Raw genomic sequence first — 72,089 nt, 5'->3', positions numbered from 1 at the left:
AAACCGAAACCGAAACTTGTGTGATTGCTAACCTTGGGCATCGTTCAATCACGGCGCCCCTCCTCTCAACGTCACAGCCTTAATTGGTGCGGCCGCCGCAAACCGCGCATGGTAGTTTTTCTTCTTTCGCGCTTTGTAAAATAATTACCGATTTGTCAACCGGATAAACGATGAAAAGTGTGCTAATTTGAGCCAGTCAACGCAGTGCAAGCAAAAACGGGAGCTTGACAAATTCACTTCAGTGTCCCTTTAAACTGTGGGCCTCCTCGATTATCAGTCCCGGATTGTCCGCGGACTGCCCGAGACGCGATCCGGCGCTCGTTTTTCCCATGTACAGTCGAACACGGATATATCGAACACGGGTATATCGAATTATTGCCTATATCGATCTCCTAAACTATCCCCTTGAAAATTCTGTGTAAAAGTATAGGAATTCGTACGTTTATATCGAACCGTATTTTTCCCGAAATTGGGTATATCGAAAGCCGCGCGAGCGGGAAGGTGCTCTTCGGCGGTCGCTGCACCCCCGATTGAGGTTGAGGAGGATGTGGAGGAATGCGCGGGCATGGTGAAGACTGGCTCGCGGAACTAATCCCCCCTACCTGAACGAATTTGCGCTTGCCCAGTCGGGCCCCGCTACCGGCCGCCGTAGCGTTAGCGGACGGAGCCCGGTATGCTAAATAGAGAGTTTTAGCATAGCGTGCTCCGTCCGCTAACGCTACGGCTAACGCTACCCGCTAACCTTTGCGTAGCGTACGGGAGCCGCTATGCTAAAACTCTCTAATATCTCTACGCACACAAGCCCGAACGCTCGGAAAATGTCATTTTTTTGCGGCTGCGTACGTCCCACTGCTTCCCGAAAAAAGAGTTTTTTTTTTCTCTTTCTGGGTCTGGCTTCCCCTGATGTTGTCTCGGGAAAGGGAAGAGGGAACGAAGGCGCTGGCGGCGTCCTCCTTCTTTTGCATTTTGCTGCTGTTGCTGCTGTTTGGCGAGTTGTCCCGCACCTTTCGGATATCACTGTTTCTCTCGGAGATGACCATCGCGAGCGCTTTGTTGGAGTCCGTTGAGAGAGCCTTGGAATTGTTACCTTCAAAGTTCTTGTAGTACGTGCGCGCTGTTCTTCTTTTGCGTGCGTGTTGTGCATGGTGTGCGAAGGCGCAGCGTACTGCTGGAATTTTCTAGTTGTGCAGCCTCGAGAAGATCGAGACCAGTGTCTTTAATTTAATTTCCAGGACGGAGAAGCAGGCCAGGATCAGCGATTTTTTTTTTTCACGGAAATAAAGCGTCTTGTTGCGTCGTGAGTGCGGAATTAGTTGTCATTCTTGAATGCGACGATCGGTAAGTGATCATCCGCCATAGGTGGGGTTTCAGAGCCCATATTTTTTATATCGAATTTTTCATATATCGAACTATTTTGCGATCCCCTTGGAGTTCGATATATCCGTGTTCGAGTGTATTCCAATGAGTCTTCCGGTGCGAGGGCAGTCCTCGGACTGCCCGCGGACCGTCCAGGGCTGGTAAATCGAGTAGGCCCTGTATGGGCGCCTTGTTGACGGGCGTGATGTAATTTGTTATGGCTACCATTCTCAAACGCATTTTTTGCCGCGGCCTTCGCTGATGCCCGTGCGTATCGCCGAGGGACGGCGCGGCTGGGTGGGCGACTTTGGCAAATTTAAGTAAAGAGCAGTTGAGGCGCTCGCCTTGTCGTACCAAGCATATCGCCACGGCGTTACGGTGTAAAAATGTGAGAAACATCGCGAAAGGACAGGACGTAGCGTAGAAGACAAACACACGGTGCTGTGCGTCCTGACCTTTCGCGCCCTTTCTCACATTTTTAACACGCACCAACCAGCCCACTTGCTCACCGACTAAATAACGGTGTAGCCTGTCACGGTCCCTTCACCGAGGCGTCACCCAGAGGCTTCGAAAGCCAAGCGGTTTATATAGTCATAAGCGCTCAAAACTCGTGGCGCTTAGCGGTGGCTTAGCTGGGCTATGCCAGGATATACGTAGCGTGAGCTGAAGTTCAGCTGGTTATTCTTAGCTTTCCTGGTTGTCTAGGATTAGCTGATTATCATGCTACTGCTGCTCAATGCATCCTTACGACACACGTCCGTCTGTTTCCACCATGGTCGGGGCTGCGGAAAGTGTTTGCTTGATGGGGCCCAATAACTCTAATTTGTCGGCTTCTTCACTCAGGTGCGCTCTCACTCCTGTTATTTGTTCTCTATTGACTGTGTATGCTTGCCTGCATTGAATTTTGCATCTGCATGACGTCTTCTTTGTATAAAATGATCAAACAGGACAAACAATCTCCAGGTCAGATTCAAGAAATATTGTTTTTGACGAAAAAATAAAACGTTTGTACTGCTACGAGTTTACGGAGCATTGGCAACCAAACAGTGGAACTCAAATCAGGCCTTCTCAGGGCTCTGGACTTGTTAGGAGTATGCAGGGCCTCAGGCACACTTAGCCATCCTCACAAGCATCTTGTGGGCGGAGAAAGAACGCTTGTGGCCCAGAGTTTTAGCTTGGCGGTGGCGGTGTGTGCGGTAGCATGTCTTTGTTTTTTGTAGAGGCAGAGAGAAAGAGTAAAAACATATTTTTTTCGGATGCCTTTTCTGCAAGATATGTTTTCAGCACAACCTTTTTTGGGGTGGTTGGCAAGAAGAAACAAATTACCTATCAGGTCAGAAGAACGGCAAACGAAGAATAATGACACGCGCGTGCCGAGTGATTGTCAAAAATTGTATGCTTTCATCCTCGACTACACACAAAATATAAATTGGTACAATGCCCCCTGGATGAGAGACCAAATATCTTATGCTCCAAGAATATAATTTAATGAAGTCCGTTTTCTTCTGAGCGCTTAATATACAAAGAAAGTGGCACTTTGACGACATGTAGACCACAAATTATCATAAAACATGTGCAACTCCTTCTCCAGAAGAAAAACGTCGCACTAGTGGTTTGGCGTTAGCCGGAGGCTGGAAAGATAACTGTTTGTAGAAGTTGCATGTATACGGATGCATTGAGCTTGAGTTTACCGGTTACTAGAGGCTATATATGAACTCGTTATTTTACCTCCACGCCTACGGTATGCAGATTAAATGCCACATTTCTATAGCGCTTCAAATAGTACCATATAACCTCTTGGTGCATGCGTTATCGCTTTCGAGAATCTGTAGTCGCCTTCTTGGTAAGTTAAAGGCCCCGACTACAATGCCTTTAGCAGCACTCGCAGATGCTATACAGACCCAAGCCGGTATCGAAGCCAGCAGCCAAGACCAGCTGCGGAATAATAGCAAACGTAAATTTATCATGGTGAGCACACCCTGCGAAAAGCGAGCAATCGGTTGTGCCGCACTCAACCAGCTCCTCGTGGGAGAACGCCGATACGAACTGGCAACCCATCCGCGGGCACCTTTCAACACCTGGCTCGGTATAATCTTTATGTACCGGAAACGAACAGTGCCGAGCAAATCTCTCACACTGTACTTTTGTACAACTTGGAACTCAAAATTATGAATTTTTGGCACCTCGGACAATCCAACATGGTTGAAATCCTTTTAGACGGACCTCGCGTACCCTACAGGGTGAAGTACCAAGCGGCCACCTACCGCTGCAAGCCTCTTAGACGAAAAACAGAAGCGTGTTCCAGCTGCTGGTGCGACAGACGTTGGAAGGACGTCTGTCCACAGCAATCACCATCACCCCCACCCCCCACTCTGCCTCTTGCCGTATGACGCAAATACCCGGGATGGGTACCCGTGTTCTCCTAAATACATAGTCTGTGAGGGACCCCACCTCACAGGCACGGCGGACGGCCCTCGAAGGTTCATACCACTTCCAAGACACCCCCTTACGCCCAAATGGCAGCGAAGGCACAGGACCTTTCGAAGAACCTTCAGAATGGAAGCGACTGTCCAAGTCTTCCGGTCATTTGGCATGACACGCTGCACACATGACAGCAGAGACAATTGCAAAGTCAGGAGGTCAAAGACCCCCTTGTACAAAGCGCTCACTCAAGAAACTGTCCAAAGAGAAGGTATCAGCAACATGCGAGCATTGCCAGTGCGTCTTCCCTCTCGGTAAATCAACCCCATGGTAACCCTCCCATCAATTCGTCAGCACTGCCGATATCTCCTGCAGTGGTACTTACCACATCCTCCACCCTTTCTCCTCCATCTCCATCATTTGATATTTTATTTATTTATCATTGACATTTATTTATCATTGACATTTATTTATAAGTGACATTTATCATTCCTGCGTGCTCCAAGTGTTCACGAACAGTTTTGACAGCCTTTTATAGTGTCCCAGTTTTATATTTCGCGATTACTAGCCCATCGAAGCCCACTAAGTCCACCTGCGTGAAGACAGTGTTGTACAGTGCATGCATTCCAAATTCTTCAAAATAAGGACTCTGAAAGTATTAACGAATTTCCTAGGTAAATGTTCTCTGCATGGCCTAGGAGGCCGGTATAGACGCCAGCCAGAGCTGTGCCGGTCGGTGGGAAGGACCTCAGCATAGGACTTTTGAGCAGATGAAGTAGTCTGGAAAGAAACATAACGACTGAACCACAAAACCGCCGCATATAACTATAAAAAGGTACTCAAATCATTTCTCTTTTTTAAAATAGTATTCCATGGAACAAACCAATTTTAATGGTACGCAAATGTATAAAACAGTATGTTAGTAGTTACTACCAGCATAATTTGGTTTTCTGGTAGCAGATAAATTACCTGCTACCGGAGCGTGCCATAAACATTTCCTAATGAAGGGGAAAGTGATTTTTGGATCTATTGCGGAACTGCCCCCTCCTCCTCGCGTTGGCACCAAATATATAAATGTCTACATATTTTCCAAGAAAATCACAAGTAGGATATTCATACGAGTGCTTTTTGTGCGGGCAATTTTCATCGGCTGATATCTGCCAGCATGCTTGTACTACCTTGCGTGGGCCTGTAAAACCTTGGGCGTCACCGAATGCCCCTAGTCTAGTCTGAACTGAAATTGGCTACCATACGCACTGTACTCTTGGCATGTCTCATTGAAATAGTTTAATTATTTCAGGAAAAATGTTAGTGTACATTATTAGTCAGGAGTAATAAATATAGGAAGAATGACAGAGTGTGAATCTTCCAGCATGCTGAACGGAAGGCGGCCAAGATGTCCGCACAGCATCCGAGCACAAATGGGAGAGAGAGAGAGAGAAAAAACTTTATTTAAGAGTCGTTCGTTGCGAACTCCACACTGGACGGAGGTGGTTCTCTGTTCACGGGAATCCATATGCTGCTCTCGCCGCCTGGCCCCTGGTGACCAGTAGTAGCTGATCCTCCAGGGCGGGGCTGGTCAGCAAGATCCTCCATCTCTCGTTAAAGGGTAGAGTGGGGTTGGTGGGGCGAGACTCGGGTAAGGGGGGCGGGTGCTTCAGGCTAAACCTACACTCTCCTATCATGTGCTGGAGAGTGCATAGTTTTTTACAGATTGGGCAAGCTTCTTCGAATTGGTTTGGGAACATGCGGTTGAGTAGACGGGGGCGCGGAAAGGACTCTGTCTGGATTTGCCGGTATATCGTTTGCTGTTCCTTCGTGAGTGCTGCGTGGGGTTCTGGTAGCGTCCTCCTGTCGTGCCTGTAATAAGTGGTTATTTCCCTGTAGGTAAGCAATGGTTGGTTTTTTGCCTCTGCTGTGGACGTGGCCCGGTAAGTCAGTGCTCGGGCCTGCTGGTGGGCAAACTCGTTACCCTCCACCGCAGAATGGGCCGGTACCCACACTAATTCTACGCTTTCCTTCGGAGGTTTTTTCTCCTTGAGCACCCGGAGGGCCAACCGGGACACCCAGCCGCACTGGAAGCTTCTGTAGGCTTGCTGGGAATCCGTGACTACCTTGGTCTTGTCCGGTAGAGTAAGGGCCAGAGCAATCGCCAGCTCCTCTGCCTCTTCAATGCTCTGAACTACAGCGGATGCACACGTCAGCAGCTCTTTCGTGGTTGTCACCGTTGCTGTTGACCGGTTCGTACCGTCACTCATGGAGGCGTCCTTGAAGATAGCCCCTTCTTCTTTTGCCAGAAGCCTGTTGAGAGCACGAGCTCTTGCCTCCCGCCTGCCGCCATGGTACGCTGGGTTCATGTTCTTGGGGATGGGCTTGGATTTGATGCCTTCCAGCCATTCATCTGGCAGCTGGTCTCTGTCCTCAGATAGCGTCGCCTTACAGCCGATTTTCTGCAAGATGCGTCTGCCCGCTTTTGTTTGGCTCAGCCTTTGTTTCTGATTGGCGAGATGAGCCTCAATGAGCTCGTCGACCGAGTTATGCAAGCCCATTTCCAAGAGTTTGCATGTAGACGCGCTCATAGGAACTCCAATAGCTTGCTTGACGGCTTTGCGGATGATGACGTCCAGCACCTGCGTGTCCGCTTTGTTCAGGAGGAGGTAAGGTGCTACATATGTTATTCTGGTTACCACAAAGGCTTGCACGAGCCTAAGTGTGTCCCTCTCCTTGAGGCCTCGGGTTCTTGACGCCACCCGTCGGAGCATATGAAGGATTTGTTCCGACGTGCGCTTTAGCTTCGCAACGGGTATAGATGCCCTGTTGTCGGCCTGGATGACTAATCCGAGAATTTTTGTGCTGGGGCGTGGAAGGATGTCTTCGCCCTCTAGGCTGACTTTTATGTCATCTTTTTGTTTGTTAGGCGCCTTTGGAAATGGAGCCGAGGGTCACGGCGGTGAGGTTACCAAAGGAAAGATAAAAAGGATAACGGTTTATCAATGACAGTGAAATAAGGTTTTTGTTTGCTCTTCTCCGTCGTAGTTTAGTAGACGCCAATGTCACCGATTTTGTGCTAGAGAACGAATAATACAATTATTCACGACGCCCTTTGGAACACGACTGCAGCAATGATGTGATAGAGTTTGCTACTTTGCTCTTGCCTGGGGAGTTATTGTTGCGATCTAGGTTTCACAAGCAGTCGTCAAAGGCACCTCTGTTAATAAAACTGTTAACAAAAAATTGGCTCCAATACGGTGTGAAGGTGGTTCGAAAGGAAAGTTGTAAACGACACCCACAACAATTGCCCGTGCGGCGTCACGTGAATTCGCACACGTGGCTCTACAAAAAGTGAAACCAAACATTCCGCCTGCAGTTACGTAGAATTCGCAGGGCGGCATACCGACCGCCGAAGCATCGGCCACGGCCAAGCTAGAGCAGTGGATGCCGCCGCTGTACACCGGACGTGCGTCAGTGGAAAAAAACGGGGAAAATCGCCTTTCGAAGGCTGAGAGAGCGGAACCTAGCCATCCTGATGCGCCAGCTCGGGGCTACAACACCTCTCGACACAAGACACCTTAACAATTAGGCATGTGAGCTTAGTGATTCCCATTTATGCCGAATAACATTAGTGAGTTAGGAAGTATGAGAATAGCGAGAAAACCGAAGGAACGTTTATGATCGATATTTATTAGAAGCAGTTGCTTCTTTCGCCTTTTTAATACCTCAAAAAATAGAACCCGATTGGTATTCACCAATTTAGAAAACGGAGTCCATTCGGGGCAAACAGTGCGCAAAACGTAGGGTTTGTTCAGCTGCCAGATGACTGTATGTGGTCTCTACATTTGGTTTTCGTGCACTGCAGACCAATCTGTAACGTAACTTTGCCCTACGACCAATTCCGCCATGGCCGCGTGTTTCCGAGAAGGTGCTGTCGAACAAGTTAATCAAGCTGTGCGAAGGAAGCGCGCAATGGAGGCGAAGCTTCGTTTAAGCATACCCAAAACAACCGTCGCCAAAGCAGACGACAAATCCGGGTCGCGCCGATGCGCCCGCCTGCATGAATGCGCGGGGAACGCTGGGTAAATTCGCTGCTCCATCTACACTGCGTATCGTGAGTGAAGACCGCCATTCTAACCGCAGCCGCGTTTAGAGTTTCTTGTCCCGCACGCTATAAAAGAACCGTTGGCTGGAAGAGCTAGAAAGCTTTGCTTAAAATTGCCATTGAATGCGTGACTTTATATATATCTATTGCAAATACTTGGTAAATTGCGATTTTTTATGTGCGATTGACCCACCGAACAACCTAAAGTGAACACGATGATGTCAGTGAAAGCGGCTGCGTTGCTGGTGCAATTCTGTCACGAGCACTGCACCTCCTGGGCACATTTTATTTCGTGAATTCGAAAGTGTGGACGCTCTCTGATTGCAAACTTTCAGCTAATACCATTGCCCGTGCCTTTTATAACTATCTCACCAACTGCCCGCCGCTGGAGAAGCCCAGCCTCGCTGAGGCTGATAAATAACGCAGCATTATCGGATAATTCGAGATACCCTCCCCTCACTGAGCAAAAATTGGCTAGGGGACCACAAAAACATTAGGCCACTTCAAACGGAGACAATTTCTCAATCAGATACGAGGAAATGTACAATTGCCTTTGGAAAGCTACCGAAGTCTGAGTTCCGAACTAAGCACACTCAGTCACATCATATAAGATTGCCATCGGTACCGCAACCTCTTTGCTGCAAAGCGTTCCTTTTTTTTTTGTTGGAGAACGTGAACAGCTGCGCACGCCTCGTCGGCGTGGTGATTTATTTCACTACAGAAGTTTCAACCAGGATAACTAAAGCAAATACCGCAAGTCTGCAATACGCTTTAGCTGACACACAGACATGGTGTGAATACGCTGGTCTTTCGCTTTCAGTCGAAAAGACAGTCATTCTGTTCATAACCAATAATTGGGCCCGTAGTTGACTCGTGATATCGCCGATCGCGCTGCAACTCTACGGCCAGCCTGTGCGCACTACCGCCTCCCTTTGCGTTCTGGGATTGCAGATTTCATCGTCAGAGTCAGCTGCCTTGCTGCTTTGAGCTGCCCGCCAACAAACAGGTGAAATTCTACCTTTTATCTGACGTATTTCACAAAGGTCTGGAGGTTCCTGCTTCAAAACGGCACGACTCTTGGTGCGGTCAATACTTCAGCCTCGACTTGTCTATCAGACTCAATTCCAGCACACGACTCAAGTGGAGTGGGTGCGACTTGAAGCAATTAATACAGCTGCAATGCGGAAGATCACTGGCCTCCCTCAAATAGCGCCTATGCTATCTCTTCAGGCAGAAATTCAACTTAACACCCTGGATGAGATTGTACGTCAACGCCGCTCCGCCCGTAAGCACAGATTTAATTTTTTTTTGCTGAGGGAGTGGGGGGGCTTTGGCGAGCTTCATGGGCCGTTCTCTACCCGCATTGTAAGCCCTCCCTTGAAATATAGGCCGCCCTGGCTGTACGATCACGTGACGGAAAACCGGCCACTCATTAGACTCCACAGTCGATGGGCTTGGAACGCATACGCGCACTTCGCGGGGCTAAAATTACTAGCGGCTGTGAACCAGCCCCAGGTTTTAGAGGCATTTGCGAACGCTGGCGCCTAAGGCGTTGTTTAACTACGGCGACGGAGTGACCTAAACCAAACCTACGTTTATGGAATACTCCACACCTTACTTTTTATGCTGGCGGAGCTTACGGCCATCCTCGATGGACTGCAGATAATAGGCATTCATAAACTACTATACACGTACCCCGGCCCTCTTCGATGGTCGTGGATACGTCGTAAAAATATCGCCGCTTTTACTGCGGCGTATAGTTCCTGTCACCTTACGTTGGACCCACACCTGCGGCCCTTGCTGGAAACTAACCCTAATGATCACTTTGTGCAACAAAAGCAACATCTGCGACGCGCCACAAGCGCTCTCATGTCTCCGTGTGAAACAGACCTTCACCGTGGGCTCGTTCAATATGAGGACGTAGTGCTGCTTAGACTTCAGGTTGGGGTGGCCCTGTTGGGATGGCCCTGTACTCAGGGTATGGCGCCCGCGATATCATGCCCCGTTTACCAGGAAATGGCCCTTCTGTGCGGCTTCTGCCGAAGACACCGACACACAGCATTAGTTATGGGCGTGCCCTTCCCTGAGTGCAGCGAGATCCCGACCCCTTCGCGGCACGGCTCTGCATCCTGGGAGGCCCCCAGATATTCAACGATGGCTCGCGGAGGTGGAGAGGGGTGTGCTCAGAACCGCCGTCTTCTGCACTTCTACCGGGAAACGGGAGCCAACATGTACCGTTTTGACCAAGTGCCAACGGGCATACTATCGCAATGAAAAAATTACGGCATTAGGAAGCCGTCACACAATCACAGAAATATATTTCCTCAATAGAGTCTTTCCTTCTCGTGCTCCTGTCACAACTGAACAGCATGTAAATGAACAGCGAACGCGCCAAAGGTGAAAGGGAAGTGAAAGCATGCAGTGGTGCATGAAGTAGAATGAGGAGGTGGCGGAAAGACATGTGAGAGGTTACAGCACTTCTAATTAGGACAGGAAGGCGCGCCGGTCCGCCAGGTGTGCTACTGACGTAATTCTGGTAGCGGAGGATTGCTTTCAAAGCCGCCCGTGAGGAGACGGTTTCATGCGTCATCACGACCTACCCCAATGTCCGCCGTATTTCCGATTCCAGAGACAGACCTGATGCTAAAGGAAGGCGTGTGAAAATCCTGTTCTGTATGCCAAAGGAAGCTCTTCTGAAAGGATCATCCGCCAAAGATAAGACCCAGTTTTAAAGCAAGGTGCCTATGCATGTGAAACCTTCAAAGGACACCATCTGGTAATGCACCAAACGCAGAACGCTTGAATGGTACCCGGGTGTACGATTTTTCCGGGAGGAAGCCTTATTAGTGCATAATTTGACACTCAAGCTGCAGTTTTCTTGGAATTGAATTCTTCTTTGTGTTATTTTCTTATTTGTGCTGTCCTGTTAAATTATTTTCTTTGCGGTGGTTGCTTTCTCATAAATACCCAGTGACAGTATTTTGGCCCCCCGCTACTCTATCCGCGTCTCTGCCGTTACGTTCCTCATCGTTAACGAACGAGAGCAGCCGGTTAAACATTGCCGCTATAAATTTTTGGAAACAGCTACGCAGGGGTCTTAAGGCCTACCCCGTGGCACGATCAGTGACAAAAGATTAGGGGCAGGTGGCGCACGCTTCTGTAGACATTCAAACAGCCACCGCCGGTGTGACAACCTTGAGTTGCAATGGAGCCTATCCTCCGCCTACACTTACCTGTATGTACAAGTTGGCCATTTCACAAAATTGAAAAGAAACCAGAGGAATTAAACTATTCCAAAAATGATGCGACCCAATCAAAAATTGGCCGCGTATCTGCTCCTTTCGTTGTAAATGTCGTCAAAAGACGATAGTCTTTGTAGACGTTTGCCAAGGAAATGCCCCCCTTCGCTTTTCCGCTCACCTCTCATGCTGTTCCTGTTCCTTCGCGCTCATCTCAAGGTAAACACACTAAAGATGTGCTCAAGGCGATTTGAATTTAGCGCGTTCCGCAGGTACAGGAGGGGTTCCTCGATGCCAGCGCTGCAGTACGGGGGAGACGCGCATGAATCGAGGCGGCCGACTTCAAGGTATAAAGAACCGCGTTGCCGTGCTATGCGTGCGTTCCAAGCAGAACCTGAAACCTAGGTAGTGGAACCCTCCTTTGCTGTTGCCGCGTGATTTCTCATATGCCGCCAGTAGGTGGCGCGGGCAACAGCAGGCGGCACGCGTTGTTCTGCAGTAGATGTAGAATATCATTTGCTATCGAAAAACCAAGAATCCAGGAATTTTTTAATAAAGGAACACTGTAAAGGACGAGGGTAGAGTCCTGGTCAAGCCAGCGCCTGCGCTGGCTTTTTGACCACTTTTCTTGCAACATGCATGTAAATACATACATGAATAAATTTGAATTTGGATTTGAATGAATTTGAAATCCATTGTGTACTAATTTGCTGTCTATATGTGCGTAATATTTTCTTCTTGTTCAACAAAGTTGACAAGTATGAACATATAAACCGGGCTTAGACGTTTATATATTTGCGTAATGTTTTCTTCTTGTTAAACAAAGTTGACAAGTATGAACATATAAACCGGGCTTAGACGTTTATATATTTGCGTAATGTTTTCTTCTTGTTCAACAAAGTTGACAAGTATGAACATATAAACCGGGCTTAGACGTTTACTATTGGCTGTGAGCATATAAGAATATTACGCAGTAAGCATTTTACTCTGTCCGGGTGGCTGAATCGAGGTACAGACAGACAGACAGACAGACAGACAGACAAACAGACAGACAGACAGACAGACAGACAGACAGACAGACAGACAGACAGACAGACAGACAGACACAGCCAAAATTTTATGGGTTTAAGTAGCACAAGAAAGACTATCGTCTTTAAAATGAGGAATCTCACACTAGCGCGTAAGACGTGAAGGTAGCGACGCTGCATGCAACCTTCACTACCATCACGAAGGTTAAAGTCTAGGATTGCAGCCGATTCGATTCATGATCGCTGCCGCAATGACCGCTACTCCATCATTGTTTGTATAAGTAAGCGCTTCTTTCATTTTTTGGTTGTGATAATCATTAAACATCAGCATAGCGGGCATTCGCTGTGACGTCTCTTTCTCGTTCCGATCAAATGCTGCCACGACTACGGCAAACGCTGGAGTCTTTTTCTGCCAATATTGGCCAATCTTCTTAAGTGGGTATGATTTACTTAACAAGTGTGCGCCGGGGACACGAGCGCTCGGCATTTGCATGGTTTCCTTAACTGTCGGACGTTCGCTCGAATCTTGGCCAATCTCCCCAAAGGGATATTCACACAATGCAGAAATCCGCCGTGTGGCTCCTAAGAGTGTCCATCACCCGACCTCTACGTCACAGTGTCTCGCCGTCGGGCCTCTCTGATCCGAGCTCGGATCTTTTGCTTTCGAGCTAAAAACGATCTTATCCTTGGCGATGAAGGCCGCGGAACATCGCCGATACATGGGTGCTCGCATCTTTGGGTAAATCAATGTCCCAGTAATCACCTCCTTCGAAAATTTGGTAAAAGCAATGAGTAGTGCTGGATTTATTGAAAATCAAAACATTGTATTTTTGCGGGCGACGCGATTCACCCTTTTTTCATCCAACTCCTCGAACCGAGCGAGCGTGACTTCCCATTAAGCCTCGCTTCTCGCCGACCTCTGCGGAAACATCAGGTTCCGGCCATCCTGGGCTACTGCGATATGCTGCGCCGAGCATCACTCTGGGCCGTTATCATATGACTTTCCGTGTTTTCTTTGGGCCGTTTTTTAACATTTTGCGTATGAATCGTGTACTCACCGTCGGAAAAGCTGATGGATTGAATGAGGCGGGATGCATTGACTGAGGCGGGAATCAGGCGGGAATGAGAGGACAACGACCCTGTCACCACGTGTCCAAGGTGATGTGTATTAGTGCACATGGCAGTCGAAAATATGTAGGCGAACGATTAAAGAATCACCTCAGAATTTTTGATAGTGATCACTTGCGTGGGTTACGAACCAACGGCGGTTTATACGTGGCTTAACTGGCAGCTCGTTCGCGCCAATATCGAGCTCGGTCGTTTTGTGGGGACGCCATGCACGCGCGTACAGAAGCAATTGTAGTAATACATTCCATTTTCTCTATCCGTTCTAAACATTTATAGCCGTAACAGAAAGCTGCCGAAGGGTAGCACTGTGCGGCGCAGAGAAATTTTTAAAAGGCATCGTGTATCCATTTCCACCTGTCTCCCCCCTGGCTTCCGGGAAACTCCTACGCGACCGTGGATTTATCAACTACTAGAAAAGTACACGTCAACAGATATTACGAGCAGTCTCGGACAACTAGATTGAGTTTTGGGGCCGCGCGCAACAGCTTTTTTGTTTGACTGTGCATATATTTGCAGAAAGAATTATTCGACCCTCGCGTTTTCTCCTGGCCGTCTAGGGCCCCTTTTCCTTCTAAAGGTTGTTGGTTCATTTTCAGGTGCTCAGTGCTACCAGTTGCAAAATGCGGAGGGTTTGGCTGCCAGTCGCTGCCCTATATTAACCCCCCCCCCCCCCCCCCCCCCCCCGTCCCCTCAAGCCTACTTAGAGCCTTCTTTAATGGGGTTGTGTCATCGAATTTTTTCCTTGTGCGCTCTTTGTTGCAAATGTTTGTATTGCTTAAGAAAGCATAATAACCGCTCTTGCATTCGCATATTATCCGTAAATAATTTATTATCGCTCGAATAATGTGCACAGGATTCGGTTTCGGTTAGTGGGCATCAATTTCAGTAGTGAGGCCACACTTTCCAAGTCAACTCTGTCATGCGTGTCTACCATGCGATGCGGTGGCAGGCTGCGCGTTTAATGTGGTGGCTCCTCTGGCACACATGTTAAGCGGCATTCACAAGAGGGAGCATTTCAGCGGAGGAGTCCCGGGGACGTCGTGGCAGAACCGCAGGCGGAATTCCGCTCGGTCAGCTCCTGCGCTCACACGGAGGATGCAACTTCCGGACGGATATCACTATTTGCCGTCGGCAATCCCTTACGAAGAGCAGAGCTGCCGTAGCCCTGTCGATTCCACATCAGCGGCAGTTTCTTCTAAATCCCCTACATATTAATCTCGTCAGCGGCTCAAAAAGCGGCCTTGGACCTGATGCAGGCCCTGCGAATGCTAATTGCTGCCGCGGCAAGAAACGACGAGCGAGGAAGTGGGTGGAGAAACGGCGGTTGGAGCAGCCAGCGGCTCTGCCTCCAGGTCCGCCTACAGATGTTAGGCTGAACACTGCGGCGGACTGTCTATTGCCACTCTCGGTAGAGGTGCATATGACGATTTTTAAAGAGACACTGAAGTGAATTTGTCAAGCTCCCGTTTTTGCTTGGACTGCGTAGACTGGCTCAAATTAGCACACTTTTCATCGTTTATCCGGTTGACAAATCGGTAATTATTTTACAAAGCGCGAAAGAAGAAAAACTACCATGCGCGGTTTGCGGCGGCCGCACCAACTAAAGCTGTGACGTTAGGAGGAACGGGCACCGTGATTGGACGATGCCCAAGGTGAGCAACCAAACAAGTTTCGGCTTCGGTTTCGGTTCTGTAAAACACAACTGGTGGCGTTGTTGGATGGGCATTCTCAATAACTCAGTAATCATCGTACCGCGCTTCTGCCATGTTGTCAGCTGTGAAAATGCATAAAAATAAGCCTCCCAGGACGGCTTGGAATCGTAGCATTCACTAGCCGAGGCCTACGCAGTGCATGGACGCCCTCCGCGTACCCGCAGACGCCCAAATGTCATGCACTTTTCCCCCATATTTGGAGCTTGCCTCACTCATGCCTGTACCGTAAAAAGCATGTCCGCACCAGGCCAAGGGTCTGTTCATTCTGGCCTGTGCCCACTGCCCGCAAGCAGTCGGTGCTTATGGCAACAGCACGCCAACGAGAACTCGCTAGCGTGCCAGTGCCAGCCTGCGCGCGATCTGTGAACTAGTTCGTGGAGCCATGAACGTTACGGCCCCCAAAAAAGGTGAACTCAATGTAGAAAACATCGGCAGAAAAGGAAAAAGGTAACTTACAAAAAAAAGCACGTACCCGCGGGGACTCGAACTCGTGACTTGCAAAACACTTGCGACAACACACCTAGCGCACCAAACCACTAGGCCACGAGACCGGCTCAGCCGACCTTGGTAATATAAGGTATGTATTGTACAACACGTTTTCACTTTTATTTAGTTTTGGCATTTCAAGCAGCTTAGGTGACTATTTGTTGTATTTCGCTCGTGCAGTAAGCGTACCCCGAGTTTCCACAATAGCTCACGTCTAGCAATTGCATTTCGTAGACGGAAAAGCGTTCGCAGATGCGTAGTCGTGCTGCTGGCCGCTGTGGTTGTTCTTCGCCCAGCACAAAAAAGTGCTTCCCGCACCCTAGTTTTACGCTGTGCGGTAAAAATATCAGTTGATTTTATTTCCTTAGTACCTATATTGACTTCGCTGACTCTTCTCCCGCCTTCAAGAGGCCTTATATTTTCCTACTGGCGTACCAGTCAGCGAAGCGTCGCATGTGCGCTTGTGCAGCGCTTGTGTGAAGCGACCTTGACTTGGAGCTAGATACAGTGTACAAACTAACCAAGTAAAGAAAGGCACATTCTTCCATTCACAAACGTGTCCTGGCTTCGTTTCAACTGAGCGAACGAATTGCGACGACCCTTCGGCGGCCGGCGGACGAAACGCTGGGCCGACTGACACTCTGTGTGAAGGCCGGGGAGCCGTGCAGTAGCGCAGCCAATTGCAAGCTCGGCACCTCCTTGCGTCACACGAAAACGCCACAGAAAATGGGCGAGCGTAAAGAGAGGAGGACAGCATTTTCGAATTAATTTTTCTACTAAATAAAATCGTGTAAACGCGCCCAGAGTGGTCGAAACATGGTCTGGGGTATCCGGGCTACAATTTGCGCTAGTAATCCCGCAATGTTTACATATCACTTCAGTGTCCCTTTAAAGCCACTGGCCATTATATCATCTTCATCAGCTACAGCAGCAGCTTGTCTCCGCCCACTGCAGGGCAAAGTCCTCTAATATAGATATCCACTTAACGCGGTCCTGTGATAACTGCGGAATTTTATCCACGCAATCTTCTTGATCGCATCTGACAACCACACTTGATGCGCCACCTGCCCCGCTTTCCTTGCCTTGGAATTTGCTCATTTACCCTTAATGAACAACGATAATCTTGCTTTCTCCTTACATGTCCTGCCGACGCCCATTTTTTATTCATTTCTAATAATATGTCCTTAAGACTCGTATGTTTAGCTCACCCCCTTCGCTGCATTCTTGCCCCTCAATGCTACACTTACCATCTCCCGTTCCATTGCTCTAAGGGTTGACCTAAATTTAAGTTGAACCCATTTAGTGAGCCTCCAACTTTCTGCCCGTAAGTGAGTACCGGTAAGGTGGAGCTGTTATAGAATTTCCTCTTCAGGGACATTGTTAGGCTGCCATTCATTTTCTGAGAATGCCTGCCGAATGCACTCAGCCCCATTCTTATAATTGTAATATTCGCTGCCTCATGGTTGGGATCCGGGGTCACTGCTTGGCCTCAGTAGATATATTCCCTTAACATTTCCACTGCCTGGCCACCTATCTCAAACCGTTGTGCTCTACCGAGGCTATTGAACATTACCTAAGTTTGGAAAATAATTTTCAGGCCCACGGTTCTACTCTGCTTGTCCCCTGCGGTAATCATGTTTTGGTATTCGCCTTCCGAGTTAGTTAGCAAGGCAGCATCAGCTGCAGATCTGAGGTTACTGAGGTATTCTCCATTAACCTTTACGCCCACCGGTTCTCAATCTAATGTTCCGAATACCTTTTTTAGAGATGCTGTGAATAACATTCGAGAGATTGTGCCTCCTTGTCTGACAAACTTCCTTATAGGTATTTTACTGCTCTCCTTAAGGACGACTACGGTAGACGTGGACCCATTGTAGATATCCTTTAGTATAGTTACGTAATGCTTTTCTACACCCCCAATTCCTTAAGGCCTACATGACTACTGAGGTTTCGCCAGTCAAATGCTTTTTCATTATATATGTAGGCTGTATATAGTGGTTGAGTAAACTACGGGCATTTCTCTATAAACTGATTAATCGAGCAAATATGGTGTATTGTTGCATAGCATTTACAAAACCTTGCAAGTTGATTAGGTTGGCTGATATGTAAGGTTGCAAAAATTTTGTTGGGCAAGTACCATTGTAGACGATTGACAGTAAGCTTATCGGCCTTTAATTTGTCAAGTCCGTCATGTCACCTTTCTTATGGGTTATGATGACGTTCGTGTTCTATCAAGATTCCGGTACACAGGGCTTTGCGTATAGAGGTTTGCCAGTTTTTCAGTACAATTCGCTCGCTATTCTTCAAGAGGTGTGATGTTATCTGATCTTCACCAGGTGCTTTGCCCTCTAGCATTTCTTTCAAAGCCTTCTTTACTTCTTCTGTCGTTACTTGGGGGATATCTACCTCCTCTAACTTATTCCTCGCTTGGGAGTATTGTGAAGGCCATCACAATGCTACCTCCTGTCTCATACGTGCAGCTATGTGTGGAACTTGAGTTCCGTTTAGTAGAGCGGTAACAAGCTATCGCTAGAGCTCCCTACGACTGCCTACGCCACAGCGACCGTTCGGCTCCCTCAGGGCGTCTGCCGTGCGCGCGACGTCTTTTAAGTCCAGTGTTATCAAACGAAATCATAATGGAGTGCCTGAAACTGCTCGAAAACTTCAGTCGTGGCCAGCTGCTTGATAAGCCAACGAAATCCTGCCGACTCCGCCGCCAGGGATCGTCTCGTTTGTAGGTCGACAGAAAAAGCTGTGACCTCGGGTAGGAGAGAAACATGGGGCTCTCGCCTCACTCGTACTACCTCGCGGACCCGAACAAACACGTTACTGTGGTAACTGCGATACATGTTGACGGCGCCCGAGGGGCTAACGTGAAATGACGTCACAGACATGTTTTTATCCTGGAAATACATCGACGTCATGGTCAGCGGCGGTAGAGATGGGTCTTCATCTCCAGAACGCGCACGTACATACTTTTTAGAAGCGAATTCAAATATATCCTGAGCTTTTTCTGCACCCAACACTTCGTGTTGAGTGTCCTGGCTTATAGAGGAAGCCTACAGCAGGTTTTTTGCGGACTTTAAATTTGGTGTCACAACAGGAAACTATGCTTATTCTGTCACAACACATACCAATTTTGAACATACGCACATCAGTATTTCTCCTCTGAAAGTGCAATTGTCTCTTTATATATAGAAAGCGCGAGTTTAAGCTGAACAAATCGCGCCTATAACTTAAACGATGCATTGAGGCGTGATACGGTAGTTCCACAGTTAAACCAAAAAGTTTTTCTTTGAATTCGCGAATACGATTCGCAAAGCATGCCACCTAGAAGGCAGAAAAAACGCGACACCCCACCGCGGTTTTAACCCGCGATTTCGATTGAGTGGGCGCGAGGGTGTAGGGCACCCCACCACGAATTTTGTTTTGTCATTGCCTCCTTGGACACTTTTCCAGAACATCTCACATAAGCTCTTAGTATTAACATTCCTCAACACTGCTTGGCTGACTCACTGGCTTTAAAACTTTCTACGACACACTTAATCGTCAAACACTGCCAACCATTCAGGCGGCTCATCCGTAATTGGAGACTGCGTGAACACAAGCTACATTGACACCCACCCTTTAAGTCACATCAAGGTTTCATACCTGATTTAAAGGATTCTTCGCAGGTTAACTGAACCTTTTGTAGCGTAAGCTACACTGGCAGAGGTTGAGCAGTTTCGCGTGGCTCCTGGAGAGCCATGCTGCGCATACGCGAGGAGCAGTGACGTCTCACTGTGCACAGCAGGCGCTCCGGAGCCGTCGCTGCCACAGCGATTAGACTGGATAGGATGGGACTCGATTGGATTGGATTGAATTGGATTGTAAATTGTTTTGTAGCAGTAAGGGTGATAATGAGCTTATCCTAGACAACCGGAAAACCTAAGAATAACCAGCTGAATCTGAGCTTACACTACGTATATCCTGGCATATCCACCTAACCCACTGAAACTTTTTTTGGATAACCGTTCCACAGCCAGGTTCCGTAAAGCCCCCACCATAGCTGACCTATGGCCAAAGCACTGTTTCGGCTGTGACGGTGATTTAGCCATGCGGGATTAGTGCCCTCCCTGTTTTTACTGCAAAGCAGTATATGTCTAACACCCGTCTCACCCCCCCCCCCCCAGTTTTCATTTCGGTGTCATCGATTTACTCGGTGCAGCTCCGCGGCTCCTTCTCGCAACCGCGGACACCTCTTTCACAATTATTTTCCCCATCGCCTCCAATGATGCTTCTTTGGCAAGTTGCGCAGCCGGCAGCTAACGGCGGTAAGCGGTATTCAGTTGATTGGGAAAAATACACAGAAGCACGGATGGGTGTAAAAAATGCACTGACGACTACCACATTCCCTAATATGAAATTTGTGCGGAGCGCGAGCTGCAGTCTTTTCTGCTGTGTCTCAGGAAGTGTTCACGTCATCAGTGAGCGTATGGCGGAGTGCGCTACTCAGCTGCTATCTCGCAGTGTGCCGCGTCCGCCGGCCGGCATGTTGCAGATCGCGTTTGAGCCTCCTGCGCAAGTGTCACGTGGTTCGCATTAGACCCGCACAGGTTGCAGCGAGCATGTTGTTGCATATCGTGTTTGAGCCTCCCGCGCAAACTTCACGTGATTTGGATTAGCAGGGAACAGAACACCTTCTGGGGAAAGTGTCAGGGGGAGGTCGCTCCTTGGTGGCAACACATGAAGCATGTGTGGGGGAAAGGTAGCGAGAGAGATGACAGCGAAGCTGCACGTGTCGGACTCTACTTCACGCTTCGCTATACGATCCTCTCTGTTTTCTTTCATTCGTCGTTTCTGCGTTCGCTCTCTCGGTTACGCAGACATTAAAAGACGCCGGTCCCGCGAAGCCAAGGTAACGGCTGCCAAAGGGCTGTCCCGTAAAACGACTAAAACCCGCAGTCCCTGTTTCCACTCAATTTCACTTCGCCAAGTAGCTGCGAATCCTTTCCGGTAGAAGAGAAACGTCTGCAGCTGGAACGCCCGCTTCAGCCCATATTTCTTTTTCAGCCTTCAAGGCCTTCCGAGCGACATTTTCGCCGGTGTCTTTCACGCTTAAGCATGTGCTCTCACCGGTTCCCGGTTTATGCGTCCATGGTTCGCGGGTAGAAGAAGTGCGGCGGGCACGCACAGCTAGGCTTCATGCCGCTACCGATGGAATGCCGCCAGTGCTGGTATTTAAATGTCAAAATTACATTCCTCAACGCAGTTAGTCGGCTATTCTCCTCAACCAAGTGGTTCGGGTTTTTGTTGATGTGTTACATAGACATCTTACACACACAGTAAGATGCATACGAGGGGAACGAAGGGGCATACGAGGTGAACATACGAGGAGAACGGTCAGAGGTTCATTCGGCTAATTGGCTAGGATATATGCTCGATCGCAAATTACGACAAACGTGTTTTGTTTCGTGCACTCCGTTGAGTGCGTCCAGCATTGCAGGTGATCCTTCTTCACAGAGTGCACTAATTTTTGTTTTACGCTTTACGGTAAAAACATTGGTCGATATTGACTCTTTGTTACCTAATAGACATTCAGTGACTCCTCTTCTGCTTTTAGGTGCGCTTATATTTTCTACAAGCGTAGCTGGTAGCACACGAATAAGCACTTTGCAACTCGGGGAAACGAATTGTCGCCAAAGCCAACCACCGTAGTGTAGTACCCCGAATACAAGTCGCATGTGTCGAGCTTTATAAACTGTATGGACCTTACTATGTTTATCACTCCCTAGACACTAACAGAACAGAGCCGCATTCCTTACGGAACAATGTTGTAGGAGCGCAGTTTTTACTTCTCGACAGATTCCCAAAGTCCGTTCGGCCTATCGGCATTGTCAGCGTCTTCGGTCAACAAATCAGTCACTCCACGCGGGCTTCCGATCGGTCGACGTGTTCGTGTCGCTATCGGAGTCGTGGTACAAGGCAGTCGGCCAATTCGGAAGTCGACGTCACCGTCCGGTCATCGTTGTGTCGGCCTAGTCAACGCGCCTAACGACAACCGTAGTAAAAATTATCAATATGAACGAGCACCGTAGCGTTAAACGTGTTCCTGGAAGCACTATGGAAGAAATGGCGCCAGCCCGAGCAGTCGACGCTGAGCAGACGACACTTCTCTTCGCCGGAAGTGAGAGAAGATGCCGTTCAATTACAAGATTTCTGCTTCGTGACGCACATGGGAGATTTGATGACGTACATGCGGGAAGATGGCGGCTCCCAAAAACACGCAGAAAAGGGTGGGATCTTGGCGACAAACTTTGCAATGAAAGTGTGAGCTTTCCACTGCACTTAAAAAATTATACTTGACACAGATGACGTTGACGACCCTGCCTAAGGATTGCGCTAATTTCATTTAGTGTGCTCAAAGCGCCTCTCAGGACCTCTTTAAACGCTTCGAGTGTCCTCGATATATCTGAAAGACACCTTCATCAATAAAATTTTATGGTTGAAAGTGTAAGTTTTTAAACATCACAATCAGGAATACACTTCAGGAAAAGAAAATAATAAGGCTAAAAAAATGTAAACATTATAGGCTATGAGAACACGGTAAGATAATTACCACAGAAAGAAACATAGGAAACATTGGGAAGGAATACGAAAATACCAATTGTTTCAAGCCGATTTTAATTAAAGCGCGTAGCTAAGATTGTTTCATTTGGGGATTTATGTGCCCCTTTAAAATATGCCATGTGACTTTAGTACATTGTGCGGTTAGTAAAATTTACAGTACAGGCCGATCAGCTTAGTGTCAGTAGTTTGCAAGGTATTTACCAAGGTTATCGCCAAAAGAATTAATTCCTCCTTAGATTTCAGTGAACCTAAAAAACAAGCAGGCTTTCGTAAAGGCTATTAAACAATGGACCATATCCGCACTATTAATCAGATGATAGAGAAGTGCGAGGAGTACACTGAACCCCTATATAGCCTTCATAGATTAAGAGATAGCATTTCACTCGGTCGAAACCTCAGCAGTCATTGAGGCGTTACAGAACCATGACGTAGACGAGCATTATATAGGAATACTAGAGGATATTTACAAGGTGTCCACAGCTACCATCATCCTCCATAAGTAAAGCAGCAAAATACCTATAAGGAAGGGCGTCAGACAAGAAGACACAATCTCTCCAACATTATTCGGAGCATGTTTACAAGAAGTATTGAGAACATTGGATAGGGAACAAGTGGGAGCAAGGGTTAATAGAGAATACTTCAGTAACCCCAGATTTGGGGATGACGTTGCGTTGCTAAGTAACTCGGGGGACGAATTACAAAGTATGCCTACCGCTGTGGACTAACAGACTAGAACCGTGGTCCTAAAAATAATTATGCATAAAAATAAAGCAATGATGAATAACCTCGGGACAGCACTGCGGTTTGAGATAGGTTCTGACGCCAGATCCGAACCATGAGGCAGAGGTAATTATAAGTATAAGAATGGGGTGGAGTGCATTCGGGAGGCATTCTCAGATAATAATGCATTGGCCCTGAAGAATAAAGTGTGTTACAGCTTCATCTTACCGGTACTCACCTATGGGGCAAAAACGTTTGGGATCACTAAGAGGGTTCAATTTAAATTGAGGACGAGTCTGTGAGCAATGTAACGGAAGATGATAGGTGTAACAATAATTGACAAGAAGAGAGTGGAGTGGGTGAGGGAACCAACGCTTGTTAAGGACATATTAGTAGAAATTAGGAAGGAATGGACATGGGCAGGGCATGTAATGTGAAGTCAAGATAACCGTTGATTATTAAGGGCAACTGAGTCGATCCCTAGAGAAGGCCAGCATAGCAGGGGGCGCAACAATGTTAGATGGGCAGATAAGATCAAGAAGTTTGCAGGGATAAATTGGTCGCAGCTACCACAGGACAGGTGTAATCGGAGATAAATGGGAGAGGCCTTCTCCCTGCAGTGAGCGGAGATAGGCCGCTGATGATGACTGGTAGTACGGCTTCATTTGCGGGTGAGTACGTGAGTGCTTGTGTATCTCATTGTGTCTGCGAGTTATTTTTTCTAAGATGGCTACATCTCCTCAGATGTGCCTTAGCGAAAGCTGACGCTGGAATTGGCGGACGCTGCTCGACTGTGCTTTGGAAATACCACGTCTTCGGCGCAATTCTGATAAAATGTGCCAACTGCATACTGGCACCGCATTGAACAAAACATAGTACTTTTTTGTCTTATAGAAAATAATTTTAACACCGGTTGCATGGGAGGTATACATGTCACGACTTCTTTTCAGAAGTGAATTTCACCATAACATTTCCTCTACTACAATCCTCCGCTGCTATGTGCTGGCTCCGATGTTTGGCCAGTCAGTTTCTTTTCCACGTTTCTATATCCTTCAGTGTCAGAGGGGTTAGTTCTAATTTATAGTTCACAGGAATATTTAGGGAATTACGAAGCCCGAAATGCTCTTAAATGCTTTTATTGTGCATCTTCAATCAGTGTGCAGTCACTCGCCTGTTTAACATTAAAAATTATTCATTTCGCCTGCGTTGTTCAGGTGTGCTACAATCCCATGAAGTCACAGTTTTCATCGTAAATAGGCGAACTATGCTCGCAGATATCTATAAATTGTTCCATGCAGGACTGAGGAACGCGATTAGCCATTTCCGGTACTGTCCAGAGGATACACTCTGCAAAAAAAGACGGAAGATTCATAAATGGCTGCGTATCCAGCGGCACGGGTGGTGTTAAAATGAAGAAAAGAAAACACGAATGCAGTAGCATACGAACATTCTCCATGAATCCTAATTATCGGGCCTAGAACTTTAGCAGGACCAAGAGGAGGTGCGGAAAATGCAGAGATTTCGAATGCGCAACTATCCAATTGCCCAACTGCAACTGTCCAATTGCCTTATTCTAAAGATCACCGGTTTTTTTTTTACTTTTTTTTTCTGACGCCAAGGACTGCCAGGAAACCCGGGCGATATGTACAGGCATTCTAGGTGGGCCGGATTATTGGAGAAAAGGCTGGACAACCCACTAGAGACCCCACAGACCCTCGATCATGGGTGCCCCAGGGAAACGTTCATAACCCACTTCATTTCAACCTAATGCGGGCTGCCCTCGCCGACCTTTTCCCCTCTTTGAACAACCTCGCATGCAGGGGTACACCGTGAAATGGTGCAATATATCCAGAGTGCATGCTTCTTTTCAGATTTTTATAAATCAATGAAACGTAGCAACATTCTTGTGACTCGCCACATTGCGTAGTTTGCATCGCAAACACAGATTACATTTACCAGATCATTATTTGTACTCTCCTAAATTTCACTTCAGCTATTGGCTTGGTCCGATTGCTCATAAGTGTTTCAGCACAACACACACTAAAGTCACTAAGCTTTTTAATGAGGGGAGTATTAACTGGGCCAACATTCAGTTCGCAATAGTAACCAGGCAGTGGGGGGAAAGTGGATGCGTGCCCGTCTCGCATTCAGGAAGCCCTGGTTTCAATCTTATACCCTGATTTGCACAGTTTTGTTTTCAAGTAAACAAGCTTATTTTACGGGGTCTTCTCTCTGCCATTTCTTGCCAATCCGCGCATTGTCCGATTTTTTATGACTAAAGTATTACCAAAGCATTCCCACGTTTAGGGCATTCCCTAGGCCTACCGATGCTTAGCAAAAGTCACCAGGTGGTGTGGGGAACGTGAATGCGTGCCCGCCTCGTATTTAGGAAGCCCTGGGTGAAATCCCATACCCAAGTTTACACAATTGTGTTGTCAAATTAAGAAGCTCATTTTGCGGGATCTTTTCTCTGCCATTTCTTGCCAATCCGAGCATTGTCCGATGTTTTGTGACTAAAGCCTTACCAAAGCATTCTTACGTTTAGGGCATTCCCTTGGCCTAACGATGGCTAGCAAAAATCACCAGGTGCGGGGGGGTATGCGAATGCGTGCCCGTCTCGCATTGAGGAAGCCCTGGTTGCAATCCCATACCCAAATTTGCACAATTTTGTTGTCACATATAAGAAGCTCATTTTACAGGATCTTCTCTCTGCGATTTGTTGTCAATCCGGGAAATGTCCTAGTCTTTTACGACTGCCAAAGCATTCCAAAGCCTTCGCACGTTCTGCCAAAGCATCCGAAAGCATTCTTACCAAAGCATTCTCACGTGTAGGGCATTCCCTAGGCCTAACGACGGTTAAAAAAGTCAACAGGCAGTGGTTTGAATGTGGATGGGTCCTTGTATTCAGGAAACCCGGTATTGAATCACATGCCCAAAATTGTATCATTTTGTTTCCAATACTTTCGCTTAGTTTGTAACTGGTTCGTTCTACCATTTGTTATCAATGCGAGCATTCTCCCATGCATGATAGGGGTAATGCCTGAGACAACGATTTGAGCGAAAAAAAGCGTTCAGCGCCTTGTAACAGAAAACGGTTACTTCAGAGGCTTTCCATCGTATCAGGGGTTCCACGGTGCGAGGTTCAGCTAGTCAGTAACAAGCGGCTGCCGTCCCTACCTGTGTACTGCTGGTAAATTGAAGGGAAGAGCAAGCAGCGAAATTCGCCTGCGTGCTCTCCTCCGTCATTGCAACGAGCCATAAACTAGCATTGCCGCAACGCGTCGGAGGCAAATTAAAGCCACGCGAATGAGTTAAGGCAGGTCGCAAGAAAAAGGTCCGCCAGCGCAAGGTTACAAAGCCCTCCGACACCTCCAGACGAAACAACGCGTCTCGGGCGTTCGGCTACTCATTTGCGCGTTCGAGTTCCCACCCATAAAAAGTCCCTAGATGTCCTTCAATGTTCTGTTTCTTCTGCATAATTGTTTGATCCCCGCAAACACGCACTTTCAGCCATCTCCGTGGTATGTTTACGAAGTAGGGTAATAGTCGTGCCGTACCTTTAAAAATACATGCCGCCCATCAACCTCATTTTTCTAGTTGCAGATGGAAATTGCACAGCAAAACCGAAGTTCCGATGTTACTTACTTGCCAATAGCAATACATCAGTACTTATTCTTCAATGTGTCTCTAAGTTATCCGGCGGAGTATAGTGCGTCAGAAAACGTCTTGCGGAGTTCAGAGACGCATCATCAATCGCCTAAGTGTAATGGTTCTCTAACGGGGATCCGACAGTGCAAAATAGTGGGCATCTTGCTCCACCTAGCAATCAGGAGGTAGCGATCAATCGCATGCACAGCGCCATATTGCGAGGTGCAAAACACCCGCCCTAAGTCAGCTTAAGCCATTCAATGGCTTTTCCGCGACGCGCCATCAATAAATGGGCGGTGCCACGCTGGAGGTTCGCTACATTACGACTTGATATGCCACTTTCCACCCCCGTGCCAGAGCATTAGGCAATTAGAGCACCGAAAGATAATCTGTAGCGTAAGTTGTTGCGAAATAATTGAAGCCAAAGCTTGATAGTTTCTCAAAGCGGCAAAAACGGCGCAAGTTCTCGTTCGTTATTTAGGATAACTGTAGCCTTGTACACTGAATATGCAAAAAATTGTCGCAGCTTCCACGAGTGCTGCAAGGCTGGAGAAACGGGAAAGTTGGGGTTGACCTAGCTTCTCCCGACACTGACAAAGGATCTTAGGAGAAAGGGAGCAGCCGGACCCCAGAGGTGCAAAGCTGTTTTCAACGCCACTGTAAAACAAAGAACAGTATTGTAAACTGTATTATTCAGTACCAATTGTCATTAACCCTTTCGTCGTCTTCTTCCGACGGCACAACCACGTAGAGAAAATCCACCTGTAGCGCGTCCTCGCCTTGTCGAAACTCTACTTCTTCGTCAGCTAATCCGGTGGTAGTCTCCACGTATAGATTATAAAGGATGACTTGGTAGTTTCGTCGTCGTCGGCTCGTCGACACCGCGGACCCGTGGCGCACCGGTCGGTACACAATGACGACGAAGACGAAGGAAGAACTTGTCATGTGGCGTAAGTTCACGCCACACTGAAGCCGTGAGGCACGCGTTCACGTGCGCTTGAGTTTGGCAATACCTAGACAATGTCGCCCCCGTTAGTATACCGAAAATGAAAGGAAAAGGAAAAAAGCAGCGAATGCCACCATCGCAGCCTGCTCTCACATTACACGGTGGCACGAAGGAGCAGCAGCGCAACGGGTAGGAGACAGATCGGAACCATCTGCAGATTTACGGCGGATGGCAAAGCAATGCGTCTCAAGCGTCAACATGACAAAGACCTCCGTCAAAGCCTGGCAAAGCAAGATGCCATACACGTACAGCTGGACATTCATGCTTTTGGGTTCGCATCTCACAGAAGCGTGCAGGTGTCCTAAGACTTTTAAAGTCCCACATTGATGTCCACAGTTGTGAAATTGAAGCTAGGAGTTCACAATACCAGATTACGTAGTCCAGATCACGCCACCGGAGCGAATACCGAGTCACCGGGAAATAATTAAAGCTAAGCTCACTATTTCTCACTGATAGCTTATGTCATGTTGGTAACGCCCTGCCAACGCAGCCATTTTATGAAGATGATGATGATCATTGCTGAAGGAATCTATCTCGCGGGCCGGAGAAAATGTTAGATCCACAGCCCGCTACGCGCGGCGCTGCACTACAAAAGTTGCAGTGTCGTGAAGCTCCCATAACACTCCAAAGAACTGTATACGCACGTTCAAGCTGCGCCGCGGCGCTGGGGTTTGATACGCGTCAAAACGAGACATCAGAGCATAGTGATAAGAGCCCTCCTGACGCTCAAGCTTCCGGAATAACTGCGTGACTTTCTGCGCGTGCATCATCCGTAAAGACAAGGACTTGGGGACAATGTTAGAATTGGCCGATACGTGATCGCGGAGCAAGGTGGAGAAGCTGTCGAAAAGCCAACAAGTACGGTGTGCGGTACAGCACTTGTACAGTGGCGGACACGATCGTTGCATGCGCGGGAGGATGTTAAATCTCCCGCTCGCTATGGGCCAGTCATCATGTGAATTTCCCCTGTTTTTAAAGTTATCGTCCCTGCAAACGGCAGCCATGGCTGAGGTCTACCTTGCGTCTTTTTCCGCTACAGGCCCGATGGCAGAGAATCACTGCCGTTTGCAAGTGCGGATTGAAACAAACGTTTCGTTTTCGCTCCGTCAGTCGACTCCGCCGCCGTAACTAGCTGTCCCGTTTCGCGACGCCGTCGCGTGACCAGGGACTTCGGTACGAAAGCAATGGCTCCGCCGTTTCGAAGCGACAAAAAGCTATGGCCGGCTCTTCGCTTTGCAACATCGCGCGGCGTCGCGCTACGTGTCAAGTCACTTGTGGGAATGCGCCTTTAACGTTGAGGGTGACGGTCTCGGGTGGCCGCTCACCGTACGACGAACGTGCATAGACTTGACCGTTCTGCCCCTTCTCTCCTGAGGTACGATTTCAGTGTGGGAGAAGGTAGGTCGACACTCAGCTCTGGTGTTTCTCTAGCCTTGCACAAATAGTAAAAGCGGCGCCAATATGTTATCTCCCTCGTACCTTAGTCTCTTTTAGACGTTCCTGGTCAACTGAACTTCGCGCTTGCTAACTCAATGAAGTTGCTAACTTCGTTAATAATACACAATGAACTGCGCAAAATGTGGCTCAAAGTACCTTAAGGTGAAAAAAATGTCCATATATAAAAAAGCTTCGAAATACTTGCGACGGACCCGTTGGAGGGCTGACCAATTGTGTACAATCTAAACACTCGTTTTATACCGCTGTGTAGCAAAATTAACACGTTCGGCGTAGACGACACCGATTTAAGAAAGGTGACACGATATGATCAAATTTAACAGCTTCGCAGATTTGCCAAATGAATGATTGGAGAAGAGATAGTCGTAGAGTGCACCATTCCTTGTAACCCTATTGATAATACCAATTCTTTAGGACGACCACTAGGGCAGGTTTACAAAAAATAAAAATAATTTAGTGCTTCTGTAGTATCTTGACGCATCCGTCGTGTATTTCATGTGTTGTATATAAACATGCCGCGACAAAAAAAAACAAGCGCAAGCAATTCACTGCGTCATAATGCTCCTTTGAGCATTGGGTGGGGCGTATTGGCAAAGTGCACTTTTTGTGAATAATTTTTTTCATCTAAGAAGCTTGAGGTTCTCTTACCTTGTTTATTCCTCAATGGAAATTGCATAACTGAGCAAGTTTTGGTTTCTGCATAGTCCATCGTTGCAATCTGCCAGTCTCCTTCACCTGTAACCAAGGAGCAATAGCAAGTCCCGGTTATGGCTTCTCTCTCAGGTAATCCCCACCAGAATATTTTTTGTCCCATCTACACTAAATACAGTTGCAGCTGTGCGGATATTTTAGTACATGCTCAGTTTTGTGGTGCAAAGTAGAAGGCTATGGTTGCGACTTCTGACAGCCGAGGTCCTCTTGCAAACAACCCTGCAGCACTCAGCAGCGATTATTTATAATTCACATTGGAGAAGAATGTACTCCCGCAGCAGCGGCCTTCCGCGAGAATAACTAAACTCCGTCCAGTACCACCGTAGCTCCAAGGGATAAATAAAAGCTCCCTATCGATCCCTCGTAAATCAAACTTGGACTACAGAAGAAGCCTACGTGCTGTCTCCAGCAAGGGCAGGCGGCTCGTGAGATTCCGTTTAGTGGCGTTCGATACGATTTTTATTCTTTTTCTCGGACAGTAGAGTAGTCTTTTCCCGGTGTGGTCCGAAACCAATCAGGCAATAGTGGTTGCTCGTAAGCGCGCGCTCAGGCTGGGCGTTATTGAAGCAATAAGCGCTTGTTGTGGAGTGGTCTAGGTGAATGTAAATTACGCAGTTCGTCTCTACAAACTCTCCGCGTACTGGGAACACAAAACTGGATGGCGCTTACACTAATGCGTAAGACCCAAAGGTAGCGAAGCAGTAGCGAACAGGGGCGTTTTGCGTCTTTTTTCTTCACCTCGTTGTTTAAGCCTCGCCGCTGTACAAGGGACCACAGCTGGCTGTTCGTGTTCCTCAATCGCACACGGTTCTGCGCCGTACGTGACCTCGTGGCCTTCCTTCGTCGCCCGCGCTTATCGCTACGGCGGCGGCCTCCTCGCCTTCCTACACCACGTGCGGCGCGCGGTTCTCGCGCATGTCTCCTTTTCCTCCTCGCCTATCTCCCTCCGTTGTCGGGCCGCTTGTTCTTATTGGGCACTTGCTGAGAGGGGTTTGGTTTGATTTTTAGCGCTCAAGGGCAAAATTGGTCACCCCGCGAACACTGCCTGGGGTGCCGTTGTGTAGCTTGCGCTACATAAAGACAAAACAGTACGTACAGTGCTCGGAGATCAAAACGCGATACTAGCGCGTTATTCATACCACAATGCGTCGGCCTGTTTCCCCAAGCGCTTACCAGTGGCGCAACAAGCGCCAGCAGCCACGCGCTTCAAGTATCGCCTTTTAATCGCCGAGCACAGTACAGGTTAAAGCATAGAAGAGGCTCGTGCACACCACCTACGACGGCGGATCGCCACCGCAAATGCGAGAAATTCACCGTGACGTTGACCAGCAACAGTCATTTGGACTGCCACAGATGTAATGACGTAATTAAAGCGATGTATAATAACGGAAATTCGAGAAACCCCGGCTGCTTTTCCAGCGTATTTAACTGGAATGTTCCATCGCACTGCGTCACGTGCAAGCTTAATATTTGTTTCATGTATTTCTGGCAGTGTAATCTAAACGTTACTCGGGTTCATTTGTACTGGCAAAGCGCGCTTAAGGGTCCCTGTAAATGCCGGCAGAAACATACCCCGCTCAGTCGTCAATCTGAAGTATTTTCTTTCGGTGTGGCAACAAAGTTTAAAAGGTATGTCTTTTGTCCAGAGGTGAGTTCACTACAGGGCCATTTAGGCCTACAGAGAAACTTTAAAGCCATACTAGTTTAAATTTATTAATTTGCGAAATAAATTTGCAAGACCGGTAACTTCATAGCAAGGTCCTTGTGCTGCCATTTGACGGTATGAAGCCGCGTGCCCCACCTACTCTAAATCAGTCCGGCCATTTCTATGAGGGCTCCTGCTTATACTACGGCACACGCGCTGTAAAACGTTTCCATAATGAGATGCACGGATTTTCATAGCGTTCGGGCCAAAGCCGACTTATTACTTCTTTTTCTGTGACGCTTATTCGGACATGCACGAATGACGTCTCCTCTGCGCAGCTCAGAGAAACAGTACCTTGTGCTGTGTTACTCAATAGCGAAGCCCTCTACAAGGAGTAAACAATTATGGTTATCAAGCAGAGGGGCTTCCGAGGGGCCTGCTCATTGTGTGAATTATTTGCCACTGGCAGCTGTTTCTGATTTATTCACCAACTTGCCCTGGACGTCAAGGGAAGAGTTGGCCAATGCGCTTTCCCTTTAAGTGTTGAAAGCATTGGCAACGTCAAGTTGGCTTGGTGTACAGCCGCCGATCATATAAATGCCTGTCCCGGATTGCCCACAAAATGCCACATGGGTGATGCAGGGTTTGGGGCTATATAATGGCATATTTTTGGGTGCGGGTAATTTTATGTGTGGCAGGGAGTGATTCCTCGAGGCAATTGGGTTGTAGTTCCTTGCCGGTGAAGTGAACGTGCATAAAGGGCACGTGAAAAAATGCAGAAAATTGTTCAGCATATTGAAATCGACACACAGGCGATGACTGTGCTGTTCCGCGGCGGCTGTACCGATGTACACGGCACTGCTGGGATAATAACCAAACTGAAATTTTGTCACACACCGTAAGGGTCGTTGACCGGCTATGAAGGTTGCTCGGATGGTTAACCACAAAAAATACGTTTCCGCGACCTTCGGCAGCTATATTCCTTAGGCCTCTCTCTTTTTTTGGTAAGTAGGCTGTGCCAAAAAAGTCATCAATTATCTGCAATACTAATCGCTGATCACGAGTCTTTCAACTCAGTAAACAGTTGGTGTGCATCTGAAATGATGTTTAAGTCATTAATTTAGCTTGACTTCGTAAAAGCCGGGCTGAAGATGGCTATCATGTGAAGTAAATTAACGTTTGTTCAGAAAGTTTAGATGCATGCACAACCAGTAGGCCTTAAAACTAAGGTGAGTGTAATGGTAGAATGTCTCGCTCCGGGTAATGTCTCAGGCATGCACTCTACCCATTAATAAACGTCTAGTTTCTGACAATGTTACCGTGTCCCGCGTTTGCTAAACTACAGTTTCTTTCGCGTTATTATTCGTAGCGTCAGTTTCTTGAAACTGGATGGCTACAGCGGAATAACGAGCGCGTTTCTGCGCCGCACAGAAGTGCTATTTTCATCAAGAGAATCAATATGCTGTTTTCAACTCCTCACCCATTCTGAGCTACTCCTACAGGGCGAGGCTTGACTGCAGGATCGTCAATTTTTTGTTCAATGTTGGAGTATGAGCGGTGGCAGGAGAAATTAAAAGAATATCGGGGTTTTCCTAAACCACGAGCAACATATTTGTAATCATATGCTCGTTCCCTAAGGAGGGACCTAGATCGATAGCATTACTACGAAGAATCTGGGACCTTTCCATTGCAACAGGCAAGAAAACTGAAATTCGTTGAATATAGGCTTCCAGGTACAGCGTAAATTACAGTGTTCGGTGGCCATGCATTTTTTACGTGTTGCTTGATCACACAAAAAACATCCCTAGAACCTGCTTGGCGATAGCAATTGAGAAATGGTAGCAGGGCACATCCCTTTACCAAACCGCTTCGGGCTGAATCTTTCTACTTTGAGTGCAAATGCAAAGCGGAGGAACCGCAGGGTATGCGAACAAAGTGTGTTAAGTGCACTTCGAGAAGGGTCTTATAAAATTGGGGCACAGAAAAAAAATTTAAGCAAATTAACCATAATTACCATTGTTGTCATTAATGTACGAGGTTCCCGGGGTTGGTCCATCTTTGATTTGGAAAGTGATGGTTTGTCTGCAAGATACAAAACGTATTATTGCGATCCCACTACAATATTATCGCTATGTCAATGCAGGTAAGAATATCCATTGACTATTGCCGTATTTTCTGTGGTGCTATATCGCTAGCGCGCTTTACTCGTTGTGGCTGCGCTTGGAGTAGGAACAGTGTCGGAGTGAAGGGCACCAAATTACTTTGAATCATGTTGCGATCTATACCTTTGCCGACACTTAGACACACTGGCGTATTCGTTTTCCACTAAATTAGTGGCACACTCTCAGGGGCTTCAAGTTGAATTTTTATTGCCAACTTCCACAATAAATATGCGTACTTTGCGTGGGCAATATACAGCACCTCACTGTCACAATACTTTAACACAGTTACTAAATTTCTCTGGGAGCTGTTGTTGTAATATTTTCACCTAAGGCGTGCTGGGCTAATGAAGTAGTGAAAATCCAGGCAAATAAAATTATGAACTTGATGAAATTAAGCTCAGCCCTTAAAAGTGTGTCCCCGATGGGCCAGGGAAGTTCCTCTAACACATCTTTTTTTTCCATTGTTCTCGCCGATGTACTTCACCGGCAACTAAACTAAATTATTTATTTATTTATTTATTTATTTATTTATTTATTTATTTATTTATTTATTTATTTATTTATTATTCAAAAATACCTCTTAAGGCCCTCACTAGGAGGATATTTCACAGGGGGCGGTAGGGACACATTGAAAATGAACAATGCAAACATGAGTAACATGAGGGCTTCTTCCTCTGCGTTCTTCGAACAACAAGACACAGCAGCCATTTTTCCAGCGCCATCCTACCACCCTTGCAACAACGTCAGCTGCAGCAGGAACCTCCCTTCTTGAATCATCTTTCTCATCAGGCCCCGTCACGTCAGCGGACTGGTTTCCTATAAAACATACTTCAATTTTTAGAGGGTACGGTGCACCTTGCGCAAGCATGGCGTTCTTCTGCCATTCTTTGCTTAATTGTCTGCGATTGTCTGCGAACTTCTGTTGTCTTGAACTGCTGCCATGACTGATGATTCCGCGTGCCTGGCTTGTAAGGTTGAATTTTCTAAAGATGATCAGCTTTTAATCTGCACAGGTTGCAGTAAATACTTCCATAAATTCTGTTGCTGGTAGTCTGTGCTTGGAATTCGTTCCAAAAAGGACGCTTGGCGCATATCATGGAAGGGTTCATCTTGCCGAGGGGCCAGAGGCGGCACAGCGCCTCAACAAGTGACGCCTACTAAGGAAAGTAATGTTCTCAAAAGTCTCGCTGAAATGAATTCAAAACTAGAAATGCTTGTGCCGCGGTTGACTACAGTCGGCGGCATTGAACACTCAATTGATCGGCTTTCAAAAAAGTATGATGACGTCGTGGAATAACTTACAAAGCAAGATCCAGAACAGAAGGCTTTGAAAAACACCTTAGCTCTGCTGAAAAAGTCGACACGTCTGACGCCGTGGCACAGCTGCACTTTGATGTTAATGAGACTGAATGGCGCAGCCGCAAACAGAATCTAGAAATCTACGGAATTCAGGAAACTTAAAACGATGAATTCGCTTTCTAAAGTAAACGAGGTCGCGACAAATCTATGTGTCCCCACATTACGGGCTAAGGAAGTGTATCTATGCATCGACTTCCAGCAACACCAAGAATAAAGCGAGGTACACTTGTACGTTTTGTAAAACAAGATACCCCCGACAGGTGGCTAGACAACCGACACAAACTAAAAACCCCAGGATTGAAAATGTACATCACTGAGAACATGACACGAGACAGCCGGATGCTCTTTTAGCTGCTAAGAACTGGGCAAAGGCCAACGATTACCAGTTCGTGTGGCATAATGGCGGTCGAGTTTTCATCAAATATCAGAATGGGGAACAGAAACACGTTATTAAATGCGAAAATGACCAGTTCGATTACCAGTTCGTGTGGTATCATGGCGGTCGAGTTTTCATCAAATACCAGAATGGGGAACAGAAACACGTTATTAAATGCGAAAATGACCTGTTGCCCTTCTTATCCTTACAATGTCAGATAAATTCATTCTGCTGAATTTGTCACAATAGATGGCATCAGATACGACCCGATACATCCGATCGGATCATACATCAGACCAGATATATGAGTTAAAAAAGACCAGAATACTGTCTAATGCTTTCCTTCGTTGTTTTAATTTGAATGCGAGGTCGGCTGTTAATAAGGCTGCAGATTTCGAACACCTTCTTCCCAGATCGGCAACACCGAAGTTTTTATGCTTACTGAAACGTGTTATCAGCAGGTAAAGCTAATACAAATTAGAATTAATTCTTTCTGTAAAAAACATAACCTAATTGCAAACGCCTAATTTTGTTTCTTTTAAACACAAACCTACAGTGGAATCTCTTCTAAAGCTGAACTATTACATTTTGCGATGCTTCGAAGGAATTAAAGTTGTATTGCTTGTATTCATTGGGTTTTCGCAGGCCTTTGACACGACTAACCGTATTCAACTTCTATTTAAACTAGAAAAATACGATTTCAGGGGTTCATTTCGAAGCCTCCTTGCATGACACCTCTCCAATCACACAAAATATGTTTGCTTTTAAAATCACTATTAATCAGTTAAACAAATTCTTGCAGGCGTGCTGCAAGATAGTATTTTAGGGCCGCTTCTGTTTAACGTGTTTAATAATGATATTGTAGATCTTGGTACAAATTTGAAATGTAGACTATACGCAGATGACGTCACCCTTGTTTTCCTGTAATTCTATTGAAAATGTCACTGAAGAAGCCGACGTGAGATTAAAAAAATGCAACATTAGTCTGAAATTAACCAGACCAAAGTATAGCCAAGAAAAATCAAAAGAGACGCTTTTTGACTGCGAAACAAGCCAGATGAGAATCCTACTCATGTACGGTTAGGTGGTGACACCATAAAAGTTGTTGAAAAAAATTAAAGTTCTGGGTGTAACCTTCAATAGCCGCTTAACCTGGGAAGAACGTGTTAATGAAGTTGTTTGCAAGCTTTTAAGAGTTACCGGAAACACCATCCGGCACCGTTACTTACTACCAACTCAAGTTATATTGGTCTTATATTATTCCTTATTCATGGCTCGTCTGAACTGTGCCCACTTAGTGTGGGGGACAACTATGGTAAATAAGCACAAAATTTTTGTTTTGCAGAAAAGTGGGCTCCGCTCGATTCAGAATCTTGGTTATACCGCGCACACGGCTCACTAATTTGAAATGCATAACATTTCAACGATATTTGACATGTACCACGTCTGGCTGATCGACGCGTACACTAAATAGATAAAAAAGGGGAATTATAATGTATGCCCACTTGTCGGCTTATGTGTTAATGAACCTGCTTATGCCAGCCGACACTCGGTTGTCATGCGGGTTACAGTTTCCAAAGTGTATGGAACATGTTGGGTCGTATTTTAAATAAATTCCATGAACAAAATATTGATCAAAAATAAAAACTTCCAAGGAGAGCTTAGAATACATGCCCATGTTAGTACTCATAATTATCAACTTTTTCTTCTTGTATTCACCGTTTGTACATGTACGCATTGTTGTTTTTGTTGTTGTACTTTACAAATTTTAAGTGCTGCTCCATAAATCATGCATTGCCACATTGGGCCACACACAGGCCGCTAAGTGCATAGATAAGAGTATCTACGGCCGCTTGTTTTTTCGTATATGTGACCTGTATTATCGACACCGCCTGTCACGCCAGCTCTCGCGGCTGTTTGGGTAACCCGCATTCCTTTTTTTTAGTGTTGCAATATACAGTGGTAATGTCACGAAAACTCAATCTTGTTGTGAGTGTGTGTGTAGCATGGCACCTACTGTTGCCTGCAACTACGTCTCGATATAATTGCCCATTGCTGACGGGTACCCAAGGCGCTGGTACGCCCGTCAAGCTGCTTTGGAAGCTTTTTCCCTCAGCTATGTTCATGTAATCACTGTATAATTAGGCAAATAAACTTTATCTTTATATATATATTTGTCTTTATCAAGAAAAAAACCAATTTCCATGCGCCGTTTGTTGTTCACCATCTTCCTTGCGGATTTCATTGGACGTTTCCTACGAGTGCACGTTTCAGTACTGGTTATGGGCGCCCATTGCTATTCTCGATTGTCCAGTGAAAACTGAGCCCCGACAACATTTGTTACCCTAAAAATGTGGCTTTTGTTAGATTTTCGAACGCAATAAAACTACATTAAGTCAAAGTGACTCTCCAGTAGTGCAGATGCGATACCTAAGTAGGCTTATCACACTTTGCTTACCGGGCTTCACCGCAGTTGCACCCTGCTTATTCGTGTATGACACGTACGCTTGCAAACATTTTAAGCCAATTAAACATAGCAGGAGAGTCAGCGAAATTATATCAGTTGTTAAGGTAATAAAATGAACCGAATATTTCATTTTTACTCGTAAAACCAATGTACGGGAGAACGTTTTCAGTGATAAACTAGCAGACTTTATAACCTATTTGTGAGGGCTAGAGAGAAGCGTTATTCATAACATGTTCCGCTTAGCCGCTCGAAGTGCCGCAATCCAACTAGGAAACAGCAATGTACAACATGACTGGCTAGCCCTCCAGCAATTCAGTACAGTTGTTGTTATTGGATGGCCCGGCATCTCCCCTTAGATCAGTACTGGAGCACTATTCGAACAGCATGTCAGTGCGGACATGAATCCCGGAAAGGTTTCTTCCTTTGCATCTTAAAATTGGCCGGCTGTCCGCCTTGTGTCAATGCGCCTCATATCACCTAAGGACTACATAGAGGAGACAGGCGAGCTCCAAAGGAAGGGGAGAAATGCATCCCGGTTAAACATCTTCAATGGCGCGGACGGCACCCACACATTGCGTGTGCCTCGGCTCGTGCTTTGGCGGTTAACGGTACTGTACTTTGCTGCCATGGGCGTTTCTGGCAGGCTAATACGGCCCATTCAGCAGGCGACAACACGGGAAATGCGCGGCAGGCCGATTCCGCAGGTGTCGGGGATATTCTACGTAGGATAACGTCGGACACAAAGCGTGTTGTTGCAGAGAACCAAGACCGAAGCTGATGATAAAGAACCAAAGGAACTGTAGTGCTTACGCTTCTCATTAAGAAGCGATTAAATTCACCAAACGCAAATGTAGACCCACTCAACTTTAAGCTTGGATATCGTCCAATCAGCTCGCAAGAAAAGTTTGTGCCGTTTTATGTCACTGCTGCAGTTGTTGCAGGAGCCGCATACTTCGCTTGGTATACGTTCTCCTTTCGGGATTTATAAATTAACTTTCGGTTTAGTGACTTGTTCAGCAACAAAACATGTGCTTAGTTCAGGTCGTCTATGCAGTGGAAACACAAATGGGAAGTACACTTCAGCGTCCTTTTGATGGTTTGCCGTCTTCCCTCCCTTCTCTTGTTTATGTGTTCTCTCGGGAGCACATATTCCGCATGCGCTCTCACGAATGCATCTTTTGCCTAGGGGATCTCGACAATCTTCCAGGACAGAACATGCTTCCCTATTCAAAATACCAGATTATTTTCTTGGAAAGGTCTGTCAATGCTGTAATACAAATCGGACTCACCTATCCGGACCAAACGTAAGTACGTAAGTTGCCGTTCGGGCAGCCATGTCAAATTCTGTGCGTTTGCCTATCAGGCAGTCGAGGTCACCATCCTGGTCTTGATCAAATATTGCCACTGCCGTTGGGTACCATTCATAAACCTATAAAATTAGAGACATTGTAATGACCAAATGCACAATGTATGCGCAAGACGTGGATAAATATTTGATAGTGGAACACTTAGCACTGGCTTTTGCGTCGAAAATCGTACATCGCCCACGTGTCGCGGTGAGATAGCCCTTGAGAAAGCATAAGCACAGTAGGGGACAGTACTCGCCACCTTAAGAGCGAAACTGCAAATTCGCTTCAGAAAGATGACATTTTCACGTGTCTCACTAAGAAACCTCTAAACAGGGAGTTGTTACAATACCAATATTTTCACACGCCTCCATTCATATGTTGCAGCACAGAAAAGTACTTTTTATATTTTTTTATGTGCACGAAGCGCCTGAACAAAACGAAGAAATAAAAGATGTCTAAGAGTTTTATGCTGAAGTAGCTGTGTCGCAATATAAAAAGTGAGTACTTGCAAGGCAGCTCGTTCGAAGCAATACTTCTAAGCTATTAGCTGGTCTTCCGGTACAAATAGTTCTGTACACGAATGATAACTTGCAAACTTCGGAAGGATTGATGCTTGAATGTTATCGGGTCTATTTCGTTTTTATCCTCCCCATTCTGGCTCCTCCATCTCCACTTCCGGTTCTCCCGTTTGCTGAAGAAGGCGTTCATGATGCGTAGATTATTCCGTTCTGCGAACTCGACTATTAGGTCGCCCCTTGCTAATTTTACAGCCCGACCCTAGTTCCCAACTTCCTTGTCTCCAGCCTGATTCTTGCCTACTTTAGCATTGAAGCCTACCATAACTACGGTATACTGTGTTTTTCCTTTAGCCATTGCCGATTCATCATCTTCATAGAAGCGTTCAACTAGCTGGTCGTCGTGGCTTGATGAAGGCGCGTAGACATGTACCACCTTGAGTTTGTACCTCTCATTAAGCCTAATTACAAGACCGACTATTTTTTCGTTAATATTGTACTATTTGTTTATATTGCCAGCTATGCGTTTATGGACTAGAAATCCCACTCCCAGTTATGATCTGTTCACTAGACCACGGTAACATAGGATGTGTTCATTTCGCAGCACCGTAAAGGCTTCAACTGCCCTCGTAACCTCAGTGAGCCCTATTAGATCCCATTTAATGCCCTCTAATTCTTCGAACAACACCTCTAGACTCGCTTTGCTAGATACAGTTCTCGTGTTAAGCGTTGTCAGGTTCAGATCCAAATGGCGGCCTGCCGGCTCCAGGGAGTGTTAGCACACTCTGCTGCATCACAGGTCTGACCACCGCCGTGGTCAGTTACATCGCTGCCGCTGCAGACTGAGGGCCGCGGGCTAATTGGCATATTCATGGGATGTTGTGGCCATTACTACATCAGGGTGGCCAAGCCTGTAGACGTGTGAGACTTGCCTAATGACGGGTACACTCGCGGTCATTAGGCAAGTCTTCCAAGATTCCGGTACACTTGCCTAATGACTGCGAGTGTATTAGAATCTTGGAAGAACACGAGCATCATCCTATTCCATCAAAAGGGTGACATGAAGGACCTGAAAAATTACAGGCCGATCAGCTTACTGTCAGTTGTCTACAAGGTACTTAGCAAGGCAATGGCTAACAGAATTTCTGCCACCTTAGATTTCAGTCAACCTAAAGAGCAAGCAGGGTTTTGCAAAGGCTATTCAACAATGAACCGTATTCACACGATGAATCAGGTGATAGAGAAGCACGCGGAGTATACTGAACCCCTATATACAACCTTCATAGATTATGAGAAAGCATTTGACTCGGTGGCATAATCAGCAGTCATTCAGGCATTACGGAATCAGGGTGTAGACGAGCATAATGCAAGAATAGGAAATTTACAATGGGTCCACAGCTACCATCATCCTCCATATGGAGAGCAGTAAAATACCTATTAGAGAAAGCGTCAAACAAAGAGACACCATCTCTCGAATGTTATTCACAGCATGTTTACAAGCAGTATTCAGAACATCGGCTTGGAAACAGGTGGGAATAGGGGTGATGGAGAATACCTCAGTAACCTCAGATTTGCTGATGACGTTGCCTTGCTATGTAACTCGGGGGACAAATTGAAAGCATGCTTACTGTACTGGAAAAACCGAGTAGAACAGTAGGCCTAAATATTAATATGCAAACTAAAGTAATGCTCAATAACCTCGGGACAGCACAGCTGTTGGAGATAGGCGGCGAGGCAGTGGAAGTGGCAAGCGAATATATCTACTTAGGCGAAGTTGTGACCCCGTATCCCAACCACGAGGCAGCGATAATCAGAAGGAGAAGTATGTGGTGAAGCGCATTCGGCAGGCATTCTCAGATAATGAATGCAGCCTACCATTGCCCCTGAAGAAAAAGGGTATGACAGCTGCATCTTACCGGTACTCACCTACGGGGAAGAAACATGGAGGCTCACTGAGAGGGTTCAAATTAAATTGAGTACCACTCAGCGAGCAATGGAACGGAAGAGGATAGGTGTAACATTAAGGGACACGAAGAGAGCGGAGTGGGTCAGGGAGCAAACGCGTGTTAAGGACATATTAGTAGAAATTAAGAAGAAAAATGAACGTGGGTAGGGCATGTAATGCGATGGCAGGATAAACGTTGGTCAGAAAGGGTAACAGAGTGGATCCCTAGGAAGGCAAGCGTGGCCGGTGGCAGCGGAAATTTAGATGGGCCGATGAGATCAAGAAGTTTTCGGGGATGAACTGGTCGCAGTTAGCATAGGACCAGTATAATTGCAGATAAATGGGAGAGGCCTTTGCCCTCCAGTTGGCGTAGAATCGCTTGTGTGATGATGATATTATGAATATCACGTCGCATATCCTGCATTCCCTCTATTGATTTGATTGTAGGGTTTAACGCGCCGACGCAACGCAGGCGCGGAGGCGCGCCGTAGTGGAGGGCTTCGGATTAATTTACGCCACCTGGGGATCTTTAACGTGCGCCGAAATCTCATACACACGGGCGATTTTGCTTGTCGCCCCTATCAGAAAAGCGGATGCCGCGGCGGGTATTTTCTCTATTGTGTCAGCCTTTTTCTTTGCATGCATTTTTACCCATGGTTGCTAAAGCCCGCCTGACAAAAAGCGATAGTAAGAAGTATATATAGATAAATATTTCTGCAAAGTACAAGATCTGTTTGGAAGGCCTGCACATGCAATCATTTTTCTAGAACGAAGGAAGTATTCGACACATGTTATACAGAACCTAAGTACATTAGCGAACAATTAAGCAATTTTTAATAAACACTACCATAATAATACTTTCGAAATTAAAAAAATAAAACCTTCCAAACGGTTCATCAAACAGGTGAAACAAAAGCAGAAGCAAAGCAAACGATGTTAAAGATGGCCTTCCGGCGGCACCAGTGCAGTCGAACACAACAGCAACAATACATAAAAAGCGAAGCTGGATTGCGATGTCGGCTCGAGCGATGGCAGTAACTACCATCTCTGGTCTACACCCTTTAGATCCGGTTATCTCGAGCCAGATGGAAGTGTTATTAAGCAACATAAATGAAAAATATGTCCCGTAGATTGTAGCACATTTTCTTGAATATGAGGTTGTGTGATAGGCAGCCCTTAATTGGGAATACCCCCGAAGCAATGCTGCCAGAAAATACTCCCCGCGGATCTTTTTGTAGGTGTCGCGGAGGGTAATCATACAAAATACAGAAATGTAATTGGTTTCAGCAAAATTTGTTTTCTTGTGCAAAATACGCAGAGTGAAAAGAAAGTGGCTGCAATAAAAGCGCGGAATGGGAAGAAGTATAGTTTTTGCGGTCACCAATACCCTTCAGGCGAAGACTATTTCATTATGTTACTAATCAGTACTTTCAAAAAGACCGCACACCAGCGTACCTCGAAAGGATCGGTGATGTTCCGTGCCAGCCGGTTCTTCTCCTTGCACGAAGCCATGTGAATGGCCAAGGCAAGGGCGCAGACGCTTACAACGGAGACCCACTCTTGTAAACGCATCTCTCCGCTGAAATGCTTTCTGCTCAGCAACATCCCATGCCTTGACCTTTTATAGGTGATAAGAATGCGTAGCAACTGGAACTGAGCAGACGGTCGTCACTGAGATTTTAATCATTTGCAGCCGACAAACACACAAACAAAACCGTCCAAAGTTGGCCAAGAGTGTTTCGCTTAGCTTTTAATATTCTTTTAATCAATCACCACACAGTTCACGTCATTCGAAAGATGTATTACGCTGCGACTAGTCCATATGTGTTTTTACTTCCTGAAAGAAAGGTGATGGTTGTCTGCAATAGCGCATCACTTTGTTTTATATGATTTACATCACGACACAAAACGAGTTTAATCTCGCCTCCAGCCAGCGGCTCCAACCTCAAGGAATTTTTTCATTAGAGATAAAAAGATAAATCAATCATTGTGTATTGAATGGCTTTCCAGCTGGAATGAACATGAGTAGGTTTGCGTAATTTCTCCCTCTTAAACCGTCTGACAGTTCACCTGCACATTAGGTTAGCATTAAATTCAACGGAAGTATTTGTCGTGCTAGTGCTGTCGTATTGCTTTTGAAATTACTCATGAAAATTGCTTCAATTTTTTCATCTACCACGAGTTCACTCGAGCTTCTTACCGCTGATAATATAGAGGCTTGTAGTAATTGCGTATCCCGCGGGTATAATAAGACAGTTGTTAAAGAGACCAGCACTTACAAACACAATCAGTCCACATTCAGAAGCCTTGGTTTAAAATCACGGGAAGGAAGGTCACTTCAACTTTATTTCAAGATGGTAAAAGCCATCGGAAATTTATTTGATTAAGGAGATCCCGTTATCATTGGTGAGGCCGGTGGTGAGACTAACACGAGCCTAGGCTGCTGTGGGGGCTTTTGACTTTAGTTTTGACTTGACGCTCAATGCCACCCGCGATATAAAATTCGCTAATGAGGTTTACCTGAATAGACCTTTTCTTATATTGGTATCACACATGTACTCATATTGGAAATGTGCAATGTGCTGTTCCGTACAGTGCGCCTCCTTGTAATTTGAAACTCAAAATTTAAAATGGTGAAACATCACTACAGATCTGGCGTGGCCTCAGCAGAGCTTTGAAAAGGTATTCGAGCATTTTAAAAATACATTTTACCTGCCATGGAAACAGCTATAGCTTCCACTTCATCATGCACCAATCTTGCCTTCCGCAGGCACTGCTAACTTGTTTGGTTTGGCTGTCCTCTCCTAATGTGTGGAGAAATCGTCAGGGCCACTGACTGCTTTTAGACGGTCCGGCAAAAAGCGCTGCTTCCCAAACCTTATTATGGATATGCCACACGTGCATTACGCCACCTTCTGCGGTTTAACGATACCCTTCTCTGAGACCTAATCAGACCTTTGCAACTATACGCAGAACCATGAGCCGTTACCGTTACCGGAGCAGCTCCAGATACCAGAGAAACATGGGTGCTTTTGCGTTTCACATTAGCGCTTACATGACTGGTTCAGTCGTCAACCGGTTCTGCTACAGTCGTGGCGAACTTCTTTAAACCAATAATTGGTTTCGAGGGTGTTCGCTACTTAGCATGCAGCGTCGAACGTTCTTCGGGTGCAAATACCCCGCGAGCCATCTGCTACATTTTGTGTCCCAAGCTCATCCATCTCACTTACCTCGTCGAACCCTCAAAACCATTACATAACAATCAACTGTGGATATTTTCAGTTCGAATGAAAGAAGACAACTGTCAGGATTAGAGAGAGAGAGAGAAGAACATCTTTATTGGCCGGCTAAATTAGTCGCAGATACCAGCACCCTGTAGGGGAGGCAGCATCTATGACTGCTGGCGTTGGAGGGCCTCCATCGCGAACTGGACGGCTCCCCGTGGAGAGTCTAAGTCTTCCTTGCCCACTGCACGAGCAAGATGGGGTGGAAGCACGTCTGTTGGGTCCGGAGTCACAGCACATGTCCATAGCATGTGCACCATAGTAGCGCGACTAGCACTGCACAGCACACACACATCACTCGGCTGTAGTTCGGGCTGGACGTGTTTCGCCCATACAGGGGTCCACGTCGCACGCACTTGCAACTGTGTGAACAGTACTGCCTCTTGCCTAGAGAGATTCGAGTAAGGCCCAGGGTATCGTCTCCGGGAGTCCTGGAAGCAGTTCAGTACCTCCCCGTACGTAGTAATCGGGTTGAAGTCTTCACCTTCATCGTCGTGATCGTCCGCTGGAGGAGGGGAGACTGAGCCGGCGTTGCGTGTAGTGAGCGCACTCGCCATCGGGTCCGCGTCCTCGTTTCGGTTCGTTCCGGGTCCCACTGTGCCCATGTGGGCTGGGAACCACTTGATGCACACCGTTGTCTGTGCTGACCGTAGGGCCCCGCACACCCTCACAACACTCGGGTGCACCTTGTTCTCGGCGAAACGCAGGACGGCCATCCGGGAGTCGCTGAGGACCGTGGTGCAGTTAGGGTTGGAGAGAGCCAGCGCGATGGCCAGCTCTTCCGCTTGTTCAGTGGATGATGCCACGATGCTGCCGGCCGTGTAGAGCTCACCGGTGGTGGCTGCGACGACGGCGGCGGCGTACGTGTTCTTGCGGTCCGGGTACCGGGCCACGTCCACGTAGAATGCCCCGGTGTCGTTTGAGTGAGTGGTTGTAAGTGCCCGCGCTCGAGCGAGCCGTCTTTCGTGGTTCTGCCCAGGATTTATGTGGCGGGGAAGTGGGGCGACCTGCAGCTTGAGCAGTAGGTCCCGCGGAAGCGGCAGCCAGTCCCTACCTTCCTGCAACCTCAGTTGATATCCTATCCTTTGTAGTATTGCCCTGCCCGTTCGGGTCTGCGCGAGACGTGTAAGCTGCGCGGTTTGCTGCGCCTCGACTATCTCTCTTAGTGTATTATGCACGCCGAGCTCAAGAAGCCCTTCGTTATTAGTGTGGTTGTAAAGACCAAGTGCAGCTTTGTTTGCCTTGCGTATGAGCGCCTCCAGCTTTCTACGCTCGAGGTCGGTCCAGTCATGAAAGGCCGCGACATAGGCCAGGTGGCTGATGGCGAAAGACTGTACGAGTTTGAGCAGGTTGTGCTCTCTCATGCCAGCGTATTTGGTTGAAATGTTCTTAATTAAGCTTATGGCTCTGGAGACCTTGGAATCCAGTAGCTTAACGGTGTGGCCGTTGTAGCGTAGCTCTTCGATGTGGAGGCCCAAGACACGCAAGGTGCTGACTCTTGGGATGGTATTACCGTCACCCGCATGGAGCTGTATGTCAGGTGCGCTGTCGGATCTGAACTTGCGGCGTTGCAGTAGTAGGAGCAGTTCTGACTTGGCTGGGGAGCACTGGAGGCCCGTGCCTTGCAGTTGGTCTTCAACGACGTCGATGGCTTGCTGCAGGGACGCCTCAATCTCGCCGTCACTGCCACCCGTCATCCAGGGGGTGATATCATCGGCATCGATCGTGTGTTTTACTTTTGGGAGGGCGCGGCGGCGTTCGGCCACTCCAATCATGAATACGTTGAACAGTGTCGGCGAGATCACGGCCCCCTGCGGTGTGCCTATGCTCCCCAACGTCTTGGTCGGTAGCTCCAGATCCCCTGCCACGATTGTGGTGGTACGGGCTGTGAGGAAGGCCTTGATGTAGTTGAATGTGCGTTCTCCCATGTTGAGGTGGGATACTTGCTGTAGAATCGCCGAGTGGTGATGGTGTCGAAGGCACTCTTCAAATCGAGACCGAGTATGGCCCGGTTATCCATGCGGCTTCTGGTTGTCGACGGTTTGTCAATGATCTCGTGCTTGATGAGGAGCATGGCGTCTTGTGTGCTCAGCCCTGCCCGGAATCCCAGCATGGCATCCGGGTAGAGGTTGCTATCTTCCAGGTAGTCTTGCCACCGGTTGAGCAGCACGTGCTCGAGGGCCTTGCCGGTACACGATGTTAGTGAAATCGGGCGAAGGTTCTCGATGCTTGGTGGTTTGCCGGGCTTGGGGATGAGTACTGTCCGTGCCTTTTCCACTTGCGGGGTAAGGCTCCGTTTCGCCAGCAGTGATTGAAGAACTTTGTGAGTGCTGTGATCGCCCCGTCGCTGAGGTTGCGTAGCGCCTTGTTAGAGACACCGTCGGGTCCCGCCGCGGAGTTGCTGTTGATCTTCTGTAAGACCGCTCGTACCTCCCATTCTTCAATGAGACTAGCGCTTTTTCGCTCCAGTGGTGGGCATTTTTAGAGATTTAGAACACTATTATTTTGAAGTGGTCTGTTATTTTCCTGTAATACTGCAGATAGCCGTGTCGTCTTCGTTTCTCGATGAATTTTTTTATTTTTCATACGCCAGTCTCAATCCAAGACCATAGCAGGTGGCCGTACAGATTGCACATGCACATGGTACATATATACATATCAGCAGAGAAAACAGAAACAGGAATGTAGTGAAATGACAGTCATCACAAAGTATAGGAGCTAAAATTGTACAAATGAGTTTTCTTTTCATTATAGTTAGGGGGAATACGGAGACGAAATTTTTGAACAACACACTTATAAAACTTATAACATATACACTTATAACAAAAAGCATAATCAAGTCCCACATTTTATAGTATGAGGAGGCAAAGAAACCAACAGCAAAAAGACGAGAAATTGTGCATGAAATGCAGTGGTACACAGGCTAATAACAGCAAACTTCCAAACACTCCAGTTAACACTTATATAGGCCACAGTTAAGCCTATACAGTTAGGCCTATGGCCAATGCATGTTTGGCAACGTACAAACGGAAACATTGCCCGAATATCTAAAGACTGCATGAATCTGATAATTTTTTTGATTGTTCAGCTTCTTAAAAACCGTCAGTCACGTTCAGTGCAGTCCGATGTAGGGCCAACATGCCTCAGCTAGAGCCCAAAATTAAGGTATGAATTTCCTAAAAGCCATTGTATAAACATTGGTTGTATTCACAACTCACTGGACTAGCCTAAAGGAAAAAAACTGTCTACCTGCTGGGCCGAAAGAAACAAGCGGCATGTTTATTTCTCAAGCAGAAACCACCCTTTGCCCCATCTTATCAAATATTTGATCACGCCAACGGCATCTCAGGTGGCGGGCCGTTAGAAATGCCGTCCAGAGGGCCGAGAGGGGCGGGTTGAGGTCAAAGTCCATGTGTGCATCTTTCCGTGTACACTAAAGTCGTAAAACGTCCCTGCGTTTTCAAAATCTCTTACGAAAACCAGAAAACAGCCTTTCCGCGAACCGAACTGCTGAAAGCAGTGTTGAAAAAACGGAAGCTGGGACTGCGGGGCGTGGGTGATTCTTTTTAATGGCGGATGGAACTGCGCAATGATGGTGATTGTCATGATTAAGGGGGCAATCCCCCCTGGGAATAAAGATGACGAGTCATAGTGGAGCCAGATGCCGACGAAGATGAAGACGAAAAAAGAGAATGCAAATTTCCCGCGAAGAGGGTGGACCGATGACGAGGTGATGCGATGGAGGCACGTGGACAAACAACCAGTGTGGTGGAGACCCGTGCGGCTAACACGGGCAGAGCGAATGCAAGAGTGCCGCGACGGCCGGGTAAAGGCTATTTAATTCCGGGGCACAGGCCGAGAGAGAGAGAGATCGGAAGAACGCCACAGCAGGAAGGTCAGGTGGCACGAGTGCGAGGAACAAGCCGGGGGTACGAGGCCACGCCATCGACCAGAGCCACGTGAGCCGGAGCCGGAGTTGACGAACGTAGCATCGGCTCCTACTTCCGCGTCGTACCACCAATCTGTGTTTCGGTGGCCCCAGCGGCGACGGTCAAGCGCCTGCGTAGAGCGAGCACGCACCGTCAACTAACGCCTTGGCGATCCCCACGCGGCGACGTTCCCGGAGCTCCCCGGTACTACCTGCTGCCACGGCGACGGCCCCGAGGCCAGGGGCAGCTACCTGCTACGAGGGCTACCACGAGTAGTAGCTGAAAAGCGGTGCACCGTGTGACTGCCACGCCCAACTACGTCGGTACCACTACCACCGGCACCGCGGCAGCGGACAACTACGACTACCAGCGTGTCACGGCCACGCTACGGGTACGACACGTCACCGCTGGAGGCAGCCGTAGGCCCGTCCGCTAGGCACTCGGTATCATATGACTATTGTTGCTAGCATTCTTAACATCGACGTTGTATAGACTGCAACTAGGATGGTTTGCTTTATTAGGGACTTCAGTGTAGCGGCTTTTAGTTTGGTTTGTGCTGCCTGGGGGCTTTTCTGGGTTTTTGTTACCGATCAGTATTTAGGAATTGGTTTGGTTGAGTTCTTTGTTTGCTTTGTTGTTTATTTTGCTTAGAGGTTTTAGTTGTGCATAATAAATGTGTGCTGTGGTAAACGGGCCAACGATTCTCCCGTGTCCATTCTTCTGAGCTGGTCGAGACGTGCCACAAAACGTGACAGTGATATTGAGGAGCAGCTGCCAATAGCCACCTCTTCTTTCTCTAATATTTTCAACAAGCAGCAAATATTGCCATTTAAGGTTCACATTCACATTTTTTTATTTACAAAGGAAGTGAGGATGTACCCAAAAGTGGGCTGAGCGCACGGTCGTTACAGGAGGCGAATATACCGAGCGTGATGTCTGCCAACACTGTGTGGCGCTGAGATAGCGCTGCAATCGGTCCTGCCGCAAAACCAGCTCGGCGTGCCAAGAAGTACGACCTGGTTCCGCCACACCATAGTCAGACGCGCAATCGCTACACTCACGCCAGTCTAAGTAAACGCGGGAAGGTTTCCATTTCTAAGCCGTCAAAAGTCAGATAAATTTGACGTTTGATATTACGTTGCGATGGAACACCCTGTCAGGCGTTTTGAATATGAAGGATTGACCGTCGGAGTCCCTTGGTCGTACAACACATGTGCGCCACGGCCGAAACGAAACTCCAAACTCGCATTTTTCCAGATAAAACTAGATTGAATACACGTGCTTGTCTTGCTTTGAAAGCAACAGGTGCACTGCAACCAGCCAAGTTATTCAATGAATTTTTATCCTCCACAAAGGTATTTACCGGCGACTATGAGCAGCCTCGTAGAAAAAAGTGCTCGGCGTACCCGCATGTTCTCACCCACCAAGTGAATGGGTATGGTACGCATGAGAAACATCTCCGTGACACTTAATTCATCATTCCCGGTTATCCCGAGAGTGTCATCGAACTGATCTTGGAATTATTTCCTGCGGTGTAGGGGCATTTCCAATTTTTCTCTGTCTATAAAATATCTGGCAAAATGGCCTCCTGCTGAAAACCTGAAAACAGGTCACTCAATTCTCAGGACACCGCATTCATAAGAGAAGCTTTAAGTAACAAGGTGTCTAATTGAATATGAAGTAACCTGGGAAACTTGTTTCTGAGTTGAATTTGAACCAGGAGTCTGGTGCTGACCCGTGCGGTGGACACGGGCACAGCGAATGCAAGAGTGCCGCGACGGCCGGGTAAAGGCTATTTTATCCCGGGGCACAGGCCGGGAGAGAGATCGGAGGAACGCCACGGCAGGAAGGTCAGGTGGCGTATGAATGCATCGCACGTGAGCCAGAAGGCACGCCGACCGCCGACCACGATGAGTCACAAGCGATAGAAAGAACGCAGGTCGCAGATCGCAATCAGGCCGCGAGTAAAAACGAAAACAAAGAAAACGATTGTTTCTACCGACAGCCCACTTACAAGAAATGCGCGTTCGAAGCACGAGGGGATGAACGTGGTCAGTGTGACACGGTGGCAGTAGAGACCGAGAAAGATGAGCGCTGTGAGAATAAGACTGGCGAAGAAGCAAGTGGTGTTGAATGTACGCGCTCGGCGCACAGTGATGAGAACGATGAAAAAATAAAGGAGCAATGGTTCTCGCAAAAGACAGCCGAAGGGGGAGGCGCGTTCGAAGTGCGAGGCAGTGTACTGGCTGGGCGTGACTCTACCGCAGGCCAGACGCTTAGAGATGAGCGAGCTGAAAACGGGCAGAGCGAGCACGCTGAGCAAGCTAGCTCACGTCACAGATGAGGGAATGTGCTTAGCGGCTTGCGAGCTCGTAAGGGGCAAGGAGCAGCGCGCACGCGCCGAGTGGCAGGTGAAATTGTAAGGCGTGGCTTTCCAGCAAAACCATTCAGACAGGCTACGTGCTACGGGAAGGCAAGTGGTGTAACTAACGCCGGTTGCCATAGCCGAACTGACTGTGTAGCGAAAGGTTCTGAGTGGTTAAGGCACAAGAAGGTGAAGATGAAGCCATAGGTCAGTGAACCTGATGGAAAACACGGAGTCGACTCGTAAAAGAGTAGGACCCATTACGGTGACGAATGATTGTGTGTTGTGGTAGAGCATACATGTAGTATAGTAAAAGGGCAAGCTTGGTGTAAGCGTAGATCATATACATATGAATGAGTGTGTGATGAAGTTCAGAGTGAGAAATAGGTATGTCGAATATTAGCTCATTGGTGTGTTTTATTTGGTGATGTGATCGAACAGATTGTTTGAGTAGAGTGGTGTATGTGCATGAAGTGTACATATAAAAGAGTGCGATTGAGGAGAAGGAGAAAGAAAGACGTTTTTGATGTGGATTGAGAAGAGATTTGTCCAATAAGAGTTCACTGAAGTGTTTGGTTGCTGTGATGTCCTAGAGGAGTGTGTTTGAGTAGAAACGGGAACGTTGTGTAAACCAAGTGTGTGTGTTCAGGACACAAGTGAACTACAGACAAGGGTGAAAAACCTGGTGTGGTGAAGTGTGAAGCGTTGTGAAAAGTAAGACTAAAGAAGTGAGCAGGGGTGGTGAAAAGCAGACGGCATGAGTAGGCTGGCGTGAGACATGATTACTTGGGGATTTGTAACGTGATGAAGGTTGTGCAGACGAAATGTTGTGCGGACGCACGTGGAGATGGGCGCGCGCAGCCTGGCCGCTGACATGGCACATACCCACGTGGGGGATTGGCCAGGAATCTCCTTGTCTTCCTTGCAACGGGGGGAGATGGGCGCGCGCTGCCTGGCCGCTGACATGGCACATACCCACGTGGGGGATTGGCCAAGAATCGGGCGTGAGAAGGGCTAATGCACCTGCTTAAAGGAGTACTGACACGAAAATCCAAAGCTGAGATCCTCTCTAGCAATCAAGTACAACGACAACACAAATAGGTGTCTGCGAATAAATGCATCTTTCTTTCTTTGTAGTTGTGTGTGTGTGTGTGGGATCTCTCTTTCGCGAACATTACCAAACCGCGCAAATTCAAATCGTGCATTCGCACTTTCACAGTCTTCCCCTCGGGGAAATGCGGGGACTTTTTATGGTGTTTAGACAGAGTGAACTGTAGAGTGATGAAAAATGAACGGTGGTGTGTAATAAGGTGTGTTGTGTGTGAGTTGTGAAGAGTGGTGGTGATCTGAAGATGCATCAGCGACAAGTGAGCAGTTTTTTGGGAAAAAACTCTTGAAGAGGGGGCCCATTGTCATGATTAAGGGGGTAATCCCCCCTTGGGAATAAAGATGACGAGTCATAGTGGAGCCAGATGTTGACGAAGATGAAGACGAAGAAAGAGAATGCAAATTTCTCGCGAAGAGGGCGGACCAATGACGAGGTGAAGCGATGGAGGCACCTGGAGAAACAACCAGTGTGGTGCTGACCCGTGCGGTGGACACGGGCACAGCGAATGCAAGAGTGCCGCGACGGCGGGGTAAAGGCTATTTAATCCCGGGGCACAGGCCGGGAGAGAGATCGGAGGAACGCCACGGCAGGAAGGTCAGGTGGCACGATTGCGAGGAACAAGCCGGGGGTACGATGCCACGCCATCGACCAGAGCCACGTGAGCCTGGGCCGATGGACCGACGTGGCATCGGCTCCTACTTCCACGTCGTACCACCAATCTGTGCTTTGGTGGCCCCAGCGGCGACGGTCGGGCGCCTGCGTACAGCGAGCACGCACCGTCAACTAACGCCTTGGCGGTCCCCACGCGGTGACTTTCCCGGAGCTCCCCGGTACTACCTGCTACCATGGCGACGGCCCCGAGGCCAGGGGCAGCTTCCTGCTACGAGGGCTACCACGAAAAGTAGCTGAAAAGCGGTCCACCGTGTGACTACCACGTCCAACTACGTCGGTACCACCACCACCGGCACCGTGGCAGCGGACAACTACGACTACCAGCGTGTCACGGCCACGCTACGGGTACGACACCTCAGCGCCGGAGGCAGCAGTAGGCCCGTGGGCTAGGGACTCGGTATCATATGACGATTGTTGCTAGGATTGTTATCATGAACGTTGTATAGACTGGAACTAGGACGGTTTGCTTTATTAGGGACTTAAGTGTAGCGACTTTTGGTTTGCTTTGTGTTGCCTGGGTTGTAGGCTTTTCTGTGTTTTTGTTACCGATCAGTATTTAGGAATTGGTTTGGTTGAGTTCTTTGTTTGCTTTGCTGTTTATTGCTAAGGGGTTTTAGTTGTGCATTATAAATGTGTGCTGTGGTAAACGTGCCAACGATTCTCCCGTGTCCATTCTTCTGAGCTGGTCGAGACGTGCCACAAAACGTGACAGTGATATTGAGGAGCAGCTGCCAATAGCCACCTCTTCTTTCTCTAATATCTTCAGCAAGCAGCAAATATTGCCATTTAAGGTTCACATTCACATTTTTTATTTACAAAGGAAGTGAGGATGTACCCAAAAGTGGGCTGAGCGCACTGTCGTTACAGGAGGTGAATATACCGAGCGTGATGTCTGCCAACACTGTGTGGCGCTGAGATAGCGCTGCAATCGGTCCTGCCGCAAAACCAGCTCGGCGTGCCAAGAAGTACGACCTGGTTCCGCCACACCATAGTCAGACGCGCAATCGCTACACTCACGCCAGTCTAAGTAAACGCGGGAACGTTTCCATTTCTAAGCCGTCAAAAGTCAGATAAATTTGACGTTTGATATCACGTTGCGATGGAACACCCTGTCATGCGTTCTGAATATGATCGATCGTACAACACATGTGCGCCACGGCCGAAACGAAACTCCAAACTCGCATTTTTCCAGATAAAACTAGATTGAATAAACGTGCTTGTCTTGCTTTGAAAGCAACAGGTGCACCGCAACCAGCCAAGTTATTCAATGAATTTTTATCCTCCACAAAGGTATTTACCGGCGACTATGAGCAGCCTCGTAGAAAAAAGTGCTCGGCGTACCCGCGTTTTCTCACCCACCAAGTGAATGGGTATGGTACGCATGAGAAACATCTCCGTGACACTTAATTCATCATTCCTGGTTATGGCGAGAGTGTCATCGAACTGATCTTGGATTTATTTCCTGCTCTGTAGGGGCATTTCCAATTTTTCTCTGTCTATAAAATATCCGGCAAAATGGCCTCCTGCTGATAACCTGAAAACCGGTCACTCAATTCTCAGGACACCGCATTTATAAGAGAAGCTTTAAGTAACAAGGTGTCTAATTGAATATGAAGTAACCTGGGGAACTTGTTTCTGAGTTGAATTTGAACCAGGAGTCTCCAGACTGCCGAAGGGTAGAGGAACAGGCAGCTTCTTGGCCGTGACAGCTAAATGATTAAAAGTCAAACAGGTGGACGTAGGGGACATCGACAGCGGTCGGGAAACAGGGTCGTGCGCTCCAATGCACCGCTTAAGATGACCTGCAGTGGCGCCTCAACACAAAGAAGACAGCCATATCACCCGCCAACCGATCACCACCAAGGGTCATGATATCGGGCACAAAAAATGGCGTCGGCTTAGCTCAGCCAACCTTGGATATGCAAATCAAAATATTGGCCTAGTGTGGTTGAGTCTTAGTTTCGCTTGATTAACATTTGATGTAGCTCCATTGCCGACCACGGCTCAAAGCCGTTCGGACCTGTGCAACGCTCGCAGACGTAGACCCTGCCACGCTTTCATTCACGGCGAACACGGCATTCCTTTTTCACGTCTAACGCGGCGCAAGACGACCAAGCGGCGCTTGCGGGGGCGCTACGGGGGTGGTCGGCTGCCGATCAGCTGATCGCCTGCAACTCCGGCGGTGGTCGCCGCTAGTTGAGCAGAACGACTGAAAACGGGGCCTTGTGCGCAGTGTCGAAAGCGGGTTCGGCGAATCGCGAGATGCGCTTCGAGGGGGGTGTCGCCGGGGGTGTGTTTCTGGTCAAATGTGAACTTGTGCATCCGCGGAGAAACCGCTAAATGAAAGCAGCAAAGGTTTGCTGTAAAAAAGAAAAACTGAGAGCGCAGCTTCGAAAATGGTGGGAAGTGAGAACCAAGCAGTGGGACAACACAGAAGCTTAAGCCACTCCGATTGGCTACACGGCGTCTATCTTCAAATCAGCTGTGAAATAACTGCGAACGCACGCAGCCGCCCAATAGATTGCGCGCAGGCAATACTCGCTACAAGGTGCCTCGATTCACACGCGTCTCCGCTGTAAAGTGTGTAGACCGGGACGCATACCTTGTTGCTACCATTTTGGGTCACTTGCTCGCCGCCGCAGCAGTACTGCATGCTGTAATGTTCGCTGCAATGCAGTTTACTCGCTACGTTCTTCCTGTTTCTTATGCGTTGTTGGATCTCGCGGAAAACGAACACTAAGCTGTTTAATTGTCGAGCCGTTGCACAGCGGAATGAAACGGCAGGCGGTCATGGCAAATTACTGCTTATGAGGAACTGCTCATTGGACACGGAATAAGCCTTGAAGGTACTGCGTACGTGAGAACAAAACGCCACCAGAGGCTTCGCACATGAAGACACGCGGCCGACCACGCTGAGTGTATGCGTTTAGCACTTTGATCCAATAAGGCGCCCTTCGGAGGAAACGGCGGCACGGCGCCGTTCAAAGGATGTCTCCATCTTCCTGTACGGCGGCACTGGCGCCAAGGTACCCTAATCCCGTAGATGCGAGTTTAGACATGAAAACGTGCGAGGCGGCACCGTCTTCTCTGAGCGTTGCTTAGAGGCTGGAGGCTTAGAGCCATCGTCGGGAAGCTGCTTCTGACCACCCCGCGACTGTTTTCCTGGAGAGGGACCGCAATAATAAACGCACGAAGCTAGCATAGGAGACTGAGAAAGAGCGAGCCATTGTGCTCGGAAGACGTCGGAAGTTGCACCACACAAAGGCATGTTTTGGACAAGTAATGTAATAACTAATGTAGATCAAGGGGAAAACTAAGTGAAACCGAGACTCAACGATGCTAAACCAAGCTTCCGCTGTGCGTATTCGGAGTTAGCTCAGCTATCCCGCAGGCGTTCTTTGCTCCGCTGCCGTTGATGTCGAACGACAATGCACCTTGGCTCCGCTGGGCAAGTACCTACCTTCTCTCTCCGCCCTTCCAACACTCAGGTTCTTTTCTGCCGCTCTCGGTACCATCCTGCAGGATAGAGACAGGTGCTTGAGTATACAGTGCTTTAGCGTACCACAATATTTTCGCACGGCCCTCGAGTTCTGGCTAGTGTTTTAAATAGCGTTTATTTGGAAAGAAGACGTGTCTATCATACCGCGGTTGGGAGGGAGGTTAGCTGTACACTGTGACTGGAATAATAAAAAAGCGGTATTTGTTTTTGTCGTGATTAGCTTAGCTGGAAGGTGTAGTGTTGACGGCACTCAGACTTACAGGTAAAATGCGCAATGCTTATGTTACAAAACCAATAATTTACGAAAATATATTTCAACTTGTCATTTACGAGTCCATGTTTGAGGCAGAGGTGTGGTTCTGTTAAGACTACAGCAAGTGACGTAATATGTTTAGACCTAAACGGCATAGGTAAAGGACGAGATCGGTACAACAGCAGATACAGCACACTTAGGTCGTGAGCATTAAGGCACCCATGGCTACACTGCAATTTCGTCAACTTCTCCTATCGTGTAGTGACAGCCTACTCTCAATGCTTCCAGCTGCCTTCAACGTGTGGGCAAACTATACTATTTTTTTTATTTTCGACCAGTGACCGGGGGTTCCGGTTCGGGACTGTGTGACGATTCTCCGCACGAGCTTTTGCGTGGGAGAGAGCATCCACACTGCCGTTACACAAAATCAGATCATGCCGTCAAATGCAGGAAGCACCGAATGTGCGCATAAATTCGAACCAACGAGGGACGATGTTCAACTGCCTTCAACTGACCAAGATGCCCTGAACACTCCACCCAAATCGTTCATGAGGTCCAACGTGGACCGCGGCCTTTGTCAGCAAGATCAAAAACGCGCATATTTATACAGCACCCAGTAAGAGGCTGATATGATGCCTAACCTTTACGCACGTATACTAACGTATGCACATATACTTACAAGTTTGAAGTATATCTTTGTAGTTATACTAAGAGACAGACAGGAAAACTATTTCTGTTAATGCCATTCAGGCCGCGCTTGTAGCTGGGGTCATCCGCTCACCAGCGACCTCCTAAGCCCTTTCCATTAGGCGTTCCTGAAGGACCGGTTGGCAACTGCGCAGCGCGGCCTCCCAGTGCTCCTCAGTGGTGATTAGTGGGAACCGATCCTGGGGGCATCCCATACTGTGTAAAATAGGGTGGCGTGTTCACCGCACAGGTGGCAGGCTGCAATTGGGTAGGCTAGTGTGTACGTGGGTAAGACGGGCTGCGTTGGGAAAGTTCAGTTGTAGTAAATGCCATTTGTGAGCTTCGCTGTTATCAATTTTTCGTCCGCCGGTTCGTAGATCCGGCAGGGGAGGCGGTAGTGGGTGGTGATATCATTAAATGTGACCGGGCGATCCCTCGCCGACCGCGCCCATAATTGGGATAGTGACAAAGCCCACGGGCGTCTTCGTGGGCCATCTCGTTTCCCTCGAGGCCGGAGTGTGCGGGTGCCCAGGTCAAGTGGATTTTCCGGCCTGGGGATATGGGTGGACGTTTTTCCAGAATTTTCAGAGCCACTCGAGATAATTGGTGAGTGGCGAAGCTTTGAATTGCAATCTTTAAATCAGAAAGGATTGTCTGTGGGGTGGGATTCCGTATAAATTGCAAATGCTCTGGCCGCCTTTTCCGCTGTTTCTGGGTGGGCGGCTTGTATAGTTGCCTAGTCTAAAAGACTTTTAGAGAGGTCCATCATAGCTACCGCGTATGCATCGTGGTGCTTGTATTCTGGTTTGCCCACGTAGTTGGTATTTGGGTTATTGCTGTGTATTTTATAGATCATCAAAAAGGCAACAGAAAAAAAAGGGGCTGAAGCGCTTTTTGTAGTCAGTCTTCTCAGGCATTTTCTCTGGTGGACAGGCACGGCCGGCCCCTTGGTCCTATTCACTTTTTATACAGATGTTTCTAATGCGACCGCATTAAAACTTCTGTTGAACGTAAAAGCCAGCATTGGCATTTAAGTTGGTGTCGGACTGCGAGACGGCAAGGAACAGCTCCCGTGGTACAACGGAGCGTTCCTCGCCCTAAGCTTCACAATAATAAAAACACAACTAAAGAACACCACTGCCATGCAGCGCGTGCAAAGAGTAGTGTGGAATTGATTGATTGATTGATTGAGCCGTTTTAGTTGAGCAAGGAGGGTGTTTGCCGTACGGTGGGGAGAGGGATGGAAGGAAGGGTATAACTAACCAAGGTCCGTATTCAAAGAGGGGATTTTGGTTGTGGGGGCCTGAAAGTCTCCACTGGGGTCGGTCCAAGTTAGTCTACTCGCGGCGGAGCACTCTTAACTGCAAAAGCGGCAATTGTTCGTAATAAAGATGCGTCTAATCCAGTATGTGCTTCGTGTTGTAGGGTGTCGGGTTTAATGTTTGTTAAACTCTCTGGGCGATGTTTGGCAAAGTGTGGGCACGTCCACACTAAGTGGTGGAGATCTGATTTGGCGTCAGTGTTGCAGTAGTGGCATCGTGGGTGTGTGTTGGGGTATCTTGTCCATTTCTGGGTAATGTGGGGAGTGTAGGTGGCATCTGCGCATAGCTTGTTGATGAATACTTCTTCGGATCTGCTGCAGGAGGCAATGTTGGCAAGATACCCAAGGGGTGTAACCGGTTGGTAACGTTGTCTTTTATGTTTCTTAGTCGGAGAAGTAGAAGGACTGGAGGAGTGGGTGGGGAGGCTGAAAGAGGAACCAGGGGAGGCATAAAGTTCAAACACTCCTGGGCCGCCTCGTGGGTGGACTGGTGGAAAGCAGAGAGAATAGCTGTGGATCTGACTGCTGTGGTCGGCAGCCACGACATGTCAGGAAGACGCACCCTGTCGACCTCGAGGAGCGGCGCAACAGCTTCAATATATCGCAGATAAACATTAGCAGCAGCCCCCACCTGTGGTTAGGCAGGCAGAAATGCCATCGCATATAAACCACTTAGAAATGTTTACTGGTACCCAGAGCTTTGTCGGTGTTCTTCGCACTGTCAGCCGTGTGCTTAACTAAGGCTGGAGACATCGGCGATAGCTGAGGAAGGAACAACATACATGTTCACCAATAAACAACTAGGAAGTAAAACGACTGCAATGACAGAAAATTGAGCTCTAAACAGGCGAGGCTGTAGCAAGTTCCACGTGTAAAGTAGAGAGAGGAGTTTCGTTGGCAGGACTCATTTCGCGGAATGCTCTACTCCATTAAAATCAGCCACCTACAAACTCTCAAGTTAAGCAAACAATGGCGCGTTGTTTGGGTTTAGTGGCTGATGCCAATACAATGAAAACGCCGGTACCAAAATATGTGGCCTGTACGTCTCGCGAATTGTAGTGAGGACAAAGTAATACATACTTCAAGACAAGCGGGGAAATACAGCGTTTACGTACCTCTACACCAAATAGCTTCATACAAATTGATGAAAAGGAGAAGGATGATAAATAGAAGGATACAAGGATACAAAAGGAGATACAAAGGATACATAGGAATGATGATGATAAACTGGGTGATCAGCAGCGAAGCAGCAAATTTATCCATGGGGTCCAAACAAGACGCGATATAAATTGTACGGCGGGTTGGAGGATAAAAATGGAATCATAAATGCCATTACCCAAGTACCGGGCAGAAAAGTGCATTTTGCAAATAAAAACAAGTGCGTTAATTCTAAGAAACGGCCACCGCGGCCGGGAATCGAACCCGCGACCTCGTGCTCAGCAGCGCCACAAATTTAAGAAATAAAAGTTGCAGAATTGTGCGTGCCGCGTGACGCCTGAGCATGATGGCATGGGAGTAGGACGCGTGCACACCAGCCTCTCAGTGACCCCGATTCTAGGAGGGCTGTGGCCTGTGCCAGCCTGCTTGCTGACGTAGTTCATTAAGAAAGGAAAGAGAAGAAAACAGCTTTTATTTCCCATAATGAGATGGCGTGCGTTAACTGCCTGATAGGGTGGCTCTCTCTTCACTAATTTTATATGCTTCCAGGGCAGCCTGCCCCTGTAGACCAGTCAAAGCTGGTCTTCCAGTGCGGGAATGGATAGCAAAATATGCCTTCGCTCTTCAAGGGCGGAGGTAATATGGAAATTTTTAATGGCTATAAGTGGGGGTGGTTTTCGGAGAAATTGCACACTCCTGCGACGTGCCGGAGGGTGACTAAAGCACTGGAGTAAGAGCACGTGTTCTCGTATATTTCTGAGTATAAGGAGCTTGCCAGGATTTGCCTCTATATTGCTTGTTTGGATCTAGTCAAGGAGTGGTGGGGGTGTAGGAATGCCTTGGTACCGTCCCTGTGATACTTGACTATATATCTGTAACTGGTTTTGGGTTGCCATGCCCTTCCCTCGCTCTTAGTAACCCGGGAGGTGAGCGCTCGGGCCTGTCGATGATAATATGCGTTGCCCTCAACTCCGGAGTGGGCCAGCAATCAAACTAGTTTGTTTTCTGGTTATGAGGCGTAGCTTTTTGAGGAGTCTTGGTGCCGCAAGGAATACCCAGCCAGATCTGTAGTTAATGTACGCAGCTTGTGAAGCCGTAATGATCTTGGTGGCGTTAGGTTGCAGGAATGCGAGGGCTATCGCCACTTCTGGTTCCTCTAAAGACGGAGTGTTGATCGATGCGCAGGTGACTGGCTTAACCCGCACGGTGACCGCCACCGTTTCTCTTGTGGAGTGTTTTGTTATAGAGGCCTCTGTGTACAGGCCAGTGTCGTGTTCTTCCAGGGTACTCGAGATAGATCTAGCCCTGTCGTCGCGTCGTCTGGAGTGCCTTGTGAGGTTCATGTTGCACGGTAATGGTTTGTTTTCTATCTTCTCAGTCCACTCCCCCGGTAATGGGCCATGGCGCGTATAGTGGTATTCCTGCCATCCGATTTTGGAGCGGATGCTTCTTCCCTCAGTAGTCCGGCTAAGGCGGACCCCTTGATTGGACAGGTAGGCTTCTACAAGCTCGGATACTGTGTTGTGAACTGCAAATTGCAGTAACTTCGTCGTGGAAGAATATATGCAAATACCCAGGGCCTGCTTCGTGGCTTTTCTGATAATTGTGTCAAGTTGTATGACGTCGTTTTACAGGAGTTGCATACATAATTATGGGTCGATAATTTGTGAGATAACGCAGGCATGAACGAGCCACAAGGTGCCTGATGTCTGATTTACTAACATCCCCTCCGCCTGCTGGCCATTCGTTTGGTCATGTTCAAGATCTGCTTTGATGTGGGCCTAATTTTTCTGATCATAGACGTTGCCTTGCCGTGTCCCGCAATCAAGACACCCAGGATTTTGAGTTGAGGTACCGTGAATGATCCGGAATCCTTCTAGAGTGATTTCAATTTTTTACCGCTTGTTTCCATGATTACGTGGTCTAATAATGGTCAGCTCCCACTTCTCAGGCTAACAGCAAGGCTACATGACTTCGCATAGCTGCTGACCGTATCAGCCGCTTTAGGGAGCGTGTCTTCCATCCAGCCCTCTGACCCTGTCCTCGCAGCCCAGAGGGTGACGTCATCGGCATACAATACATAACCCAGGCCATGAATTGGTTCCAGAAGATTCGGCAGCGGCAGGAGAGCCATGTTGAACAGGAGGGGGAAACTACCGAAGCTTGTGGCGTTCCTGTATCCCGCAGAAAGATCGGTTGGGATGTCTCCTCTCCTATTCGGATCTTGGCAATTCGGTTGCTAAAAAAGTCTCGGATGTAGTTGTACGTTCTCCCACTGCAACCCCTGTTGCGTAGGTTGCGCAGAAGACTTTCATTCGTGTCGTTATCAAACACACCTTTGAGGTCGAGTGTTAGCATCACTTGCGGCACCTGCTTAGTTTCCAACTTTATTACTAGCTGGCTAAGTTGCACAAGAACATCTTGGGTGCCCAGGTGATGCCTAAAGCCATACATTGTATTCATCATCTGGTTGGTGGCAGCCAGAGGCCGCTGCGACCTTTTGAGTACCTTACGTTTTATGACGTTCCCAATGCAGGAGGAGAGGGGTATCAGTCGAATGTTGTCTATGTGAGGTGCCTTCCCACGCTTTGTTATGAAGCGGAGTTCTGCCTCTTACCATTTTGGTGGACGTTTTACGGACTACCAGACCCACTTGATGTACTCGAGTAGTGTTCTGCTGGCCATGTCCTCGGGGTTGTTGAGTAACCTGTAGGAAGTTCTATTGGGTTGTAACCTTACTCCGCAAGCGTTATTCAAGAAATGTTCAGTTTGACATATAGGACTCCTTCACAGAAGTTAATAATGCGACACGAAAGCGACACGTGCATATTCTATACAAGATTTTTGACATTGGCTCTCCACCGTAGCTCAGTGGTTTCGAGCGTCGCATGCGTAAGAACGTGTCGGGTTGAAATCTCGGCAGATATTTTTTTGTATGGAATGTTTTAAAGTGGCATGGTTTGTGTAAAATATTCGCATATTTAGTCTTTGCGTTTTGGTTAGCGGCAACAACCGTGTTAGAGAAAATGTCCTTCGAAACAGCGGGCCACACAACCACAGGAGTATTGTACCTTCTTTCAATGCTCTGCCGAAGTTCTCGGACATCGGGAAGATGCAATATCGTAAAAACTTTAACGATGTTGAATATATATATATATATATATATATATATATATTTATATAATCTGAAAAGATAAAAACTCAGACAGGTTTAGGAAAGGAGGGGCTCGTTAAGAAATACAGAAATAAATGCCGGCAGTCTACAACGCCAAAGTAAGCATAAGGGAATGGTTAGACTATTTGTTACTGTTAGTGACGTTACATTATTTTTTTTATTAATTACGTGAGACAGAAAAAAAAACATGCGCCCGGAGTGTGGACTGAACCCACGCCGTTCGATTAAATCTCGAATGCCTTACCAATTCGGCTATCTGGGCGACTGTGCTCTCCTTCACTTTCTGGGGTATTTATATTTACTACAACTGTTTCTGACGCTTGAGGGTGCTATCAAGCGCCACTCAGACTTCACGGGGAGAAGGGGACCTCCTTTTCAACCCACGGGGCGTGACGCGAACGTCTACAGCCTCTCATAAGCGGGTAACTGGCGGGAAACCCTCTTATGCTACCTTTGCATCAAGGCTGCCAAGACCGAGGCCCTCACTAAGCTTTCGCACGATAATAGGGTTGGGAAATGAGGGGCTCGATAGGAAATACAGAAAGAAATGCCAGCAGTCTATAACGCCAAAGGAGGCATAGGGGATTGGTTAGACTATTTTTTACCGTTAGTGACGTTACAATATTATTTTTTTAATAATTACGTGAGAACAAAAGTATATATATATATATATATATATATATATATATATATATATATATATATATATATATATATTGTAGCAAGTATGTAGCGCAAATGTACGAGCCATTGTGACCAGCAAAAGTCATAACGGGCAATTCTCCGTATGTGGTATGCTCCGGATGATGACGAAGAAGAGGACGCTCTCGTTGAAGCTCAGCCTCGCGATAAGCTAGTCGTCTCGGCTCGCCCTGCTGCACTGACGCCTCGTTCACGAATAAACAGGCCCATCCTTCTACAGGAACGTCGAGTACTTCCTTTACAATATATATATATATATACCGTAGAGCGAACAGACGAACGGGTAACAAACAAACTTTATTGACGTTTCGGCCTGGGACAGACCTTCGTCAGAAGACCTTCGTCAGAAGGATTCTGACGAAGGTCTGTCCCAGGCCGAAACGTCAATAAAGTTTGTTTGTTACCCGTTCGTCTGTTCGCTCTACGGTATTTTCACCGGGCCCATTGCATCATCTTCTGACATATATATATATATATATATATATATATATATATATATATATATATATCGTACAAACGGACATTATGCAATATGTGCGAAATGTTGTAAATGCAGAAGGCGACATCACTGCAGTACATGCTCTTAGGCCTTTTCTGCAGTGTGTGTTCCGTATAGGACCACACACAAATTTACCATGCCGTTGAAGCTGCTCGCAAGTGTTGGACGCTTCACACAGCGTCCAATGTACGCAGCATGAAATGTATATCGCACTAAATTATTTGTACAGTATATATGATGTCAGAAACAACAATTTACCATTGGTTTCCAAAAAAAGTAGAGAGGCGCGAAAGCGAGGCTTTTTCAAGCACTGAGTAAAAGCATCTACGAACGATCTATAAATCTTACAGACACGCGATTTATGAGACAAAGGTATATATTGTAACCTTCTTTATGATCGATGCGCGAATTTCTTATTTAGAACCATCACTTTTTCGCGATTCGCAAGGTACCATTTCAACACAATGACTATAGTTAGGCGCATGTAGAGTCGTCCTAGCGAGGAATCGTTTGTTTCGAGATACTTTTCGTAGCACTAGAGTTGGAGCCGTTTTCTGCAATCATACTCCCTCCGTGCATGGCCATTCTTCACTGCAGAACAGGCAAAGTGGTAAAGACAGCTTACAAACACCACACTGGTATACACGAAAATTCAGCTTCACCTCTAGATCAGATGCATTGTTGGGAGGAAGTTTTTCCAAGCAGCAAGTTAGCCGTCTTGTACCAAAGTGTGAAGGCTCTAGGACTGTTTTCATAATTTTTTTATGAAAGCTTTTCGGGCGACCAGCCCGTCAATGGGGAAATGAAATTTTTGACAGGACGCCATCCCTCTTTCTCTTTCGCTTTGCAAATAAGCGCAAAGTGGAGCGCTGCAAGTGTACGGTGATCTTTTTGCACTTGGAAATGGCGTTCTACTTGATGTACGTTTGCAACAAGCACACGTTACATTTTAGTTACTGTTAAACTGCCTACTTACTTCACATAATTATTCATAATGATTTTTTGGAAATCTATGAAATCACACAAACTTGCAAAGTGAAGATCCCTAATTATTTACATTGAGATCATTAATTATTGTCAATATATTCAAGATACGTACAAGGCAGAACTAACAAAAAAGGAAATGTTTTGTTTAATGAAAAAACTATAGACACTTTGCAAAAAGGCTGCCCACACTGAATATTCAGTGGCGGCAACGTTGGTGGTTAACGCGACGACGCCATGACGAAGGAAGCGTCGCGCAGGAACGCGTTTGCGGTTACGTGTTTTGGCCACGACCAACTATACTTGGTCATGGTTTTGGCCCATCGCTTCACCATTTTGCAGCCTCATAAATCTAGAGTTGCGTCATTTTGTATAAGCTACTTGCGCTCTTGTAGCTTTATAAGGACGATGTGCACGCACTCCTGCGTACCTCTTTGCAAGCACTATGTTTACGTGCGGTGATGCTGGCCGGAAAGTAGCTACAACGCGCACCTTTACCGCCTCCCGTTTTAACTTGGGCAATGCGTCTTTTTTATACACTGTCTTGAGAGCTGCGTTTCATGTTCAGACCATGACTTGCACCGTTATCCGCGCCGAACATTTAGACAGCAGAGTTGTTTTGATGCAGGCGCATTCAAGCCTGCATTCGTGCTTCGCTCTGCCCACACTGATCGCTGTTTGAACATCTGTGAACCGCAAACGCGCTCGTCTTTCTTTTTTTTTTTGAGAACTGTTTTGTCTTACAGTTTCACGTGCGGATCATGACTGCCGAAGTTTAACGCGAATATTCAGGCAGGAGAGTCGTGTTGGTGCAGCCAAAAGTTGGAGCCTGCAGGCATGTTTCTCTCTCCTTGTTTTTCAACGGCAGTATATCAGGAAACCGGTACAGGACTTTATTTGTTGCGTTTACATAACGCTTTTCCGTTCACTCGTGGTGTTGATGGCGCATACCGTGCAGCTACCACGCCATGCTCGAACTCAATGAGAATTCTGCTTTCCTGTAAATCTCGATGTAAGTACAAACTTTCGACGCAATACACTAATTGTACTACATCTGTGGTGCTGGTGGAAGATACATCAAATTTTTATAACTCGCATAACTTATTTGCATGTGTCCTATTACGAGTTCCCAACTGACATACAGACGAAAAAAGATCGCAGCAACCAAGATATATGAGGGGCAATATTTTACTGTCTGTAAGGCAAGAAACGTTTGCACAGAATATTTCGTGCGGACAAGAGCAGTGTATTTATATTTATTTATGTCTGTTCTGGGAGTGGTTTAGAAAGCTCGAACCGTCGCAACGTGAGCGTTCAGCGAAGAACGAACCCCTCATAGTCCGTGCATAGCGCCCAGCCGCTACTACGGCGGCACAAGAGCACATGGACTGAACACAATTAGAACTGGACGACTAAACATGAAGGCAGGGGTAAGGCTATTTGTCGTTAGTAACAAATACGGCGTTCGTTTTCTGCTGTTGGTCATCCCAGGCGACGTTACCCCACGCTGAAATTGTCGGCTCTCCTACGGTCTGTCAGTCGGTGACCTCGCCGAACAAAAGTCCAGAATACGCTGCTTTACAAACAAGCGAAGAGCAGAAAGGTTATTTTCTCACCTAGTTAATTTTATGAAAAGCGCATTACGCCGCGGCGGACGTTAGCTGCTCTGCGTTTGCTGACTTTTCGCTGTTTTCGCCTACATGATGATGGCGGAGCACAGTGTTTCCGGAATGGCCTGCTGCTCTTCCGCTAGCACTCGGGCCATTTTGTGAAGGGTTTAATAAATTTACCAAGCTGCCGTGGTTGTTGCTTTTAATGCTAGCCTTTGCCACTTGTGTGTGGATGCAGTTCTGACACTCATCTCTATTTGCTTCACAGAAATGCTGCCATATCTCCCAACCACCCCTTCTGCTCCTTAAAAGGTGGGGACAAGCTGTTTATGCCCATATGTTGTGGACGCCTATTGTAGAAGAAGTTAACATGACCTTAATTGGAAACTTTTTCCAGATGCAGCACATTATCAACTCTGAAAATGTCTCCTTCAGTTTGTTCAAATAAAATGCAAAATGTTTTTAGCTGGCTATTCTTTCACTGTACTGCAAGGCCTAATTTGTTTTTTAATCATACTTTTTATAATGCCCACACCACAGAATACCTACTTCGTCACCACCACCAGCTAAGGATTTGTGTTCATATATTGCTATCACAGTAAGAAAAATTAATATAAGCCCCCCAGGCAGCACAGAAAACGTGGCCAGCCTTTGGCATATTTTTGACCGATGCTTGGCCTGTTTGGCCATTGGCAAAGTTTGAACTGCCAGAGAACTTATGTTCCTTGGCATGCATTTGGCCACGGAATACTTGTCTGTTCGGCCAGGCGAGGTCTTTACACCAAAGGCAAACATCTGGCCACAGAGAACATGTTTTTTCGTTGGTCACCACACGTCCGACGACGAGCAGCACGCGTCCGGCCACAGATTACTTGTTTCCTTTCTGGCCAGCTGAGCTCGGAAGACGAACTGCAAGTGACTGGCCACGGGGGCCGCGTTGTCTGTCTGGCCAGTTTAGGTCCCCAAATGAACGGCAAGCATCTGCCCACGGAGTACACGCTTCCTCCATGGCCACCATAAGTCTGATGACGAACAAAGAGCGTCTGGCCACGCATTAATCGTTTCCCATTTGGCCAGCGGAAGGCGGAACACAAACGGCAACACTCTGGCTACGAATTCCTTCTTTACTGTTTGGCCAACAAAGGTCCGAAGACGAACGACAAGCATCTGGACGCAGAATACTCGTTTTCTCTGCGGCCACCCATGTAGAAAAGATCTCCGGACAGAGAATTGCGTGTATGTACGTGACGACCTCTGGAAGGAGGGGTCGCGGTGGTCGGGAAATACAATGGTGTGGGAGAAGGAGCCTCTTGTCCGCGGGTACTCTATGGCATGCAGTCGCATGGTATGTAGCTTCGCGAGGGCCTGGCGGTACCAGTAACCTCTACGGCGTATCTCCCTTTCTGTGAGTCAGCTAATGAAGGCCATTATAGGCAGAAAAATTTCTCCTTTAGGTTATAAGCTCTGATAAAGCAGGTAGGGATGCTGACATGAGACTTGCTTTAACTGAAATGTTAGTGTGTGGGATACTAAATTCAACTTCAAACATTTTTTTCGAGCCGAAACTGGCTTAAACAAAAAGGTATACCTAAATGCTACATGTACATCACACGAGGGTATTACGTTAACGCTGCAAAGGCGACGTCAGGGCATTCTTTTAAAATAAACGAAAAAAAACGGCAGCTCTTGCAATTGAACTAACTAGCATTCGTGTGGTGTTTGGACACCGTGCCACTCTGGTTACTTTAGGCGTGATAACTATGAATAAAAGCGAGAACAGGCAATGCGCATGTAGAAAAGTCAATAATTTTCTTTTTCCCAGCCTACCAAGCACATGCATAGGCTCCTAGCATACAGCTAAGTGCCCGTGATACACGTGGCGCCACTGATCCACATCAGTCTTTCATTTAAGACACATGCTGTGTTATTAAATATTAATAAATTTGCGTCGTAATAACAACATACCCCTTAGCCCTGCCATGCATGACTACATACTTCCCTGTGCCACAATGTCTTGTGACCCAGCTACTTCGCCGAAAGCACGATGCTTCGTCATTGGTGAGTGGAAAATCATTGACGCTTCATTTCGGTTATATTTCCTATAGAGTTCAGTACCTGGACAAAAAAAGAACCCTTCGAGGATTCGAAATATGTATTTTACGATAGCTACAGGCTATGCTGAGGTTTCACGCTCTAATGCATATTTATATGAAACGAGAATGCTCAGAAACGACGTGAGTTATTCATCAAAAGTTGTGGGAACCACGGAAGTTGCGAAGCCCTATATTTCTGGCACCCACGGCATAAGAATTCTCCTGAGACGCACAGAGGATAATACAAGCGTTACGAGGTTGCACGCAGGTTGTTGAATCCAAGCTATGCATACGACGATTGTGAATACCTTAATAGTACGAAATCATGGGCTGGGTGCGTCCTGAATTTGGAAATAATGTATTCCGTGGGTGTGATGGAAGGCGTATGCGTGTTATAACATGGAGATTTAAAGGAACGTTACGCGCTGCTTCCCTACAACGTCAGAGCATGCTTTCAATTATCGTTTTTAATATTCTTGTTCATGTCGTTACCACAAACATATTCTCACACAGGCAACGTATGTATCACAGCTTTTTTTTTCAAGGTAGCGAATCTAGCGCACTTGAACGCTTTCTTCACGATTTTGAGTGCCGCCACTTTTACGCAGCCGAGGTGATCAATCTCTCTCCAAAATGAGTTATTACGAGAGCATTACGAAGAATTACTTCCGTACAATTTCCTTGTGAGGCTATCAGTTGCCCAAGTACTTCAATATTATATTCAATATCGTCAGCGACAAGCCGTCTATAAACTGAACAACACACCAGTGGAGGTTACTGGTGACACTGCTGAAGGAAGATCCGGAATGAGGTCGCGTCTTGCCAAAACACAAAAATGTTTGCCCCTACACCTCCGTCACCCCCATCAGGTTTCTTTCACATGCGCTCTACTCTTGCACCGGTGGCTTCCTATTTTTTCACGAACATTTCCGGCCTAGCAGACCTATGTGGTTACTAAAACGCTTTTGAGCTACTTCTACGGATTTTCCCTTACTCGAAAGATAGAAAAAAGAAGCGCAGGTTCTGTGGGGGACTATATGCTTGTTTAAAAACTTTGGCAGGAAGTGAAAGTCTACTGTCACCCGCCGCGATGGCTCAGTGGGTAAGGCGTTGCGCTGCTGAGCACGAGGTCATAGGTTTGATTCACGGCCACGGCGGCCGCTTTTCTGATGGGGCGAAAAGCAAAAATGCCCGTGTGTACGAGATTTCGGCGCATGTTAAAGATCCCCAGGTGGTCAAATATAACCCGGAGCCCTCCACTACGGCACGCCTCACCGCCTGCTTTGCATCGGCGCGTTAAACCCTACAATCAATCAATCGAAAGTCTACTGTCGGCTCAAACGTCAGGCTGAGTGTAACTGAGGAAAGAGGAGGGGTAGGAGAGGGAGGATAAGGGCCCTTAGCGAAAAGTAATTCGCTCTTTCCAGCGACGCTAGTGACGCCGCGCGGAATTTGTCCGAAGCCGGGAGATGGTGATCGGCGGACCGGTCGCTGCGGCGGAGGCGGCAGGCGGCATCCCTGAGCGCGCGCAGAAGCGACAGGAAAATTGTAATTGCATATAGAGTACTCCACAATGTCGTATAAATAATAAAAAAATATAGACTGAACGAGCATTCATATTCTCTCAACTTTCTTAAAGCTATATAAGCTGCATGTAAACGAAAGAGTTTTGGGACTCATCGGTGTCTCCTGCGGAGAAAAGTGGAAGTCCTTCGGACCCACGCGTGCGTACGTGGGGCCTTAATTACTCTTTACTGAATTATGGCTCCCACAATTAATAGTTGTTTGCGCTGAGGACGCTGATTTTGTAGGCTTGTTGTATAACCTTCTGAACGTCTTTTTCAGGTACTATTTACATTCACTGCCGCATAATATGTCAATCGATCTTCGCTTATCTGTTGTTAAATTGGCTCAATTCCACAGCTTCCAAACATATAAGCAGCAGAGGCTGTCAAATCCGCTTGCTTTTATTTCAATAAAGAAACAACTTAAAACTTTCTGCACGCGACGGCGACAGGCAAATGTGGGGATGTGTTTATTCATTAATCATTGAATATCGAAATAAGTGCGTCTAAGCGAGGTGTTTAGAAATGACAATACTGTAACTGGGTCTGGTAGTTCAAATGCGAGCTCTTGAATGCATTTGGTAGCCCCGTTTTCGTTTTGGTAATAAGGATCGACGCACTTAAAAATCTTACCGGCAGTCAAATCAACATAACTAATTTCAGCCGTAAATTAGTTTTTAACGTATATTAGTTATCACAAGCCAGAAGCACACCTGTAAAGTACTGCCTGTAGGTTAACAGTGTACGCTTCAATATCACACGCCAGTGTATGCTACATGCACGCGTAAATACGTGGGCTTACAATTTTTTTTTCATATACTGCTAACACGTTCGTTTGTACACCACTTGATACGACGTAATGGGAGAATCTTTTTCGCCATTTGACTACTCAATGTCGTAACTAGGTTTTACTACACCCAAGCAAAACACCGCAATACGCAAATATCGCCCGCGCATGGTGCGCAAGGGCTTCTGCTTAGTGTGTACGCACAGAAACGAACACGCCTAAAGTAAAACGTACCGTGATGGACGTACACTGCAATAATGTCCCAAAACTTAGCATTGCACATTCTGTAGCAGGTGGTTTGTCAAATAAGGCGGGGTTCTTCTCAAACCACTTACGTGTGGCCTGAGCCATGCACAGCGGATTGCCTCGCACACAGCGCTTTTTACACCGCAGCAGACACCCTGAAACGAATCGAATGTTGTCTCGCAATCAGCAACGTATGCGTGCATTTATTTTTCAAGAAAGTAGTTGTTTCAAGCGGACAAATGGGCTTTCAGGCCGCTACTGATGCTTGCACGCATGTTGCTACGGGGGCCCGATCACCGTCTCGTCCGCCATTCCCGCTTTTCGCAGCGCCACCTGTAGGGGCTGGAAAAAGCGGATACGTTTGAAATACCTACGAGTATGCTTGAAGTGCACTTCAAATATGCCTTATATTTGTACATGTATTTCAAGTGCATTAAAATTGTATTTTCTTAATTTTTAGTAAATATTGACAATACGTTATTACATAGCGGAAAAAATCCAGTGCTTTAAGTACCCTACAAATAGATTAGGAATGTACTGAGCCTCATGAATGCGCGCCTAAGGCATTCAGAATATATTGAAAATGTATTTCTTCCCGCCAAACGATCTAGGTCCAAATGCACTGTAAATATTTGAAAAATACGCTTACCTAACTACATTTAGAGCAGCACTCTGAGTATACTTTAAAAGTGTGCTAAACATAGAAATATACTGCGAAT

General features: G+C 47.2%; 1 protein-coding gene across 1 annotated transcript; it reads right to left on the bottom strand.

The window, feature by feature from the left end:
- Positions 1-23,922: 23,922 nt before the first annotated feature.
- LOC144169244 (uncharacterized) lies at positions 23,923-43,043 on the bottom strand. Its single transcript, XM_077698301.1, has 5 exons — positions 42,889-43,043; positions 38,914-39,053; positions 33,275-33,342; positions 29,553-29,639; positions 23,923-24,142 (listed from the first exon to the last, which is right to left on the bottom strand). Exons 1-5 carry the CDS (start codon positions 43,036-43,038, stop codon positions 24,015-24,017), a joined length of 573 nt encoding a protein of 190 aa, XP_077554427.1. The 5' UTR covers positions 43,039-43,043; the 3' UTR covers positions 23,923-24,014.
- Positions 43,044-72,089: the final 29,046 nt, after the last annotated feature.

This window comes from Haemaphysalis longicornis, unplaced genomic scaffold (assembly GCF_048455015.1).
Source record: "Haemaphysalis longicornis isolate Haplotype H1 unplaced genomic scaffold, Haemaphysalis longicornis Haplotype H1 scaffold_2, whole genome shotgun sequence".
Classification (NCBI taxonomy): domain Eukaryota; kingdom Metazoa; phylum Arthropoda; class Arachnida; order Ixodida; family Ixodidae; genus Haemaphysalis; species Haemaphysalis longicornis.
The sequence above is the reverse complement of the archived record's forward strand: the minus strand, read 5'-3'. Positions and strand labels throughout refer to the sequence as shown.

Excerpts from the sequence above, each read along its gene's own strand:
- LOC144169244 (XM_077698301.1), bottom strand. The coding sequence starts at position 43,038 with ATGTTGCTGAGCAGAAAGCATTTCAGCGGAGAGATGCGTTTACAAGAG. Across the intron at positions 29,640-33,274 it reads GTACATTAATGACAACAATG|GTGAAGGAGACTGGCAGATT; the intron begins GTAATTATGGTT and ends CCTTGGTTACAG. Across the intron at positions 24,143-29,552 it reads TCCATTGAGGAATAAACAAG|AGTGTATCCTCTGGACAGTA; the intron begins GTAAGAGAACCT and ends CTTTTTTTGCAG.